We start from the raw sequence: 71,236 nt of genomic DNA, 5'->3' as shown, positions 1-71,236 counted from the left end.
AGTTACAAGTTTAGATGAAGGCACACAAAGAGAGAAGAAACGGCTCCTTTTTTGTTCCTGTACAGTGCCCACAGCCTTCTGTTGGGATGAGGGCTTGTGCGGAGCAGGGATGCTGTTTCTACTCCAGGAGCTCCTGCTGGAGTTGTCTTGGGTGGGAAGCTCTCCGCCTCAGAAAGGCCCCAAGCGCGCAGGGTGCTGCAGTGCCTGAGATGCTTCTGTGCCTGGGCTGCTGCAGTGCCTGGGTTGCTGTGGGGCCAAGGATGCTGTGGGGGTCGGGGTGCTGCGGCAGCCTCCTCGCAGGCCATCGAGGTGCTGGGGCAGCTGCCCCACTCCTGGATGGCGGTTGTGCTGCCTCGGCCCTCATGCTCAGGGGCTCCCCAGCCTAATGGGGACGAGGCTTTACTGGCCTGACACCACCTACACCGTTCCTCAGATGCAGTGCCACCAGAGATGATATTAATAATTTAACTGACAGGCTATCAGGAAGGGAAATGCAAGTTATATTAGTGTAGAACCCTGGCACCTTAATTACATTTATTGCACTTGTTTTCCCCTTTCAAGCATGCAGAACTGCATGTGTAAATATTTCAATATTTATGTAAATATTTATTTAAACATCTGCTCCAGATCTGTTGTGATTTTCATGTGGTTTTTTCTAGGGAGAAAGCCCTGAATGAGAGGATTTGGGCAATGTGCATTCCTGCCATGAATTTGGGGATTGCCACACCGCAGAACATGGGATTCCATCAGCCTCTTTTCCGAACGACAAAGCATTGAAAAACAGATGCAATGTGACCCAGAGTGAAAAGAATGAGGGAGATCTGTGCCCGGCTTTCCCTAGGTTACTGGATCCTGCTGAAATCATGACAGTGTTTTGATAACAGCAGGCATTTGTGACCAAAATACCTCTTATTTTAGAGAATCGAGGACAAAACGGGATGCCATAATTTCCCGCATGACTGTGATACATTTTGTAAATAGGCCTGTCAGTAGGTTTTGGAGGAGCGCAAAATTTCATTCACTGACTCAGGAGTTAAATGCAGCACCAGCTTTAATGCACATTATAAACCTTACTGCTGGTTTGCCTCGTGAAGGGATCTGCTGCCACGGTTATTTCAGTCTGTCTTTTAAACATGATTTGAAGACAGACTGATTCGAAAATTTTCAGCGACCTAGTGAAATCTGAACTGCTTATTGCTGGACAAAAAGTATGATGCTTCCATCAAAATAACAACTTGGAATGTGTTTTATTAAAGGGACTCCATCTAATATTACCCTGGAGTGCTGGGGATTTGAAAACACATTCTTGAATTTGAACTTTTGTATCTAGGTAATAGGAATGAGGGGGAAACGGTAATTTGTAATATTTGTAAAATACGCACATTTGGGGCCAAATTCTGATCCTGCGTAGAACCAGCCACAGTGTTGCTGCATATATTTTCCAAAAGCGGCACATCCCTGGGTGCTGCCTATCATTCCAAGGCGAAGATGGTGCGGGGAAAACATGCAGACCCTGCACAGGGCTCTGTAAAAATTGCTGTATTTTGCTCTCTCCTCACTGCTCCATTTCTGCACAATTTCTGCAGTGAATGTCTTTTCAGTGAGGGAAAAACGAAACCAGGTTCAGTCTCTGTGGAAAAATTCTGCCTAAAATATGCCGCCAAGGGATGGAAAATAACGGGAAAAAGTAAATTGTGTGCATAAACTCTGAGCGCATTTCACTTGTAAATATTCCTTGGGTTTTGTTAGCAATGTTATGCAAAAATATGTAAATCAGCGGATTATAAAAGAGCAGTACTGCCAGTTTAATATTGATACAGGACCGATCGGGACGTAGAACACTACTTAGAAAGCAAAGGGATCCATTTACATCTCAGTTAGTGGAGAAACAGCGGTCAGTCCCAGAAAAAACGGGTTTTGCAGTCGAGCTGTTTGGTATTTCAGGAGTTTAAATGATTTATGCGACACGGGTGGGACAACCCCCAGGGGCTGATTTTTCTCTTTGGAAGATGGTGGTGTGAGTCCAACCGGCCCCAGAGACCACTGAGCCAGGCCGAGGCGAGGCCTGCGGCCGACGAGTCCTGACGTCGAAGTGCAGTGACAGTTGCGTTGGGGTCCTCGAGCGAGGGGGCCGTGCTCTGCCGTCTGCGTTGGGACTTCTCAGCCCTGTACCCAGAGCCGTGTTCCATCTTTGCCTCCTGCCACTGGTGCCGTGTCGCTGGGTCACTGCGGCGCGCAGGCATCCCGGGGCTGGGAAAGGGACACTGCGTGGTCCTATTCCCTCCAAGCAGACAAACCCAGGGAACGAGAGCCATTCCAGCGGAACAGCCCGAATAAAACACACGAGGGTTTGTTTAGGGGCTGTGAGTTCCAGATGCGGGGGGACCCTTGGCTTAACGTCGCGGTGTCACTGTTGGAATGATCACAGGGAGGGGGATGCGGGTGTTCCTGGCATCGGTGTCACGGGCACCGCGAGCAGGACGCTTCCCGGTTTCGGAAGCTGCCTCTGCAGTTCACGCAGCGGGGCAGACGCGGTCCTGCTGAACGCGTCACGCGGGGCGCTCGGTGCGGGGTCGCTGCGGCGTCCGGAGGGCGGCGGGACGGGCACCGCAGGACGGGCTGGGGGCCACGGACGAGCCCCGGGGGGCTCCTCGCGGTGGGGAACGCGGCTGCGCTCCTACCCGAGGCGGAGGGCTCTGCCCCGGGTGATCGGGGCCGTGTGCGGGGGCCGTGTATCGGATCGGATCCGTGTGCGGGACTGTGTGCGGGTCTGTGTGCAGGGTCCGTGTGCGAGTCCGTGTGCGGGTCTGTGTGCGGGACCCTTGTATGGGATCCACGCGCGGGTCTGTGTGCGGGACCCTTGTATGGGATCGGGTCCAAGCATGGGTCCGTGTGCGGGTCTGTGTATGGGATCGGCTCCGTGTGCGGGTCTGGCTCCGTGTGCGGAGTCCGTGTATGGGATCAGGTCCGTGTGCGGGATTGGATCCACGCGTGGCTCCGTGTGCGGGTCCGTGTGCGGGACCCTTGTATGGGATCCGTGTGCGGGGTCCGTGTCTGGGATCGGCTCCGTGTGCGGACCGTGTCCGAGCTCTCCCCGCGGCGGTGGCAGCGCCGCCGGCACCTGCGACCCAGCGCCGCGCTCGCCCGTCACCGCGTTTCCCGTGCCGCGTCCAAAATGCCGTAAAATCGCATTTAAACGGTATTTAGAGAACTCAGCCAGGAAATAACGCGTTTAGGGGCATGAAAGAGCGCGTCCTGCTCGACCGGGCGCAGCCCCGACGCCTCGGCTGCCACCCGCCCCCAGCTCGGGCTGTTGGGCCCCCTCTCACCCCTCGCGACTCTCGGCTGTTGGATTTTACCCTTTCTGCTGCCCTGGCCGTGCCGTGTCGAGCCTCGTCCCAGCACAGCGCTGCGATTCCTCGGCTCCGTGCCGGCGGAGGGGAAAAAGCCCCGAGGAGATGCGCGTCCACCCCGCGGGGAGGTGCTGGGAGCGGCGCGGCTGCCGGCGAGGGAATGGTTAAACGACCGGCTTGTTCGCTTCTAGTGGTCGTCTTCAAAGAAATCTAATTACAGTCACTACAAAGCTTGATTACGGCGTTATTCGAGGGAAGAAATTACCTTCTTTTTGATAAAAATTCAATTGGCTTTGAGAACAGTATTTCTCTTCTCGTGGGGTCGTGCGGAATGAAAACAAAATAAGATCTATTTCTTTTCCCCGGTATAAAATTGACCAAAGTACTGCATCTGCTCAGTTACCAGAGAGAAACCTCATCCAGAAAGCAGAATAAAAGCTTATGTGTAGTTTCTGTGTGGAACAGGGTTATTGTCCTCTGTATTTAAAAAGGGCTGAGGATGCTCTGCTCCTGACGTCTGGATGTCTGTCTGCTGCTGTCGCACCAGAGCTGGGCGGTTTAAAACAGCAGTTTTTACAGGCTTTGCTTTCTCTTCCTGTAAAGAAATAAAGAAAAAAAAAATCGAGGAAAGTTTAGGTATACGATTATCTATTTTTTTTTATAGACTCAAATTTCTTTTCAAGGAGAAAAAGCACAGCGCACACCACTGGTGTTGCTTCCAACCGGAAAGTTAAATGTCCTCCTTAATATCACATTGTGTAAAATCAAATTGAGAAGATATTGCAAACTAATTGTGTATTTTCAGTAATCAGAAGTATTAAAGACTTTCTAAGACTCCAGGGCACGGTATATTTAAGAGTACAAAATTGTTTTAAAAATTTGAGACTAAATTTTATACAATTGCAAGTAGTTGTTAAGTGCAGGGAAATTCAAGTAAAGGATTAATAGGAGTGGTGGCTGAGAATGGATAACCCGTCCTATCCTGAGGCTTTAACTCCATTTGAAAACAGTGCTTTTTACTGCAATCTGATGCTGTTACTGTTATGTTCTTGTAAACTGATCTAAGTACTCAAGTTTCAGAGGAAGAAGTCGTTTCAAGCAAATACTTGTGCTTGTGACACCTGTGATTTGTATATAAAGCATTATTGCTGAGTGACTCCCGTGCTGAAGTGCCTGCCCGATGCTGTTTGTGAGCAGGACTCTAATGCCAGGAACAGCAACTTGAAGTGATTTTGTGGTACGGATGACAAATGTTATGGTGAGAGAAGACCATCAGTTACTGGAGGGAATGAACACAGCTGCCTCGCTAGAAACAATTGAATGCAAAGTGAATGAGACTGTACTTTTAAATGTTCCAGTATTTAGCAAAAGCAATTATGAAAGTTGGGCTGTAAATACCCTTTTGTTAACTATGGCTAAGCCCACTTAGAAGTGGTAAAGATTTGCCAGTTTCAGGAATCTTATTGCTTCTCAGTAAGTTTCTTTTCTGCCATGAACCCCAGAATTACCTTTCCAAAGGCTCCGTGCAGCCTTCCTGTCTGCTGGGATCCCTGCAGTCTGCAGTTGAGTAATGCATTTAGGGCATGACAGAATTAGTTGCAGGAGCTGGAGATAAAACACAGCTTGACAAAATTAATCTCAAAAGGAACTTGTGAAAGTCGTGTAAGACTCAGGAGAAGTGTGGTTATCCCCTAGAATTGGGGCTGATAGGGGCAGTGATGCAGGGAGCAAGGTGGTGCTGGCATTTGGCACCTCCCCAGCAAGGCTGCAGGACCCCTGAAACTCCCCTTGGTATCGCCTCTGGAACATTCAGGGGAGGAAAAAAATAAGAAAAACTTTGTTATAACTGTTTGATCATTTAGGCAGTGAGGTAACAGGATTCTCTAATTACACTGAGAATCACACAACTACATATTTTTTCTTGTTGTGGGGTCGTTTTGATTTTTTGTATGAGGTCCCCAACAGTCTGCAATAATTGGAGTTAACAGGTATAAAGCAACAAGATGGCCATAGTTAGGGTCAACTTTCTGGGTTAAGACTGTCAAAAAATGTTCCTGAATTTGATATATAACTTCTAAGAGGAACGTGGGATCACATTGCACTGCAGTTGCTGGCAAACCTTATTTCTGAGAACGTAAATCCTGTACGGGCTGTTACACACAGTCAACGTTTGGGCATTATTGTACTGCTTGGACTAATTTTTTAAAAGAAAACAAAAGTAAAAGGAGTTTCCCAAAAATGAAGTAGTTTCGCTAAATACCTTTTCCTCCGATGCACAGCCCCACAGCTCTGCCCGTGAAAGCACACTGGCATCCTGGGTTATACATAAAATTAGTATCCCTGCTCCCTCTCCCACCTTGCACAGGTGCAGTCATGACCATACACAGCTGGAAGTAAAGCCTTCTGAGTTCTGAGGCAGGCTGCCTCGGACACAGCAATGGCAACTCTTTGGGCTGGGGTTGAAGTCTGATGCAGTTTCTTCCAATCTCTGCTTTTTCAGTACTAAATTTTTATCTTCCCATACGTGGGGCAAGGTGACAGCACTGTGAAGTGCACGGCAATGGCTCCCGTTCATTAATGACATCTGCAATCCCTTGCAGGATTGCCAACAGATCAGAGCCAGACCTTGCCAGTATCGCTTTGGAGGTAGAAGGTTGTTCTGGCTGCTCCAAGCAAACCCTCTGCAATCCACACACACCCCGATAACGTGTGGCAGAGCCACATCCCCAGGCCTTGAGAGGCTGCTGACTCCAGCTGCCGTGGGGACCCTCGGCTGCTCCCACCCGTGGTCCTGCTGTTGCACAGGCTGCGGGATCCCAGGTTCACTTGTCCCTGTGGTGGCAGATTCTCTCTGCCCATTCCAAGCCCACCAGGACTCAGCACTTGCTGCAAGCCTCCCAGCAAGCAGCTCCTCAGCATTAGAAATGGTCTCCCCCTGGTTCAGTCAGAATTAAACAAGGATTAGTCCACCCAGATACGAAGGCTTCTTGCAATATTTCAAGATCTTATGTACACATTCACCTCACAAGCTGATTTTCTTTCATCTTCAAAAACTTATCACTAGTGCCTCACCCCCTCCACAGGAGGAAAATTGTAGCGACTACTTTTTCTGTTGTTTGTCCAATTTGTGCTTGCAGCCAGCAGCCAAGGGCAGCATCAGCCTCCAAGTACCTCACTTGACACAACCACAATCTTCTTGCATGGATGGAACCGCGTTGTCTTGATCACCTTGCCACACTTCTGCTGAGATCCTTCGAGCCACCAGAAACAGAGTGAAAGCACATGCACCGAACTGCTCAGGCTGTACATTAGAAACACCACAAGCAACACAAAAGGCTCAAGTTTATTTTTTCTGGCATGCATGCTGCTGGAAACACAGCCCAACAGGTCTTCCAGAATCTATTTAAAACCCCAACTACTTTTCCCTTTAGCTGCCACTTTGTATGTAATTTTTTTTTTTAACAGTGGAATTAAAACATCCCCAAGACACAAGTTTACGTAATGGAAACAATGACAACTCCCTGCTCTGTGAACTTGGAGCTACTGCACCAAATAAACCATTTTCCTTCAGTCAGGGCCTTGTTTTGCAGTGTTAGTGTATTACTAGGGGCATAAAAAGCAGGGCAGGCTCAGGATCCATTGCTGCAAATGTTCACAAATTCACCATTGTTCTGCAAAATACACCTGGAGTAAGGAGTGAATTTTCCAAGGGTGCAATACAGGAATGTGCACATTATTGCGCTGGTTTGTGCTTAACAGTTGTTGAGTGCCGATGCTTCACAGCCTGGGAAGAAAGCCTGTTAGGGTACACTTGGGATGACCTTATGCCCGACAGCTAGAACGGAGGCTGGGCACCAGCCACATGGAATGAGATGTAAGGGAGCAAAATCAATGTATGGAGCTGGCTACAAGACTCAAAGGAAAATAACACTTAACGGCCACTGGCCAAGGGAAGCAGAAGATGGCAACACACAGGGGGCTGGAGCCTGAAACACAGCAAAGTGCAGGAAAACAACATCAACACTGCTGCCCAGTGCAACGGCCAGAAAGGATCCAGGACACAGTGGCTGAAGCTGGCACAGAGCAGGACCCAACTTCTAGTTTTCTGTTCTTATCTCCACACCAGCAACTGTCCTTCAGCTGGCTGACACGTAGCTTTGTCCTGTTCTGAGACGGGCATCTGTACTGCTGGCAAAGCTCCTGGATTAAAAACCTTCAGCGATAACAACTAGGCTTTTAGAGTTTCTCTGGTCTGTGAAAATCAGAAGGCCTAAACTCAGCATATGGACACAAAACGCCACCACTGAGGACATAGCCAAAGGCTGTACCAAACCAGTCATTTCTGTGATAACTAGCAGACAGAGTAAAAGACAGTGCTTTTAAAAAAAACAACACCCAAAACCTTCTAAGGTTTTGTTCTCTGGCATTGAACCTGTGCACAATTCTGTTTAATTACCTTTTTTTTGGTAAACATCCCTGGGAGTGTTACTGCTTAGAACAGAGCAGTATTTCTGTCTCTTACAAAGAGCATTACAATTGTTATTCAGTTTGCTTTAGTCTAGATCATGATATCAGCAAAAATATCAAGACTGTTTTCTATATCATCCTCAGGCTCCAGCTCTTCATGCTGATCCTTGGGAGAGGGGCATACTCTTTGTCTGTGAACTGTCTTCCTCTTCCTTCTATGAACATACACAGAGCGACTCCTCTCCATCCCCTCAGAATGCAAGTCATTTGCACCAGCGGCAGTTTGCAAAGCTGACTCTAAGCTTCTGTAGAATCTAGAAAGAAACAAATTATGTCAGTATTACTTTTGTAGGTTTGCTCAGGATCTGCAAAACTGAACAAACAAATGCTTTTGTAATATCACCAAAATGTGCCAAGAGAAGAAAATTGCTACTGACATTGAGATGTTCTAGCCAACACTGGAAGGATAATCAGAAATACCAGGGCGTGTCCTTGTGCGTGTCCTGCTACTCCACTCTGTAATGCCTGGATGTTAGCAATCAAGTGGTGGAGGCACTCAAGTGCCATGAAGACCCTGTTAACCTTACAGAAACTAGAAACGGTATCAGGTTAAATGTCTAATGACTGACAGCATTAGCAATCAGATGGACTGCTGCTATGAGCAGTCACTGCTAACTTTAACCACTACAGAGATTCCCAGTGGACATATAAAAAGAAACTCCTCTGGTTACGTATACATAGGTGCCTCACCAGTATCTGTGTCCCTCGCACTCTGGCACTTCTGCCTGTTCTCTTCCTCAGCTGGACACAATTGTACTGTGTGTAACTCTCCACCACCCTCAAAAATCCTCAGTTTTGCAAACTATGCAAAGCATTTAGTGGTTTAAAGCATGTATTGCCACCTGAATTCTGCTGAGATGGCCACTGTGTTAGAATAACAAATGCTGTTAACATGAGAAAAGAAACTCAAACCACACTTAATAACAAAGTCTGCAAACTCATGTCGCTTACAGGTTTTTCCTTAAATACTTTATAGCCTTTGGAGCTCCTACAATTAATTGAAATTGTATTTTAGACTTTGTAAGAGCTGTCTAGTTTGTGTTTTGTTTTTTTTTTTTTTATTTAAACAATCTCTCCTCTGCATTTTTCACTTTCAGATTTAGATGTAATGAACAGGACTAGTGGAATCCAACAAACCTGCCAATCCTCCTTATGTTTTCTTCCATTTTCTGATTAGCTACATGTATCAGAAATTCAATATATTCTTCAGAGACCATCAGTTTCCCCTTGTGGCTCAATGGAACTTCTAAGCAATGAGTGCTCCGGACAGCCTAAAAACACACAGAGAAGGATTTCTCTAGAATAAAGTTTTTTATTTTATTAAGGTTGTTTGAATATTATGGGGAATTTACTAAAGGAAAAAAACCACTCTTCCACACAATTGGTTAGTTTGCTGTTAAATGAGGCAGAAAGAATTTGCAGTGCTACAGCATGGCCTGTGAAAGCAGTCAATCACGTTACAGCACAGATCTTGGCTTGTAAAAAAACTGAGGCTACAAGTAATGATGGGATTCTGTTATATTCCTTACAGGTCAGTAGAAAAGTCCTTACCATCATAATTTTTCCTCCTCTGCCAACTGTAATACCAGAGTTCCTGAACCCAGAATCAACAGCCACTGAATGCTGAGGAAAAAAAAGATACCTTAAACAAGTCTCACACACTTTCACAGCAAGGAATAATTCCCAGTAGGTTGCAATGCAGCTCAGTCTCAGTTTTGCAAAAAACTTATTCCAAACCATCTCCCCAGATTAATACAAGAAAATAGTTACAGTAAAATGTTTTTAAGATCAAACCCATGTAGTGTCACAAATAGTGGGCAGTTTTAAGAGAGCTCTCTTCTAGATCAATGAAGGAACAAACGCATCATGCATTACTCTCTGGAGTCAGGCTAGAAAAGCAGAAGGCAAAGGTACTATTCAATGAGCTGCAACACAGGAGCCAAATGGCCTGGCTGGCAGCAAAATGCTGTCTACAAACACCGTCACTTTCAGCCCATGAAAGCAACCTGAGATCGCTGGAAAAGCTTTTTAGCAGGCAATCTGCTTCAGCTTGCAAACCAAGCTGCAGTTGAGTAATTTTGATTTTAAAATGGAAAGCAAAATCTCTACTCACTTTAAAGCTGTGTTTTCTTCATTAGCTTACTTTTAATACCTTGGTTATTAAACATATAGCACATCTGGGACTATTCTAAAGTGCTAGAGCTTGCTCAGGAGCCAACACTTTGACCTTTGCAGCACGGAATATAAGAGAACAATATTGTGATACTGTTACTCAATGTAATTTTACCAGAAGCTGTGCATCCTGCATCTCTTGACACTGCACATGAAGAACAAATGGTTCAAACTTGAGCACAACATCACCAGTAGCTTTCTCAAGTGCTGCCATCTGGAAAAAACACCAAAATATTTATATTAACACTGGAGATGGGCTACAAAAGAAAGAAAAAACAAAAACAAAAAGAAAGAAAAAAAGTACCTAGTCCATGTGTGAAACAAGCATTAAAATGCAGCCCATGAACTCCAAGGAATCACGTTCAGCTGCTTTTAATTTTTCATTGCTTGTAATACACAGAAATCTCATGGATTTCCATGATTCAGTTTGCTAAGCTTGAGGTTTGATAGCAATTCATAGCAAGAGAGACATTAAAGATGTACACTTCTCTGTTTGTGTCTTCCTACATGCAAACAAATAGATTCAGTCAGACAGCACAGACTGAGGGCTGTGTTGCTGCAACCATGTGAAACCCGAGCACAACTATTCAGTTACTTAAAGCTGTTCTTTAAAATAAAAGACATTTACTTCTGAAGCACATTCCTCAACTTTAGAAACTCTTCTCAGGTTCAGCAGATTAAATTTGTGGCCTAACAGACTTGATCACGTTTGAATCCTAGTTTAAAGAATAACACCTACAAAGGTAAAAAAGTCAAAGTTGAAATTAGATGCATATATACACAAGACAAGGGAAAACAAAAAAAGGGAAGTAACTTCATAACTGTAAAATGCAAGACATCACCTTCAGACCCCCTGAGCTGTGCCAGAAGACTGAGACACTAATGGCAATTTTTCCTGGATTTGCAAGCGTGGAGAAAGCTGTATGATATTCCACAGGGCTTATCAGTACAATTTCCCTACTCTTCTATGCTATCTTTTTTGCAGAGCGGCCCTAAGGGCTGATACTACATTTTTCCATTCAGAAAAGTTGCTCTGAGGCAGTTATATGACTTATTTCATTTCATGATTATTTAACCATAAGCACCATCCCCCACCGTTTGCCTTCACTTGCTCAATTTACAGCACTAAGAAATGTGCTGCGTTAACTGGAAAGATGTCAGCTGTTACCCTTTCCTTTGCTGTCTTGTCCAGCCCTTCTCATCTTTCTTGCAAAATGAAAATATTCAATAAAATAATCAGATTCATATGCTTTTTTTAAGACATGATGGCATAAAAGAAAACTGCTGAAGTAGCACTCTCCACTTTCCTTCAAAAATTGAAAACTACTTAAATGTGTTTGTGTAGAATCTCCTCTGTAAATGTTCTTATTTTAAGTTGGAAGCCGGTCTTTCTGAACAGCTAAGTTAGTAATTCCTATTTTCTCTGGAGTGCTGCTTTTCCAGAAAGCATCATCTCAATGCTGCCTGATACAGAACTTCAACCAGTGAAATGCGTGGTTTGACACAGCAATTGTCACTGTGGTGTCAGTGAGGAATACATTTTTTGTATTTCACCCTGTGGCACCTGCTAATGACTCTTATATCACTGCCCAAAGACCAGCAAGCATTCGATAGAAACTGAGCTTATTTCACTTCTGGACAGGACAGCTTTCATTTTGAACAGAGCCACGGCTTTGCAAAACCAAGGCTCACTTCATCCGAGATTTTCATAAATCATTTTCTGAAAGTCAGTGTTCTGTGACAGAAGCAACACCTATTCCTGACTTCTTGAGAAGCTATTGAGACGTGGGGATTATCTGACTTCTGACCATACAAAATCAGTCACATTTCATATTGGCTGCATTTACAACTACGCAGGGAACTTGGTCTTAAGCTTAAAAGCATTCTCCTAAAAACAGCTCTTGAGAATCTGTTAAGTAGAGCAACTAGAGGACAGTTTATTTTTAAATTAGAGTGCTGATTCATCTCAGTAACAGTCATAAAAACACCTGAACATTTCTTTCCATTTACGTGCCATTTTTATCATGACATTAGGAATCCTGCATTACATAAATACAGAAGTTGTACCATAATGTCCTCTTACCACATCGTCTTTGTTACACATTTCATGTGTTACCGTGAGCCAGGTGCAGATTTTCTTCTGGATCTCAGACCTGTTTATATCCTGGAGACAGAGAGAAAGAATTAAAGTGGCACTACAGATACATGATCTTTGATTTTGTGTAAAGAAAACAGTCCTTCATCATAAATAACGTTGCTTTTAAAAAAGCGTGTTTTCTCAAGGTACGAAAATATATTCATATAGGAGTAGTTTAAAACGGATTTATCCATGCTCCTCATGGAAGAACGGAATGTAATCCAGAGGGACCTGGACAGGCTGGAGAAATAGGCCTGGGGAAACCTCATGAGGTTCAACAAAGCCAAGGTCCTACACCGGGTCAGGGCTATCCCCAGATTCAATACAGGATGGAGGACGACGTGATTGAGAGCAGCCGTGCAGAGAAGGACTTGGGGGTGCTGGTTGATGAGAAGCTCGACATAAGCCAGCAATGTGCACTCACAGCCCAGAAGGCCAACCGTGTCCTGGGCTGCATCAAAAGAAGCGTGGCCAGCAGGGCGAGTGAAGTGATTCTGCCCCTCTATTCCTCTCTCGTGAGACCCCACCTGGAGTATTGTGTCCAGTTCTAGAATCCTCAACATAAGAAGACTATGGAGCTGTTGGAACGGGTCCAGAAGAGGGCTACAAAGATGATCAGAGGGCTGGAGCACCTCTGCTATGAGGACAGGCTGAGAGAGTTGTTGTTGTTCAGCCTGGGAGAAGGCTCTGAAAAGACCTTCTAGCGACCTTACGGTACCTGAAAGGAGCTACAAGAAAGCTGGAGTGGGACTGTTCACAAAAGTTTGTGGTGACAGGACTAGCTGCAGTGGATATAAACTGGAGAGAGGCAGATTTAGGCTAGACATAAGGAGAAATTTCTTCCCAATGAGGATGGTGAGGCACTGGCACAGGTTGCCCAGGGAAGCTGTGGATGCCCCATCCCTGGAAGCGTTCAAGGCCACGTTGGACAGGGCCTTGAGCAGCCTGGTCTGGTGGAAGGAGTTCCCCGCCATGGCAGGGGAGTTGGAACTGGATGGTATTTAAAGTCTGTTCCAAAGCAGGCCATTCTATGATGTTATGATCCCGAGGGGCAGAGCTCTCTGTACGGGCTGTGCTGCTGCTGCTTTCCCTGCTTCCCCCACTCTCAGGCCCTGGGCCCTGCCCCATTCCGCAACTGGTTTGTGCCGATGAGTCTGGGGTTCCCCAGGTGCTTGGAGCCACTGGGATGATGTCTGCCTGCCTGCAGCCACTCCAGCCAGTACCGGGCTGCTTCCAGTCCTCTGAAGGTGGCCCCATACTAGGTTCATCACCGGGCTGCAGAATAGTTTATTAAAACTTATGGGTCCATTTTTTTTCTGAGCAGAATAGAAGCTGCTTTTTGGTTTGTTATCACAACATATAAAAGTGACCTGTACTGCAGAAATTGCTTGGCAGAGTGGATTTTTGCCACGTCCTAAGGGAAATCTTAGTAGTGTACATCCCTGTGACCAGTGCTCTTTCTGGCTTGAACAGACAACCAAAACTACGCAGGCTTCTTACAGACTAGAGTTAGGAAAAAAAATAATGTTGAAGTCAGGTCCTTGTGAAAGCTGTAATCAGCTTTGGGAAAAGCCTGCCTCTGTCTGCAGCCCTGAAGTTCCATAACTGGAGCTGGCCAGCAGTGGGATCTCCTGATACCTATAAGGTTCCTATGTGCCTCTGCTGTTCCGTGATTTTTTGCTAGGTCACAAGTAAAGTGCTTCTCTCTGAGTGGATCAGCTTCCTGACAGACCTGTGTGTAACTGTCCTGTGGTGGGAGTACCGTGCTCATGGTGGTTTGTTGGAGCCCATCAGGAATGAGTGTGGTTGGAGCAGTTGCACCTCCCTGTGTTGGACCTCCCAAGCTTTCCTTGTGTCCAGCAGTGCCTGTGAGCTGTGAGCTGCAGCACAGGGCTGTCACATACAGATGCAGTTGTGGAATTAAGGACTGGAATCTTAAATGTCTGCATTTCAGTCTTTCCTGGCTTGTTTTAATGTTCTAGGGGTACCTTTGTTTGTGATAGCTGATTAATAGACTTTTTTTGCCTTTTTTACCTGGAGGTTTGACAGCCTGCAGGAGCGGTGACTGGAATGTCACTTGGTTAGACAACCCTGTTGGCCTGTGTGTAGCAGGCTTTTTTTTTGGCAGAGTGTAGCAGTAAGTTGTAGCAGTTTTCCCCCCAAAGTGCTGTATATCTGTACAGATGTGACAGCTCCTGTTCACAGGAGCTGCTGTAGAAACATTTCTATGGGAAAATTATTTGCATGTGGTTCTCTTAATACCCATAAAGCCCTGCAAGTGGTGGGGTAAATGTTCTGCGTTTTGCAAGTTTTGGGAAAAAAGCCCAAACCAACTCTCCTTCCCCCAGTTTAAATAAAGAGTGAAGCTCTGTTTAATCTGTTGCTTGGCAGGTGGTTGTTTGATTTCTTTATTTTGAAAATGCAAAATAAATTATGATGGCAATACCATATTTTTTTTCCCTGCAGATATTCTGATAACTATGGCAGCCACAAGAAATCTGATGAGAGCTGTCAGAGTTTTTGAATTTGGTGGCCCTGAAGTGCTTAAAATCCAGTCAGACGTCGTAATTCCTGTTCCAAAAGAAAATCAGGTATATATGAGTTCTGTGAACAGAAATAATGGCATTGAATGATAATAGGCGTACTCAGAACAGAATGAAGAATACAAACCAAAACTTTTCATCTTGAATATGTAGTTTTTGATCAGTATATTCGTTCTGGGACTTATGCTAGAAAACCAACTTTACCCTACACTCCAGGCTCAGATGTGGCTGGTGTAACTGAAGGGGTTGGAGAACATGTTACTGCATTCAAGGTAGGTGTAGAAAATACATTGAGTTTTAATTCACGATTGTTTATGGGTTCATCTTTGTGGGGTTGCTCTGCTGCTAATCCTGTTTCTATTGCTTTGCTGGCTTTTTTCACCTTTGCCAGCTAGTGGCAGCACACAGTGGGGTCACCCTGACAGTCCAGAGTGAGAGCTGATGCAATCCGTGTGTGTGCCCCAGACAGACATCCCAAAAATGCCGAGTGGCCAAGCTCGTGCATTTGCATGCTTGAGCTGGTTGGGAAACCATTGCACTACCCTGCAGCAGTTACTACCCGGTGTCCGCAGACCGGACCCACCCCATCCACATGCTGGATGTTTATGGAGGTCACCATGCTGGCAGCAGAAGACTCAGAGCTGTGTATCTGTGCCTTCTGTGGGCCCTGGCATTGCTCTGCCAGTGGCCAAGGGCCAGGCTGGGTGCTGTCTTGGCCCCACAGCTGGTGTTGTGCCACGGCGCTGGGCATACATAGGTGACGTGCTGCCCGCTGTGCATGTCCACATCGCCTGTGGGATTTTGGCTTGAGCCGGCCCTTCTGCAGAGCAGTGGCAATATTGAGGTGTTGTAAAGTTTATTAAGAGAATATCTCTTTTCCACGTTTAAGCAAAAATAATTGAGAAATGTTTATTTTGTGTTTGTGAAAACTTTTTAGGTTTTGCATTTGGAATCTGTGTTTGGAATTCTCTAGTGTTCAGGTTCATTAAGGTCAATATTAATGAGACAGTAGGTTTGTGTGTTACCCTCTAGAGCCGGGGTTCTAATTATGACACTTTAGGTGTATGAAATGATATGGTTTGTATTGCATGGATTGTTTGTATTAGCATTATAAAAATCCTCTCTGTGACAAATATAATCGGTTAGTTTTAATAGAAGAGCTGTTAGAAATCAGCTAAACATCTGTGAACTGGTTCTTAAACTATATTAAAGAAAATATAAGTGAGATGATTAATGTCTCTATTTTTTTTCCCTCCTTTCTAGAAAGGTGACAGGATTTTTACCATTGGTACGATCTCTGGAGGATATGCAGATTATGCAGTTGCTGCAGCTAATAAAGTGTTTCCTTTGTCGGATAAACTGGACTTTAAACAAGGAGCAGCAGTTGCAATACCCTACTTCACTGCTTATCGTGCTCTTTTCCAAAAGTAAGTGTCAAATCTAAGTTTATCCATTTTGCTTATGAATATTTAAAATATTGAAGCCCACATTTTCATTGTCCTCTAAAAGGAGAGGAGATCAATGAGTGGAAATGTTTAAAACTCTTAAGTTAAATTTGTTATGCTGATGGCATTGTCATATCATTGTCACCTAGAAGCTAGCAACTGTGTTCTCCTGTTACACAATTCTTCTCAAGAGAACAGGCCTGGAAAGGCTTCTCCGATAAGATTCTCGTAATAAAATGTATAACTCTCTCTCAGTGCTAATTGTTACTTTAGCCAGTGAAGAACAGGAATAGTTCTAATTTCTTCTAATTTCTCTTCTTCCTGAGCCTCTGTGCCAGAGAGGCTTCATGTACAGCCCTGTCTGTGCCATAGGGCAGGGTAATGAGTTAAAGCCAGGCTTCATGTCAGCTAGGTGAGAGCTTAGGTCTGGACATCTGGTTTAGTTTGATGGAACAAATTGTTAGAACCAGCATGGTTTACTTTTATGTTCTGTAACAGGTGAAAATCTTTAAGTTCAGTACCAGACCATGACTTGCTGCTAGGTGCACAACATAACTGTGCAGTACGTAAATTTGTAAGTGATATAGTTTATTTTGCCTCCTTGTTTTCCCAAAGAAGCTGATTGTACCTGTTTAGCCATAACATGAATTGGAAATCATACTGTGTGAAAGATGAGATTTGACGTTGGTTTATACAATCTGATGCGTAACGGCTGTGTACTGCAATCTTCATGCCAATATTTTCTGTTTTCCACTCAGAGGGCATGCCAAAGCAGGAGAGAGCGTGCTAGTGCATGGAGCCAGTGGGGGGGTAAGTATTTGGAGAAGGCAGCTTATAAGAAATGCTGCTTTCTGTCTTTGCATCTGCTTTTGTCTGTGGTATGATTTATGGTCACATTTATATCAATTAGTGGATTAACAAAATTAGGTTTCTGTTTCAGATGATTTAGATGCTTTTTTTTTCTGGAGCGTGTCCAGAGAAGGGCGACAAAGATGATGAAGGGGCTGGAGAACAAGCCTTACGAGGAGCAGCTGAGGGAACTGGGGTTGTTTAGCTTGGAGAAGAGAAGGCTGAGGGGAGACCTCTGTAACTACCTGAAAAGAGGTTGTGGAGAGGAGGGAGCTGGCCTCCCAAGTGACAGGGGACGGGACAAGGGGCTGTGGCCTCAAGCTCCACCAGGGGAGGTTCAGGCTGGACGTCAGAAAAAAATTTTTTGTGGAAAGGGTCATTGGGCACGGGAACAGGCTGCCCAGGGAGGTGGTTGAGTCACCATCCTTGGAGCATGCGTTTCGGAACATATCCTGTAACTGTGGCTGCTGTGGGAGCTGCTGAATCGGTAGCCTCCGGGAGCTGACCAGCTGGGACTGAATCCTGGGCAGGCAGTGTCTGTGTTCCCCCATCTTGGTCTCCCATGCTGTTGCCATGACACAGAGCAATGCCAAGAGATGGCATTGCTGTGCCTGGATGACCATTGGCTCCAGCACCAGGTTTTTGTGGAGGCATCCAACACCTCCAAACGTCCTCTGGAGTGCAGAGCTGGTACGAGACCCAGAGAATTTGGTTTCTAAAGGAACAATTTATCTGGTTGTGCAAGGTTCATAATGTTAACAAAATTTCTGCTTGCAGGTTTTCTTTGCAGTATGTAGTGCTGGTATCAATAGCAGATGATTCTGTGAAGGCAAGAATTTCCTTGGCTTTGTATCAAGTATCTATGGCCCAGCTTTAACAAACAGACTGCATTCTACGTGGATTTATATTAAATGCTGATATCTCTTCAAAAACCCCACAAAGTTTTACCACATCTCTGTAAATATCTTTTCTTTATTAGACTGATTCTAAGGTGCAAATAACTTATGGCTAAAAAAATGTTTCCAGGCTAACTTTTTAAATTGGTAAGTTCCCATTTGCAGGTGAAATATATGAAATCGATGCTAAGAAAGAAAGAGAAAAAAGACTTAATTACTTAATTTTTCCTTTTTGTGGTTTTTTTTTTTTTTCCCTTTTCTTCCCTCCCCCTTCATCCCCTCAGGTTGGAATAGCGACATGTCAGATTGCCAGAGCTTGTGGTTTAAAGGTTTTGGGTACAGCAGGAACTGAGGAGGGCATGAACATAGTCCTGAGAAATGGTGCTCACCAAGTATTTAATCACAGAGAAGCAAATTACATTGATAAAATTAAGGTAAGCATGTATCAGGGCTAGGTGATTCTTGTTACTAACAGAATGAGCAGTCATTTGCAGAAGTTTTTTTTAAGTAGATTTATGTGGGAGCAATAGCGTACTGTCTTTGTCATTTCTACACAAGATAAAACTTTCCCAGGCTAGAAGAGCTGAGCTTTCTTCACTGGCGATGGAATTTAGAAACTCTTGCATTCCAGCAATTTCCAATATGGTAGCATATTACAATTCATCAGATCAAAATACTCTAAAATTAAATTTATTACCTGTCAGTCTTAGTACAAAGGCTGTATTTAAAATGTAATCAATAAACTGTAAAATGTGTGTTATTTATAGGATATGAAATAAACGGTAGTACCCAAGCACTAATTGGACTGATAATAAGGTATTATATCCTGTATAGGAATACACAAAGATGGAAGGAGTTGATATAATAATAGAAATGCTCCCTAACATCAATCTTGCTGCTGACTTACAATTGCTGTCCTGTGGAGGAAGGGTGATGGTAAGTGGTTTTGTCACTTACTTTGTGCACGTAACACCGCAGTTGAATAGTTACGAATGGAACTCGATCGTAACTTATTTGTAACAGGTTGTGGGCTGTAGAGGTCCCATCGAGATAAATCCCAGAGACACGATGACTAAGGAATCTAGTATAATTGGAGTCAGTCTGTTTCTTGCAACTGAGGCAGGAACATTTTCATTTTAAAGCATGTTTTGTTGGCATATTCCAACACTTCTCTGTTTTCAGTTAAAACCTATTGTAGGGATCATTTCACCGTAAATAACTTGTTGGTTCATTCCTTTACATTTTTATCTAATCTCAGAACATCATAAAATATTTTTGGGTTGTGAAATTTGGTTTAACTTTTGCATAAACAGTAAATACATTTCTAGAATGTAAAGGCCCTGTGGTGGTAAATGCTGTCTTTATTACATGCCGGAGGAGATGCATGAATGTGCAGCGGCACTTCTTGATGGCATAGAAGCTGGCTGGCTGAACCCAATTGTGGGCCCAGAATATCCACTGGAGCAAGTAGCTAAGGCTCATGAAGACATTATTCATGGCAGTGGTGCACGAGGAAAGATGGTGCTCCTTCTGTGAAGCCTTTTCCCATTTATTTTGTAGCTGTTCTAACTGCATCTTTGCTTACATGATTAATTGGATGTATGGTATAAAACTTACTTCTAATCAGGTTTAGCAGTAAGAGCAAATGCTGATTTACATTAATTATATCAATCAATTACCAATCGATTTTCTTTTTGTAATAAGCAGAGTTGTGTATGCTTTAAAGTAATTTTTGTAGCTCTTTTGGCTGATGTGGAAATAATACATTTTCTCTGGTGATGTGGCCTTGTGGTACAAGGGAAGCGAATACCTCAGGCAGGATTGGATCTCTTGCTCTCTGAGAAGTTACAATGAAGCTGCTGTGGGCAGTGCAAAATGATTTTTAACAGATACACATATGTCTAGAACTAGCTATACAGATATAACTAGGACTTTGTTAATTTTTTAACCGTAATTTGTCTTATTCCATTTTTGTCACATAATTTACTTGGAATAAAAGCTTTTACTGTCAAAACAATTCACTTTTGAGCTCATGGCCAAAGAATCTGTCAAATGAGAACTACTAGGACGCAGAGGCATTTTTGTTTTGCTACGTTTGACTTAGTATCTGAATTGCAAATGTCACAGATAATTCAGAGGGACTGTAACTCTGAAGTTACTTGCTGTTATTGTATTTGCTACTCTGTAGCTGATGGTATTGGGAGAAACAGCTAATTCCTTGATGGTAAGTGGCTGGGTAGCGAGGATTTAAATTCTTCCTGCAAACTTTATTAAATTTAAAGTCACCTGAATCTGTGGCTAAAGTGAGGAGAAGAGAAAGGCTGAACAGCTTTCATTGGTGCTGAGAATTCTGTTGGTTCATAAATGAATGTGGATACATTGTTGTCCATATCCAAATACAATGCAGTTAAGGACAAACAATTTCTTTGTGTTGACAGTTTTTACACTCAAAATGTTTGGTATTACAGGCACTTCCTTTTAATGATCCAATTCTCTAATGAGTCATGAAGTCATCACTTGCAGATGAGTTTTCTCAACTTCAAGGAGAACTTCTGTTCCTCTGAGGAAAAGTGAGTCCTTACTGACCATAAATTTCAATATAGAGGCATTTTTGTCTGCGAAACTTGTTTTTTAACGTTTGGTTTAGATTTGTTTACTGTCATACTATCACAAATCAGCACATGTTCTCTGAATCCAAGTGTAGTTTCCTCAGGCATTGCACTACCTTCTTTGAAGCTGTGATTTTATTTTTTTTTTCTGAGACGGCATTAATTTCTACTGATGTTTTGCTTAATCCCAACTAAGAAAATAATTGGCAAAATCTTTTGAAATGTCTGGATTTCTCCCCTAGGTTTGTCATCCCCTGTTAAAATATTAAGGTGAGAGAAGAGTATTTTACAGGGAGGCTTACGGAACTAATTCAGTTAATATTGGTGGTGAAAGAGCAAGGTCTCAGTCTCAAAGAGGAAAGGAATGTTCTTCTAATGGAAGTTAAGTCATGTAAGGAAGACATTGTCCAGCACCAAGCTTGTCCCTGTGGAAGTGCATCTCTGGTGTTTTGCATTAACCTCTCAGTAGAGAGGAGAGCGCTCCAAGTCACCGATTCAGACTTGCAATATCAGCCTTTTTCAGGTATGAAAGCGTCTCTTTTAATGCCATGTTTGGGATTGCTACTCAAGTGATAATTTAAACTTACAGGTGAGTAAATTTTCTAACATAGCATAAATATAAGCGCCTCTAAAAAGCTCTACCTATTTTTCCCAGCAGGAATTCAGAAAGTGTTTGAATTTCTGATGGGGGGGGATAATGCTAAGATATTATAGCTATTAAACATAGGTCTAAAGGAATATGCTGGGTGACTGAGTTAAGTCCTCATTTCTTTCAAGATGTGTGTAATTGGTTTGGTAAACTACTTGAGCTCCGTCTTCTATAGCAGGCAGATCACAGTGCTGTTTCTTCTGTGCAAATGTAAATGTGAGGTCCTTCTGCTATTATACGGAGTCATTTAACTGTTCCTTGTTCATACAAACCTTACAGCCATTGCATCAAATGGATGCTTTTGCCAGGGATAAAGATGGGAGTGTTTCTGGAGTTAAGTATTTCAAACTAATATTTTAGTAAGTGCTTTTGAAAGTAGTTGCTGGGGAAGAGAAGGGTTATGCGAACTTGGCTGTAGGAGTGCAGTAGCGTGGTCCTTGCCTGCCAGTGTCACAGGTTTGGCATCTGTCACAGCTGGAGGCTGTGTGGATGTCCCAGTGGCCAGATGCTGGCTTCCCTGCAGGTCAAAATTCCAACATGAGTAGGGAGCTGCATTCCCACTTGCTCTGAATTTGAAGGTTTAAGAATGATTAGCCTAGTGTAAATGATGTGGGTAGGTAGTGTTTAACTGATTATTAAGGTAAAAGATGCTGATTATTCCTGTTCCTTCTGGTGAAATTATGGCAGGTAGGGAATCTGTGATTCTGCTTGGCAGCACTGTTAGAAAAAGTAAAACATCTCTTAATGTGAAGGTACTAAATAGCAGGTCAAGCATAGCAGTTAATGGTTGATATGATGATGTGTGTATGAAAATACACATTTTCTTTATACACGGTATGTTTTAAAATCTGTGGTTCTTTTTAATTTGTCCTTTGCTCAGAGGGTGTTACAGGAATGAGAGGCTTATGGTTTACAGTGACTCCTTTCTTGCTTCATGCCGCCTCTGTGCTGGAGCTAATGCTCAGAGATGAAATTGAGAGCAGTTTCCCTGTCAATGCATTTGCTGATGTTCATAGGACAGGGTTTGTTACAGGCTCCTGACCAGAAGGTGTCAGAGGAGTTCTTCTGTTTCTCTGACGCTGCAGGCTTCTCCCGGCAAAGCTAAGCACATTGAACCCGCAGCACTCAGACAGCTGTGTCACAGAATCACAGAATCACTAGTTTGGAAAAGATCCACAGAATCATCAAGTCCAACCATTCCCATCAACCATTAAACCATGCCCCTCAGCACCTCATCCACCCATCTTTTGAACACCTCCAGGGATGGTGACTCAACCACTTCCCTGGGCAGCCTGTTCCAGTGCCCAATGACCCTTTCTGTGAAAATTTTTTTTTCTGATGTCCAGCCTGAACCTCCCCTGGTGGAGTTTGAGGCCATTCCCTCTCGTCCTGTCCCCTGTCACTTGGGAGAAGAGGTCTCCCCTCAGCCTCCTCTTCTCAAGGCTAAACAACCCCAGTTCCCTCAGCTGCTCCTCGTAAGTCTTGTTCTCCACCCCCCTCACCAGCTTCGTTGCCCTTCTCCGGACACACTCCAGAGCTGCAACATCCTTCTTGTAGTGAGGGGCCCCAAGAAGACATGCAATAGAGCATCTAAATTCTTGGTCTATATCTGATGTATGGTACAAATGGAAGGGGTTGTTTTCATTTTGGGACACGCAGTGTGAATAAAAATTACAGCATAGCACTGACCATAAGGTACAGGGAGGAACAAGGAGATGCAGTGGCTCTTTGGGACTGTGGGCAGGAGGTGGGCGTGAGGGATGAGAGGGCAGTGTTGTCAGTGCTGTGGCAGACATGAGCCTGGGCTGCGGCTGTAGGTGGAGGTGCAGCGCTGTGAGATCTTGTCATGCTGAAGGTGAGGGGGCCAGGGCTTGCCCACAACTTAGTTCCAGTAGCCCCAGCCTCGCATTTCAGTGCAAACCCGCTCTCACTGTAATCTGCCAGGGGGAACGGTTGAAAGTGTCCATGGATGTTCCGTGCTGTGTTCGTTGTTAGCAGAACACTCTTGTCACTGGAGGGGGAACCACTTTGGCTTGGGAACTGCTGCAGCTGAGCTTCTTGGAGCTTCTTGGGGCACAAGTAGTATTCTGCTCCATCCCAATGCTAAATAGAGAGGAGGGGGAAGCCAGGAGGAAGAATTCGATTAATACCTGGCTCCGAGCCTGGTGCGAGGAGAGGGGCTTTGGTTTTTTTGATCATGGGGGGGCTCACGCACCCCCAGGCTTTCTCGCTAAGGGCGGGACACATGGGTCTCCTAGGGGGGCTAAAGCCCTTGCCAGAAACCTAGCCAAGCTCATAAATCGAGCTTTAAACTAGATGTGAAGGGGGAGGGGGTTGAGCCCAGGCTAGACAGGAATGAGCCTGGATGTGGGGAATTGGTGATTGGGAGAGGGTGCGCGGGCGAGGACCACCAGTACCTCACCGCACAAAAAGTGGGGGAGAACACACCTCGGGCTGTTAAGGGAGATGCAGGCACTCTGGTGTCAACTGATCCAGTTACCAGGCAGTTGGGAATGAACCCTGTTCCCTCTAGGAGGGCTGAAGGCTCGGCAGCTCAGCTGAAGTGCATTTACACCAATGCACGCAGCATGGGAAATAAGAAGGAAGAGCTGGTAGCTGTCGTAGGGCAAGGGGCCTATGATGTCGTTGCCATCACGGAAACGTGGTGGGACGACTCATATAACTGGAGTACGGCTATGGTGGGGTATAAGCTTTTCAGGCGGGACAGGAAGGGTAGGAGAGGAGGTGGAGTAGCCCTCTTTGTAAGGGAGGACTTGGACATCACTGAGATGGATTGTGGAGATGAGGAGGTTGAGTGCCTGTGGGTCAAAATCAGAGGAGCCCACCAGAAGGTAGATTTTGTGATGGGAGTCTGTTACAGACCACCCAACCAAGGAGAAGCAGCTGATGAGCTCTTCTATAAACAGCTGGGGTCAATCTCTAGATCAATGCCTCTGGTTCTGGTGGGAGACTTCAATCTGCCTGATATCTGCTGGGTGTACAACACAGCAGAAAGGAAGCAGTCTAGGAGGTTCCTGGAGTGCGTGGGAGATAACTTCCTTGCACAGTTGGTGAATGAACCAACCAGGGAAGGTGCCCTCCTGGACCTCCTGTTGGTGAACAGAGAAGGCCTTGTAGGGGATGTGGCGGTAGGTGGACGCCTAGGACTAAGCGACCATGAGATTATAAAATTTTCTGTTCTAGGTGAAGTGAAGAGGGTGGTTAGCAAGACGGTAACATTAAATTTCCAGAGGGCAGACTTTGATCTCTTCAGCAGGCTGGTTGGTGAAGTCTCATGGGAGACAGTACTCAAGGGCAAGGGAGCCCAGGAGGGCTGGGAGCTCTTCAAAGGGGTGGTCCTAGCAGCTCAGGAGAAAGCCATCCCCGTGGTCCGGAAAAAAAGCCGGCAGGGGAGAAAGCCAGCTTGGTTGAATAGAGAGATCTTGAGGGATATCAAGAAGAAAAGAAATGTTTATGGCCTCTGGAAGAAGGGACAGGCCTCTTGGGTGGACTACAGGAGGGAAGTGAGATTGTGTAGGGAAAAAATCAGAAGGGCTAAGGCTCAGCTAGAAATCGGATTGGCCAAGTCAGTGAAAGATAACAAAAAATCTTTCTACAAATATATAAATAATAAAAGGCGGACTAGGGAGACCATACAGTCCCTATTGGACACAGAAGGGACAACAGTAACAGGGGATGAGGAAAAGGCTGAGGTACTTAATGCCTTCTTTGCCTCAGTCTTTAGTCGTGAGGAGGGTCGTTCCGCCTGTGTACAAACCCAGGAGCTAGAGGAGCATAATGAGGCTCCCGTGATCCAAGAGGAGGTGGTCAGAGACTTGCTAGCCCGACTGGACAGTCACAAGTCTATGGGGCCGGACGGGATTCACCCTAGGGTACTGAAGGAGCTGGCGGATGTGCTGGCCAAACCCCTTTCCATCATCTTCCAACAGTCCTGGAAGACTGGGGAAGTCCCACTGGACTGGAGGCTGGCTGATGTTGTGCCCATCTACAAAAAGGGCCGCAGGGAGGACCCAGGAAACTACAGGCCTGTCAGTCTGACCTCAGTGCCAGGGAAAGTCATGGAACAGGTGATCTTGAGTGCTATCATGAAGCACATGCAAGAGAACCGGGTGATCAGGCCCAGTCAACGTGGGTTCACAAAAGGCAGGTCTTGCCAGACTAACCTGATCGCCTTCTATGACAAAGTGACCCGGCTACTGGATGAGGGAAAGGCTGTGGATGTGGTCTTCCTGGACTTCAGCAAAGCCTTTGACACAGTTTCTCACAGCGTTCTGCTTGAGAAACTGTCAGCCTCTGGGCTGGACAGGCGCACACTCTCCTGGGTGGAAAACTGGTTGGCTGGCCGGGCCCAGAGAGTGGTGGTAAATGGTGTGAAATCCAGCTGGAGGCCAGTGACAAGTGGGGTTCCCCAGGGCTCAGTGCTGGGTCCAGCCCTGTTCAATGTCTTCATCAATGACCTGGATGAAGGCATCGAATGCACCCTTAGCAAGTTTGCGGACGACACTAAGCTGGGTGGAAGTGTCGATCTGCTGGAGGGTCGGGAGGCTCTGCAAAGGGATCTGAACAGGCTGGACCGCTGGGCAGAGTCCAATGGCATGAGGTTTAACAAGGCCAAATGCCGGGTCCTTCACTTGGGGCACAACAACCCTATGCAGTGCTACAGACTGGGAGAAGTCTGTCTAGAAAGCTGCCTGGAGGAGAGGGACCTGGGTGTGTTGGTTGACAGCCGACTGAATATGAGCCAGCAGTGTGCCCAGGTGGCCAAGAAGGCCAATGGCATCTTGGCTTGTATCAGAAACGGCGTGACCAGCAGGTCCAGGGAGGTTATCCTCCCTCTGTACTCGGCACTGGTGAGACCGCTCCTCGAATCCTGTGTTCAGTTCTGGGCCCCTCACCACAAGAAGGATGTTGAGGCTCTGGAACGAGTCCAGAGAAGAGCAACAAAGCTGGTGAAAGGGCTGGAGAACAGGCCTTATGAGGAGCGGCTGAGAGAGCTGGGGTTGTTTAGCCTGGAGAAGAGGAGGCTGAGGGGTGACCTCATTGCTCTCTACAACTACCTGAAAGGACGTTGTAGAGAGGAGGGTGCTGGCCTCTTCTCCCACGTGACAGGGGACAGGACAAGAGGGAATGGCCTCAAGCTCCGCCAGGGGAGGTTTAGGCTAGACGTTAGGAAAAATTCTTTACAGAAAGGGTCATTGGGCACTGGAACAGGCTGCCCAGGGAGGTGGTTGATTCACCTTCCCTGGAGGTGTTTAAGGCACGGGTGGACGAGGTGCTGAGGGATATGGTTTAGTGTTTGGTAGGAACGGTTGGACTCGGTGATCCGGTGGGTCTATTCCAACCTGGTTATTCTGTGATTCTGTGATTCTGTGATCTGTGTGTGCCATGTGTAGCCATGGCAGCATCTGGAAAGGGCAGGTACGTGTATTTCTGAAAGACAGAGGGATGGAATTGCAGCTGTGGTTCGTTAATATCATTGTGCCCAAAATAAATGGTGCTTCAAAAGTATCCCCTCTCCGTTGTAACCGAGTGGTTGCCTGCATGTGTTCCTGCCGCCTTGGTGTGTTCCAGCAGGATACAATAAATTAATGAGACTTTAATTGCAGGGTTGGGAAGATAAAAAAGTCTGGAAGATGTTGATGTTCTTGATAGTTGCTTCTTTTACAAGAGACAATTCAGTATTCCATGTGGGTGGATCATGGCACAGAGGACCATTGAAGGACAGCTGAAGTCCTTCAATGTTTTGGAGCTGGTTCATCAGCAAGGGAGGGCTGGCCCTGCTCTTCCTCGCCTTCTCAGTTCAGTTGTGCTGCAGCCTTGAGAGGAACCGCTGTGATGCAGAGGCAAAACAGGAGTGGGGAAGGATGATGATATCTCCTGTATCAGAGTCAAGCTGGAGGCCACTGAAATGCACCCTTTGGAGCTTTCCTGTCATTTGTGCTGAGAGAATGGAAATGTGGATGGATATTTGAGCAACTAATCTGGCGAGGGGGCTGGAGAACAGGCCTTATGAGGAGCGGCTGAGAGAGCTGGGCTTGTTTAGCCTGGAGAAGAGGAGGCTGAGGGGAGACCTCATTGCTCTCTCCAACTACCTGAAAGGAAGAGAGGAGGGTGCTGGCCTCTTCTCCCAAGTGACAGGGGACAGGATGAGACAGAATGGCCTCAAGCTGCACCAGGGGAGGTTTAAGGTTGGACATTAGGAAAAAATTTTCACGGAAAGGGTCATTGGGCACTGGCAGAGGCTGCCCAGGGAGGGGGTTGAGTCACCTTCCCTGGAGGTGTTTAGAAGATGGGTGGATGAGGTGCTGAGGGGCATGGTTTGGTGATTGACGGGAATGGTTGGACTCAACGATCCGGTGGGTCTTTTCCAGCGCGGTGATTCTATGAGTCTATGATTTGAAACAATCGAGCATCCTCTCATCTCCCACTGTGTTTTTAAGTTCACAGGCGTGTATTGTATCCAAAGGCCTTCTTCATCCTTCCCTTCTCCTTGCCTTTCTCTTCCTTTACCCTGGCAGCTCGCTGGTACTGCAGGGGAAGAGCCCGTTGCAGCGTCTCCTGCCAGCTCGGGGTCGGCGTCACAGGCGGCCGCCGCCGGGGGGTTGGGGGGCGGCCCTGGCAACCCCGCCCCTCCCCGCTGTGTCCTAGCGACGCTCGGGACGCGGCCAATAGCGCCGCTGGGAGCCGCCGCGATGGGAGCTCCGCAGACGGGGTGAGTGGAGCGGGGGCCGGGCCGTGCTTGCCCGGTTCTGTCGGGACGCGGAGCGAGAGCCTGGGGGGGAAGGAGGGTGGGGGTGCAGCCGGGGGCTGGCTCCGCGTAGAGCCGCGCCGCTCCGAGCCTTGGGAACTCGGGGACCGCCGTGTCGCTGCGTCCAGCGCGGGGGGGATGCGCCGCCTGTCCCCTCACAACGAAAGCGCCGGCCAAGACCCCGAGAATTCGTTGTATCCCCTCCGTCCGTGAAGGGGCTGGCGGCAGGTGTGCCCCTCCTCGGTGTCTGGCTTCGCAGCCGCGGGCTGGAACGTTCAGAGCATCCACACGGCCCCGAGGCGGCACGAATTACAGATCCTGAGGACCTGTGCACGTCCCCGTCTCTGTAACGTGATTTGGCACGTCCTGTATGCTGAGCGATGCTCTGGGTAAAGAACCGACCGAGTCCCTTGCTCCCGGCCGTGTCACAAAGCGGTAGCAGAACAAGAGCCTTTTGGCTCCCGTTTCCATGCCAAGTTGTGCTCAAGATTGGAACCTGTAGAAAGATTTGCTTGTATAAAAGCCTTTGGAAAAAAGTGTGTTTCTTTTATGCAGAAATATATAGGACTCCAAACAAAATACTTAAAACCTTATTCTTGGAAGATTGTTTCCCTCTAGTTACCGTGAAAGGCACTTTTGGAGTCGGGATGATAGTTTGTTAGAACAGTTTTGGGGAAACAGTTCTGCCGTGGCTGATGGCATTTATTTCACAGATGTATTGAGGAATAGCTCCAATCTCTACCTTACAGGGAAAACACTGGAAATTGCAGAGCTGTGACTTGCAAAGACCTTGCTGAAGTGGAGAGGCCACCACATGTGGGGTTTGCCTCTGCTCCTCACTCTGGGAGCCGTTCAATAGTGCTAGCTTAGTACAGCAGTCAAATGAGCCACAGGATCACAAAATAATTCACTCTGCAAAAGACAAGGAAGATCTCTTGTCTGGTCTGCTCATGGGGTCAGCTGACATCAGACCAAGTTGCTTCATTCAGACTGACCCCTGCTCCGGCTGCGCAGCCTCTCCTCCTTCAGCCTCTCCTCCCAGGGCGTGTGCTCCAGCTCCACCATCCTGGTGGCCTCCTTGAGCTCACTTCAGTGCATCCACGGCTCCTGTGCACTAGGGCCCAAACCTGGATGCAGCCACGCACATGGGGTCTAGTGGGTGACACGGAAAGGGGACAATCGCTTCCCTCCTGCCAGCTGTGCTCCTCTTATTTCAGCTCAGGATGCTGCTGGCCGTCCTCGCTGCCCGGTGCTGTGGCTGACTCACCTCATCCAGCTTGTGTCCCCAGGACTGGCTGATCCTTTCCAGTAGAGCTACGTCCAGCCTGTCTGTCTCCAGCTTGTGCTGTTTGTAGCACAGGGTTGTTCGTTCCTGGGTGTAGGACTTTCACCTGGCCATGTTAAACTTCCTAAGGGTCCTGTGTAGCCTTTGGGCAGTGCTGGGCGAGCCACTGTCTGTGTTCCAGAGCTTCGTGACTGCCTTTGGGTGCAGGCAGAGTAAGCTCATTTCTGTCTGCTTGTTAGATCTCTGGCTGCCTTTGAGGTCATTGACCATGCCCTGGGGCAAAGTATTCATAAAATAAAGTAATTTTCACGGAGTATCTGGCCAAAGAATCTTCAGTGGTTTGGCCATGAAATAGTTCAGGTTAGGCAAAGAATAAAGAGAGCCGCTTGAAGCTTTTGAAACAAAAGTGAAAGGTGAATGTAGCCTGTGTGTCCATGAGGCAAACAACTGGTAGTCTCATTGAGATCAGCTGGCCAAGGCTGGAGGGGACGTGCAACTATTTAAGCAGAGATGCAGTGTGGTTTGGAGAGACTGTGACCTTCCCCTTCCTTGTTATCACCTGAGGAAGATTGTACCTGGGCTTCAGGGTTTTGTGAGCTTGAAATAATGCAATTAATTATCATTAGACTGCACAGCCCCATCCAGATTTCAAGTCATCTACTGACTTCAATGAAGTTTGGTTCAGTAGCTGGGTTCCAGCGTGGCTTCTTATTCTTATAAGCACAGCAGCAGAGGTTGAAATCAAAAAACACAGAAGCCAGAGCTGTGCCTCAAGTCCAAAGGTGGTGCAGCTGAGGGTCTGCCAGTGACCCAGCTGCACAGCAGCAGCTCCCCATATTTTGAAAAGGGCCACGGCCTAAGGCTGTAGTTGGAAAAGTCAGTTCGCAAGTGTTACAACCCTGCCACCCTACAAAGCAAGATCCTCTTTTTGCGGAGACTGGGGATTGTTTTCCTGGCTTTTCATCTTCTGGTCCTCTTTCACAGAGAGAGGAATCCAAGTGCAGTGTAGTCACTGGCCGTATTCACTTGGCTCAAGCTTGGAGGCACCAAACGGAACAAGCATTTATGTTGAGTTGTGTGGCAATGCCAGCAGTTGTCTTCTAAATGCCTGTACTGGTGGGTTGATGGCAAAATCCCATCCTCTGTGATGGAACTATGCCGTCTTTGGAATCTTAGGCCCACATGTGCCTGTTGGGCTATTCCCAGCTAAAATTCACAATGTCCTGACCTTCAGGACTTCATGTCATATTCCAGTCCTGCAGAAAATCACTTTGCCACCATCTGCTTTCCTCTGTGGAGACCCTGACGGCATTGTTTTTTGAAATGGGATGTACTTAACGGTGGCTGAAGAGTTTCCTTAGGGAGGGTATTGCAGGCAGTGGCCAGGTGTCTGGAAAGTCTCCTGGGAGGAGTCTTTGCTCCCAAATGGAACATGTTGGGCAGGGGCCTTGCCTTGTGGGGTTCTTAACTGACAGTCTGTGTTTGAATTTGTTCTGTCTGGAGGCTGGCTGAGCCTTTCTTGTTTATGTCCCCAGCAGAAGCAATGCCAGATCCATTAGCTTGTTAAAGCGAGGAATGGTCTCCGTTAGGGCAGGACTCTTTGCTTGATTGAAGGAGCAACGAACTCCAGTGATCATGTAAAACATGGGAGCTGTAATTCCCTGTGACTCTACCGATCAATAACTAGAGCTTTGATGCTCTCTTAGATTATTTCTTTGGTGAACGGTCACTGATTTAATTGCACTGTAAATTATTAACTGTGAACATGTGCTTTACAAAACTGATGCTGGATGCCTACTGTGACTTAGTCCTTTCAAATGAATAAGAGCGGTTTTAAAGATCCTTTTGATACACAGCACAAGCTCTGCACGCAGTGCGTTGCGCTGTAAGCAGATCAAAACCAGATACTGTTAATAAATAGTAATGGTAATGATAATGCAATGAAAATCTGGTATAATACAGAGTTCTAAGTGGACACTTCCTTAATTTACTAAAATCCTAGTCACTGGCTCTGGTGTATTTTTTGTTTTGTGTACTTAGTCATCTGCACAGCTGGACTCCCTGCCACTGCAGACGTAATTCCTTCTGCGGGGCTTTGGGCTGATAATTGGTTTACTTTGGCCCTCAATACATTCTTTTAAAGCAGAACAAATTGTGGCTTTTTTGGTTTGTGCCTCCGTTCTGTGTGTTGATTTGTGTCCTTGTACTTGGCTTTATTAATTTATTACTTTTGGGAGAAAAGCAGAGTTGTCTCTAGCAACAGCAGTTTGTTTTCATGAACAGGCAGTTAAGGTGTTACCTAGGAGCGCAGATGGTACCGAAGGGTGAGTGAGCACCTGGCATGCTGCTGGTCTCAAAGGGTGGGAGGTCAAGATGCCCACATAAAGCAGAGACAGACCTGGGAATGGGATGCATCTGCCTCCCAGGGTCCCCTCCTTGTGCCAGCGGGTGGGGAACTCCCTTCATGTACTAAGTTCTTCAGGGTGTCCAGAGAGAACATGTGCTCCATGCGCATGATGGTATTTGGTAGACTTCTTTGGTGCCTGGGGGAAGGAAGTTACCTGGTTTGGTAACTCGCCCTGGCTGCCCTTGGGCTGGGAATTGCACCTGCACCTCATCCTCTGGAGTGCCGAGTCGGTCTAACTCTTTGGTGTCAGTGGGATACTCCAGGGGGACTTGGGACAGGTGTCAGCATGGCCCGCTCCGGCTGCACTTGCCTAAAGTCTGACAGGGGAGGATGAACCAGTCAGTCAGCATGAGCAGAAACTGGGCAGCAGCTGCTAGTGGGCACAGACTTGCAGGGCTAGATGCTGCTTCTGCACACAGTTTGAACCCAAGCTTGAGCCAGTGCCCGGGTGTTCAGTGAGGCTCTGCTTGTGCTGCTCTTCTAGGCAACTGAGGCATTCACCTGGGCAGAGAGCTTGGGTGTCTCTGGGAAGTCAGGCTCTGCCAAAGCCTAGTGGATGCCCTTCCATTCTTTCCAGTGGTTTCCTGGGTTTTGTTTCAGGCCCAAAACATTTCCTCGTTTTCCCCAATACTCTCTGAACTTTGAGTTTAATTCAGCATTTTTAAAGACCAGCCTGTTCATAATTTAAATGAGAAAACGTGTGCAGAGTTGTCTTTGAAACTAAAGTTGCTGTGTCACCGTACTCAGGTGGGAATTGTGTTTTGACTAGTTACATGGTCCATGAAATATTAGATGGAAGGGAGTAAATGAAGAGAAGTTGGATTGAGTTTCTCCTCTGCCTCTGTATGCAACTGCCAGGGCGTACTGTAAGTCAACATTTAGCATAATTGATGTAATCTGGTGGTTTCAAATGCAAATGGTTTTAAAAAGTAATGTAGAACAGTTGCTATAGTGCCGGTATTTGATCAACGTGCATAACAAGGTAAGCTAAATTGTTTGTTTAAAGTTTAATTTATTGTTGGTAGGCTACTTGGGCGATTATTGTGAAACCCCAGATAAAATTCCTGTAAATTCATGATCTCCTTGCTTTTTTTAAATTTTTTTTTAATCAAATTGTTCTTTCTTCCCCTGAACATGCTGTTGTGTGTGGTGCCCTGGCCTAATAATAGACATTTTTCATGAATCGTCCCATTGAAAGACAGGCAAGAGAGGTACAGTGGCATTTAAATTTAAAGCCAAAGAAAACCAGAGAGATCAATCTCTTGTTGTGTAATTAAAATATTTCCTGCCCAGAGAGCCTGAAGGTCAGGCTGAACACTATGCAATGTGTGGCTGAGTGTGTGCATTTAACAACGTGAATGGATCTAGACTATTAAAAACTTCAGCTGACTGAAATGTATTTCGTTGTTTGTCCTCTTTCCAGAGGGTGACGTACGATGAGGTTGTGCTAAGAACTCTTAAAAAAGGTATCTGCTAGTTACGGATGCTTCTGGTTTTGTGTTTAACTCTCATATCTTGGGTTCAATTTTTTGAAGCTCTGATCTTTGGCAGCTAGGAAGTTGTAGCTCTGTTGGCATTCCAGAGGTGCAAGGCATTTCTTGTGTGGAGCAGGGGAGGGCCTTACTCTGACAATCTACATGATCAGGGTCTCTATGTTTGTTGATTTGGCGGATTTTCACCAATAAAGAGAAGAGAGATGCAGTTTGTTCACTTTGGATTGCTCAGTGTATGCATTAAAGACAATCCTGAGTATTTTAGCATGGGAACTGGAAAATACTCGAGAGGTTCTTGCATTTCATATTGGACCCATGTTTATTGCTCCAAATACAGAAAAGGACTTTTGCATAACATGAGGGGTCTTTTGAGGGGCAAAGATTGGCAGCTGGTAGTGTAGCCCAGCCACGCTGGCCGCTACGACTGCCTAGTCCCAGGACTCTTTTAGACTGAGCAGCCCTTCAGAGCCGTTGTGCTACTGGCTAGTCAGTCTCGTTAAAATCTTGAGAGCATGGTGTGGCAAAAGCCTTGGGTCCTTGGCTCTGAGCTGTGCAGGCTGGTACCGAACTGAGCGATGGGTTGCCCGGTGTCTGTGCTTTCTAACCCAGGAAGACCTGGGTTCTCAAGAGAGATCCTTCATCACTTGCCTCTTTTCTGACACCTGGGTCTGGAGGGGGACTTTCTTCGGTCCTGCCAGTGCAAAGCGTGCTCTCCACAGAAAGGCCGAGGTGGTGAAGAGGTGGTAGCTGGCTGAGTGCTGGAGCAATAGTGATGGGATTCCTGCAGACACAGGAGTCTGCTTGCTGCCCCAACTTTGGCACAAACTCTTTGCTTTCCTGCAGAGCGTGTTTGGATTTTATTGAGTTTGAGGAAATAGGCTACACAGAGCAGATCTGCTGATTTTTGGTAAAAGGTAATAAAGTAAATGTAAAAATGTAAAAATGTAAAAATGTAACACAGTAACTGTATTTAGAGAGCAAAATTGTTCTCATCAATGCAAGTTGCACTTCAAACTATAGCCATGTGGGGCCAGCCAGCAAAACCGTAATGCCGTACCGTAGGCTTCCTGGCCTGTATATACCATGGAAGTTATGAATCTTGCCCTGCACAAGTTTTGTGCAATTGAATTTATCAATATGTTTGTGGGATAAACATTCTTGTCTGTCTGTTTAAATAATAGCCTGGAGTCACTGTTGTGTTCACATAAATGCTCCCTGAAATGGTTTAGGATGGTTCCTAATGTTGCTGTTGTAGATTGGTTTTCCTGAGTTGTTTGTGAGTTCTATTTGTGTAAAGGCCAAATGGAGAAATGCTTTTTGAGGCAGGCTTTTTTGTTCATGAGCAAATTAGTGGTTAGCCAGACAACATTGTAACAGATACGTAGCTGAATCCCAATTGAGAAAATTGTTCAAAACAGAAGGTTATATTTAAGCCTATTTTTTGACATCTGCAATTGAAGCAACCTAGTTTTCTGTATAGGTGTTCGAAGTGGCAAATTTGATGTACACTCCCTCTGATGGAGGGAACATTAAAGAAGGGGAAATAGCTGTTAAAATAAAAGGTTGGAAATGTGGATACAGAAGGAGGCTTCGGCTAAAAAACAAATAAATAGTCCCTTCATCAGAGCAGAATTTGCATCCAAGTTAATAACATGTCTGCTAACTTTCAAGGCAGTGAAAATAATAGGGAAACAGTGTTCTGTCTTGAAAATATATTTTGGTGCTAGCAGTTTCTGTTAACCTGAGTAGATGGAAGAAAGCAATTTTTTTGGTGTTAGAGACCAGACAATAATGGCTCAGAGCTGGCTATGAAGACTGCAGGAAAATTCTTTTGTAGAGATAAAGTTGTATAAGTGATCTGTCTGGAGCTGGGATCTGGATTAGGTGGCTTCTGAAGATCCCTCCCAAGCCAAGTTATTATTATAGGTCTTTGCGCAAGCTGCCAGAAGCTCTATCACTGCCATGCCTACCACGAGTTGGGAGGCGGGAGGAGGAAGGGGAGCATGAGGTGCATGGTAGGGCAGTGCAGTGGTGCAGGAGTTATGGGACATCCCCCTCCCTGGAGATGTACCATATACTGCACTTCTGACAAAGCCCATGGCTGGGTAGCAAGGGAGCTGGAGTCCATGCCAGTAATCCAGCTCCAGATGTTGTATGATATGGTGATGGCCTGGTGAAGGTCACCTGAGGAGGCTGTTGCGAGAGTCGGTCTTGGAGGAGACTTTCAGAGCTGGGCTTTCTTGGACCCTGTGCCTCAGTGGTGGGATGCTGGTCAATGCTGAACTGCTGTATCTTACGTAGAAGTCAGTTGTTTCTGATAGGAACATTCCACAGACAGTAAGATCTTGCTTTTACATAGTCTGATTAGCATTTATCTGACAAAATGTTGGGCTTGATTCATCAAGATAGCATTTTGTGCAGCAAACTATTGGGTAAGTATGTATAACTTAAGCTGTAATAATTTGACTATCAAAGGGATTATATGCATCTATATTGATTTTATTTCAGATTTATTGGAACCTACAATAGCCTTACAGACAAACACCTGGTTGGATATTTCAGCAATGCCAGGATAAGACGACATCTTGTGAGATCAGGACTGGTGAGACTGAAAAGTTTCCTTTTCTGAGAAAAAAAAAGAGGAGAGTTCTTTGTTTCCTCTAATAGTGGACAAATCAAACCACTAATGGATTTGTTGTTTGTTTGTTAGAGGTATGTGTTGGTGAGGAGTTGACCAGCTAGCCAAATGTGAAATCATGCTGTGCCAGATCACAGCCATGCGATCACACTGAGACTGAGGGCAGGTTTGTTTAATCCAGGCATTTTCTGCTGCATTATTACCTACCGTAGGTCATCTAGATAACAGAATCACAAGGTTGGAAAAGACCCACAGGATCGTTGAGTCCAACCGTTCCCATCAGTCACTAAACCATGCCCCTCAGCACCTCATCCAGCCGTCTTTTAAACACCTCCAGGGATGGTGACTCAACAACCTCCCTGGGCAGCCTGTTCCAGTGCCCAATGACCCTTTCCATGAAAAAAATTTTTGATGTGCAGCCTGAACCTCCCCTAGCGGAGCTTGAGGCCATTCTGTCTCATCCTGTCCCCTGTCACTTGGGAGAAGAGGCCATCACCCTCCTCTCTACAACCTCCTTTCAGGTAGTTGTAGAGAGCAATGAGGTCTCCCCTCAGCCTCCTCTTCTCCAGGCTAAACAACCCCAGCTCTCTCAGCCACTCCTCGTTAAGTCTTGTTCTCCAGCCCCTTCACCAGCTTCGTTGCTCTTCTCTGGACTCGTTGCAGAGCCTCAACATCCTTCTTGTGGTGAGGGGCCCAGAACTGAACACAGGATTCGAGGAGCGGTCTCACCAGTGCCGAATACAGAGGGAGAATAACCTCCCTGGACCTGCTGGTCACACCGTTTCGTCCTAAGGCTGCATTACTGAAATCCGAATGACAGAAAGCCAGAGCTCGGAGCTTAGTTCTGTGTGCTAAGCAGTTTTGAAGACAGTAGTTGCAGCTGAGGAAATGCTTCACCTGACACTGAGCGTGTTTCAGGATGACAAGGTCCAAGGGCCACCTGGGGCTCTCAAAGTGCTGCCATGGGGGCTGCTGGTGAACGATGATTCCACACAAGAAGGAATGTGCTAAGAGTCAGTATGGAGGCCATACTCCATGGAATATCAAGCTTATGCTTCCACTGCAGCTTCTGTAATGCAGCAGTCATAATGCCTGTCTGCCTGAAACTGCGAAGAGTGGCTGACATGGATTGATGATGTATCTAAACATTGGAGAGCTTTGGCTTAGCCCTGAGCTTCTGCTCAGTAAATGCATTTCCAGTAAGAAGTTACATGTGGCACTGTATTACTGTACTGTTCTGGTGATGTGAGAATGCTTGTCAATCTGCTTGCATTTCACATCCAGGCAGAAGAAGATCTTTCATGGAGGTGTTTTGATAAATTTAGAATGTTTTATGTTTTTTGGTCTGTATTTCTTTTTGCTTACTGGATTTTTTCTCTGCAAGATCTTTCAGTTTGCAAATATACAGACTCATATTGATTCTCTTGGTTTTTTTTTTAAACTGTGAGATCTAAGCATCTTTGACTCTATTAGCAGTTTAAATAGCTTCAATGTTATTTTTCAAAAGTGTTTAATGGAAAACTGAAGGATTTGGTAAAGGTGAATGTGCTGAATATTTTAAAAAATACCTATGCACTCCTAGGTGTGATGCTGGTTAGCACAGGCAGATGCAACCCTCACACAGTGGGAAGGCGAGTGTTTAATTACCCTTCACTGACTTGGGCGATGGCCCGTGAAGAGTAAGGGTGAGCCCTCAGTTGTTAGAAAACGTGACTGCTTCTCTCCTGCTCTTGTTTGGCTGGTGGGCTCCATGCAGTCAAAGAAACTACAGTTTTGTGCTGGGAAGGTGAGCTCCAGCACCACGACAGAAAGCAGAGGTGCTACTCTGTTTGAAAACATACTTTAGTCTGTTTTCTGTTCTTTTTAGTCACTTTATATTTGATTACCACAGATCTCAAGGAGTGGAAGAATAATACCTGATAAAGAATACTGGCAAAATGTTCGGAGGAAGGATCGGCAAAGATACGCAGAGGAGTGCCTGGCTCAGGCCATGTTTCAGAAGATCCTTGATATGGAGGTATGCATTTACTAGGGATCTGTAAGCCTTTTCAAATACTTCCCAGCAGACAGACAGTGGCTATTATCTCATACCAGTCTGTTTTCTGTAGCTGTGCCCTCATGCTCTCCTGAAAATGTATCTCCTGCTGGGAAGAGGGACAATCTTTGTACTTGGCGTCCCCCACATGGAACCTCCACTGGCCTCTAGCTGTTAAACCATACTGCCATTAGAACAGACACTATCTTGGCTCACTTAATGCATGCTGGCAGTTGTCAGATTCTGGGGTGATAGTCACAGGCTAGTTTGCTTTAAAAATTCTAATAAAACCAAAATAATTTGAACATGGTTATATATGTTACCTGAGTACAAGATTTGGTCACATTCCCACTACGTATCAAGAGTGCAGCTGGTCCCTACAACTTTACAAATGCTCAGTTGTTCCCTTTCTGATATTAATACACATGGATGTAATGCAAATGGATTGAGTCAGTAGTAGTTTCATAGCTGGGCAAAATGAGGATAATGGCCAGGGAGCAGGTGAGTGATAAGCAGAACAGAAGCAAATGCTCTTACATTCACTGACATCTCATAATGTCTGTTAATGAGATTTCTTTCTCTGATATTGATAGCGTTATCACGAGCTGGAAATGAAAAGGAAACTTGAAAATTCTGTGAAGAAGGTGAGGGTGCAGAAAATCAAGGTAAGGCTTGAACGCTATTGAGTACTGATGGGACTTGCTAGTTTTGCCCTGTGCTAAATAACAGCCCTGAGTCAGGCCAACGATTCATTGAATCAAGCATCCTGTCTCTGTGGGTTATGGAAAAAGTACAAGGAACAAGCAAGTAGAGGATGATCCTGCCCCAGGTTACCTCTTCTAGCTCTATCGAATGGCTCAGGAGCTCCCATTCATAAACATGATTCCCTTTGAATCAACTTATTATTTTGGTTCTGCAGTATTCTTAGTTGTGGAATTTAATTGCAAGTTGAATAAAATGGTACTTGCTTGAATTTCTGCACAATAATTACTGTATCTGCTGTCTGATAATTCTGTTTGATGCTCCATTGTTCTCATTATGAACAAAATTAATAACTATTCCCCTTTTCCAAGACATTTGTGATTTTACATGCGTTTTTCATATTCCTTCTCATTTTCCCAAGCTGAAGACCCTCAGTCTGTTTTCAGTCGTTTGCCTCTCCTCACGATGTTTATCTGAACCAGCATGTAACTAATGAAAAGAGTTTGGTGTTGTGTGGGTAGAGCTTGATGCTGTAGTTGTTACAGTAGTGGAAATCCCAGAGAAGTCAATGGTTCTCCCTATGAAGTCACTTGGACGCGTATGGGAAAAGTTGTCATTTTGGCTGACATGTCCTCAACATCCTATCTCTTCGTTAGAGCCTGCATTGAGAAGCATGCGCTGAGAAGCTAGCTGCTTCTTTGAGCAGTTAAAGAACAGTTTTGAATCTTTTTAGTTTTAATAATGCGTTTGTGAGCAATTAATCAGGTAAAGAAAGGAGGAGATTTTAATGAAAACCACTGCTCACTATGATAATTGCAGAAGCATTACTTACTGACTGAACTCCTGCTGGTAGAAAGTTGCCACTGTGTAAGCAGTGACCAAGGCACCCTATTAAGGGATTCTGGAGTTGGGTACTTTTGGAACATAAAGCAAAACTGCTTCCTTCAGTGAGAAGTGTAAAGGAGACGCCTGCAGATATACGATCTGTGTCTTTGCTGTGATGCCACGCTAGGACACAGGAACCTGTCTGCAATTAGTATTGTAATTTAATTCTCCCTTCATACATTCAGTGAAATTGGTTGAGTAGCTAATCTGAAAGGAAAGGAGAAAACCTGATGACTGGGCAAGGGAGGATAAGAAGTGTAGCTATCTATGTCCAGGAGGGTAATCAGCCCAGTGTGGAGCTCTTGAGAAGAAAAGGCAGGGAGGGGCACTGTCAGAGCAAGGAAATGGCAGATGCACTCAGATTTTGAAAAGAGAAAGGCCTTCGACTAAATCAAGAAATGGGAGATCTACAGAAATAGGCAGAGGAATTGAACTTGGGGAGATGTGCAGCTGTAGAAGGGTGCAGGGGAATCAATCAGAGACTGGAACAAGTCTTTTCCCTCATCTCTCTCTCATTCCTTAAGCAGGTGTTCAATTGGATCTGGGCAATTTGGTTATCATAGCTGTCTGATGAAAGACAGAGGGAAGGCAAGCTCAGACATTGCTGTTAAGGATATTTAGCACCTCAGAGACATACATTTCTATTCTTTTAGGTGGAAAAATCCAGAAAATCAGTGGAAGATGCTAGCTCTGTGTACACCCCACATCCACAACTCGGTCCACGAAATCATTATAGGCACCATCCTTTTGTGGTGGGAGAACCATCTGGTCAGTCACAACTGGTGAGTTTCACCAAATGCTCTATACGCTATAATGTAAGCATGCACAGCCAAAAGTGTGTACGTACACCTATGACATCTATGCCTAGTGTAAAGCAATGATCACCCTGATTGTTCTACCTGAAGGCTTCGTCTTGCCCGACTCGAGGCTGATTTCCTTTTTGCAGGATTGTGTAGTTAAAAAGAAATCTCCAGAAGCTGAGGTTGCAAGAGTGTCAAATCAGAACCTAGAGAAAAATGGCTTTGCTTTGTGATAAATCTACTTTAATATTTCCTTTTTGTGTGCCTCGTCACCCAAGGCTAGGCTGGTATCCTTACCATAAGTATTGTCAATGAATACTGTGGCTGCAGACAAGCTTACACATGTTATAAAACCCTGAAAGCAAGGGAGGATTTTTAGAGAACAGAGTTGAAGGGGCGAAGTAAGACTAAAGTTCATTCCAGAAGGCCATGCTTTGGAGTGCTGGCTCAGAAATTTCTTACTCTGTTGATGGGAAGAGAAGGAATGTTAATATACTGTTGAAAAAGAATGATACTGAAGTCCAAGGTCAACTATATAGCACAGTTTTATCTGGTTCTCCATTTCTATAATGATAGTTGGTGCGGACTGAAGAAAGTTGTTCAGTCCTGAATGACCTTCTCCTCTCCATCCCATACAGAGGGCACGTAGGGCTGTAGTTGATGATCATGGTGAACATCCTTCTCGTCAACACCAAGCCAAGGAGTTTGCCTTTTCCAAGATGGTGACTTAACTCAGTTAAACAGGTTTTTTTTTTTTGTGGGGGGAGGTGTTTAACATTTCAATGCGGTATTCTGAAGAGTATACAAGGAAAAGATAAAATAAAAAGTCAGAAAAGTGTTCAGCATTGAACAGTTGTGCTTTTGTGGTGTAGTGTCTGAATGTCCATGTGGTGAAGGCACCGAAACAGCATGCTGCTACAGTTCCTTTCAGTTCATTACATTTGCTTCAAGGCTGCACTGTGAGGAGACAGTAGCAAAAACTATATTTGTGGCCAAGAATTCTTTTGGATGCTCCAGTTTGTGGATACTCAGTTAGCGATGCCTAAAGTGGTCTGGCTCTTTGGAGGCAGTCCAGGAAATTTTGTTTCCCCAGGATACCTGAGAGTCACTCATCACTTCCAAATATATTGATCAGTGCTATTTTTTATTTTAAGAGTCTACTCTGCACTGGAAGTGATCCACTGAGATTTTGTAGCTGTTTTCTTTTTCCTTTTTAGACCTCTTGGCTACCAAATACAGCTCCAGGAAATACGCTACAACCTCTTCGCCTCCCGCCAGTTTGTATCTCTGCTGCCATAGGGTCTGCGCCGAAGGCTTCAAGCTGTAAACAAAAGCACCACACACTTGAGCCTGATCAGCAGTTTGCCAGTGGGGTGAGGCTGGATTTCATTCTGGAGGTAATGCAGATTCATGGAGAGTTTTATAATAGTGCTTTAGTACTGCAGTTCGCAGAACTGCATACTGCAGGCAACACGCCTTCCAAATATTTATCAGCTTTTATTTAAATGCTCCTTTTTGATCTCTGTTTAATTTTCAAGACATTGTCTTAGTGGTCTAATGCCCAGTTTTTCATCACAGCCCGGAAAAATGTGGTGACTTGTCTTTTATAGTCTAAAATCTCTCTATGTGCAAATTTTTCTACCTCTACATAGGTTTTCCTTTATGTAGAGAGGGAAGCAGCCATCTGGGTAAGATCAAGAACTCAGGAATATTTTCACACAGTCTTACAAGATTTCATCTTCATCTACAGCTGAAAAGTAGCAAAAACCATCTTTCTTTTTTTACCATTACTACTGCTAAATCACACTAGCGGGTTCAGAGAATGAGAGCTTTTTGGTGTAGCCAAGCATGATCTTAATATGCATTCAGTTACTCTCAGGTGAGATTTGGAGTTGTCTTCTCTTCTAGGAAAAGCATTATGTAATTGACTGTATGATAGGAGTTCCATGGGAATGGAGGATGTTGGATCTGTGGCCACTGACAGGCAGGAAATGCATGAATAACTTTGTGCTGCTGTGCATTTGTTCCATATTATGATGGTCATGATCTTCCCTCCAAGAATTTGCTGACACTTTCTATGTCTTCTATAATTATGGGTGATTTGCATTGTTTCTTTAATGCTCACAACAGACAAAACAGCTAAATCAGTCATAAAGCATGAAGATGATGCAGAACTCGGATCCAGAGCACGCAATGTTTGCAGAATTTATTCTCTAGAGATGTTTTGCTTTTCAGGGCCTTGGTCCTCTGTTTGCAATTCATTCAGAAGGAGGACTAAACCTCTGCTACAAAGGCAAAGAAGCGTTTTGAACAACTTCTTGTATAATTGGTGCCAAATAGTGTTACTGTTGGAAGATTCTGGCTGACTGCTTTGGAATTTGCTTGCCATCGGAAAGAATGCAGCAGTGCTGTGGGGTTGTGCAGTATTGTGCCTGCCTGGAAGCAGAACTCTGCATGGTTACGAGTAGTATGTGTTTAACAATGATGTTGTCTAGATCTCTAAGGGCCACATTTTCAAGCCGCCTGTCCGTTGCTTTGCAAATTAAACCGAAGAGGTTTAGCGTATAAATGTTTTCATAAACGTAATGGCAAGCACCAAGTGAGGAAATTGTTCGAGAGGCATGAGTGTTACTAATTGTAAAGAGCAGTCAAACCATGAGTAGTTCAATATGCTTGGTAGCTATTTTTTGTGTCACCTACTTAACCTGGTTAACATGTTTTTGCAGGGGGAGAGGAGTGAGTTAACACTTATGAATTCAGTGGAACACGTAACTGGTATATCCCCGTATCAACTCCCAGTCATCAATCATATGATACCAGTGCCACCTCCCGCTCTGCAAAAGGGAGACAAGAGTGTAAATGCAGTGAGAGCAGTGAGAACTAGGATGCTGAGAGGCAGATTATTCCATCCCACCACTGCAGCAAATGACAGAGGGCAGCTTTTACCAAAGGTGAGTTATTCCTGTCTGCTTCTCTGTTTATTGTTACGTTACTTTCCCTGTGGGTGTATTTGCCTAAAGCTGAAAGATGTGGCTATCTAGTTTGCATAAAAATTCCCTGAATTTTTGAAAGAAAAAAAAATTATAACTATTAAAATACATAGCTGCCACCCTTTTCTCTGTATACTAAAACATTGGGTGTTTTTCATCAGCTGGGGCTAAAAAGGTGCTTGAACAAAAAGGCGTAGGAACTCTTACTCATGGCCTTCTGTCTTCGTCAATCCTTCTGTCTTAGTCAAGATCCTGCCTCTGACTGTATCTGGTGCCAGAACTTCAGCAGGATGGGGGAAATGCTGTGAGTGTGTGAAAACTTCTTCTGTTACACTCCAGCCAGTCTTGACTGCTGCAAGGAAATTGTAGGAACCCAGGACTGGGAGAGACAATCAAACTTGGTCCCTGCCATTCTGGGAAATTCAATTTCTAGCGACTATCCACTTCTGACTGCTGCTGAGCACTGCATTCAAATTTTCAGTCGTTTGCCTCTCCTCACGATGTTTATCTGAACCAGCATGTAACTAATGAAAAGAGTTTGGTGTTGTGTGGGTAGAGCTTGATGCTGTAGTTGTTACAGTAGTGGAAATCCCAGAGAAGTCAATGGTTCTCCCTATGAAGTCACTTGGACGCGTATGGGAAAAGTTGTCATTTTGGCTGACATGTCCTCAACATCCTATCTCTTCGTTAGAGCCTGCATTGAGAAGCATGCGCTGAGAAGCTAGCTGCTTCTTTGAGCAGTTGAAGAACAGTTTTGAATCTTTTTAGTTTTAATAATGCGTTTGTGAGCAATTAATCAGGTAAAGAAAGGAGGAGATTTTAATGAAAACCACTGCTCACTATGATAATTGCAGAAGCATTACTTACTGACTGAACTCCTGCTGGTAGAAAGTTGCCACTGTGTAAGCAGTGACCAAGGCACCCTATTAAGGGATTCTGGAGTTGGGTACTTTTGGAACATAAAGCAAAACTGCTTCCTTCAGTGAGAAGTGTAAAGGAGACGCCTGCAGATATACGATCTGTGTCTTTGCTGTGATGCCACGCTAGGACACAGGAACCTGTCTGCAATTAGTATTGTAATTTAATTCTCCCTTCATACATTCAGTGAAATTGGTTGAGTAGCTAATCTGAAAGGAAAGGAGAAAACCTGATGACTGGGCAAGGGAGGATAAGAAGTGTAGCTATCTATGTCCAGGAGGGTAATCAGCCCAGTGTGGAGCTCTTGAGAAGAAAAGGCAGGGAGGGGCACTGTCAGAGCAAGGAAATGGCAGATGCACTCAGATTTTGAAAAGAGAAAGGCCTTCGACTAAATCAAGAAATGGGAGATCTACAGAAATAGGCAGAGGAATTGAACTTGGGGAGATGTGCAGCTGTAGAAGGGTGCAGGGGAATCAATCAGAGACTGGAACAAGTCTTTTCCCTCATCTCTCTCTCATTCCTTAAGCAGGTGTTCAATTGGATCTGGGCAATTTGGTTATCATAGCTGTCTGATGAAAGACAGAGGGAAGGCAAGCTCAGACATTGCTGTTAAGGATATTTAGCACCTCAGAGACATACATTTCTATTCTTTTAGGTGGAAAAATCCAGAAAATCAGTGGAAGGTGCTAGCTCTGTGTACACCCCACATCCACAACTCGGTCCACGAAATCATTATAGGCACCATCCTTTTGTGGTGGGAGAACCATCTGGTCAGTCACAACTGGTGAGTTTCACCAAATGCTCTATACGCTATAATGTAAGCATGCACAGCCAAAAGTGTGTACGTACACCTATGACATCTATGCCTAGTGTAAAGCAATGATCACCCTGATTGTTCTACCTGAAGGCTTCGTCTTGCCCGACTCGAGGCTGATTTCCTTTTTGCAGGATTGTGTAGTTAAAAAGAAATCTCCAGAAGCTGAGGTTGCAAGAGTGTCAAATCAGAACCTAGAGAAAAATGGCTTTGCTTTGTGATAAATCTACTTTAATATTTCCTTTTTGTGTGCCTCGTCACCCAAGGCTAGGCTGGTATCCTTACCATAAGTATTGTCAATGAATACTGTGGCTGCAGACAAGCTTACACATGTTATAAAACCCTGAAAGCAAGGGAGGATTTTTAGAGAACAGAGTTGAAGGGGCGAAGTAAGACTAAAGTTCATTCCAGAAGGCCATGCTTTGGAGTGCTGGCTCAGAAATTTCTTACTCTGTTGATGGGAAGAGAAGGAATGTTAATATACTGTTGAAAAAGAATGATACTGAAGTCCAAGGTCAACTATATAGCACAGTTTTATCTGGTTCTCCATTTCTATAATGATAGTTGGTGCGGACTGAAGAAAGTTGTTCAGTCCTGAATGACCTTCTCCTCTCCATCCCATACAGAGGGCACGTAGGGCTGTAGTTGATGATCATGGTGAACATCCTTCTCGTCAACACCAAGCCAAGGAGTTTGCCTTTTCCAAGATGGTGACTTAACTCAGTTAAACAGGTTTTTTTTTTTTGTGGGGGGAGGTGTTTAACATTTCAATGCGGTATTCTGAAGAGTATACAAGGAAAAGATAAAATAAAAAGTCAGAAAAGTGTTCAGCATTGAACAGTTGTGCTTTTGTGGTGTAGTGTCTGAATGTCCATGTGGTGAAGGCACCGAAACAGCATGCTGCTACAGTTCCTTTCAGTTCATTACATTTGCTTCAAGGCTGCACTGTGAGGAGACAGTAGCAAAAACTATATTTGTGGCCAAGAATTCTTTTGGATGCTCCAGTTTGTGGATACTCAGTTAGCGATGCCTAAAGTGGTCTGGCTCTTTGGAGGCAGTCCAGGAAATTTTGTTTCCCCAGGATACCTGAGAGTCACTCATCACTTCCAAATATATTGATCAGTGCTATTTTTTATTTTAAGAGTCTACTCTGCACTGGAAGTGATCCACTGAGATTTTGTAGCTGTTTTCTTTTTCCTTTTTAGACCTCTTGGCTACCAAATACAGCTCCAGGAAATACGCTACAACCTCTTCGCCTCCCGCCAGTTTGTATCTCTGCTGCCATAGGGTCTGCGCCGAAGGCTTCAAGCTGTAAACAAAAGCACCACACACTTGAGCCTGATCAGCAGTTTGCCAGTGGGGTGAGGCTGGATTTCATTCTGGAGGTAATGCAGATTCATGGAGAGTTTTATAATAGTGCTTTAGTACTGCAGTTCGCAGAACTGCATACTGCAGGCAACACGCCTTCCAAATATTTATCAGCTTTTATTTAAATGCTCCTTTTTGATCTCTGTTTAATTTTCAAGACATTGTCTTAGTGGTCTAATGCCCAGTTTTTCATCACAGCCCGGAAAAATGTGGTGACTTGTCTTTTATAGTCTAAAATCTCTCTATGTGCAAATTTTTCTACCTCTACATAGGTTTTCCTTTATGTAGAGAGGGAAGCAGCCATCTGGGTAAGATCAAGAACTCAGGAATATTTTCACACAGTCTTACAAGATTTCATCTTCATCTACAGCTGAAAAGTAGCAAAAACCATCTTTCTTTTTTTACCATTACTACTACTAAATCACACTAGCGGGTTCAGAGAATGAGAGCTTTTTGGTGTAGCCAAACATGATCTTAATATGCATTCAGTTACTTTCAGGTGAGATTTGGACTTGTCTTCTCTTCTAGGAAAAGCATTATGTAATTGACTGTATGATAGGAGTTCCATGGGAATGGAGGATGTTGGATCTGTGGCCACTGACAGGCAGGAAATGCATGAATAACTTTGTGCTGCTGTGCATTTGTTCCATATTATGATGGTCATGATCTTCCCTCCAAGAATTTGCTGACACTTTCTATGTCTTCTATAATTATGGGTGATTTGCATTGTTTCTTTAATGCTCACAACAGACAAAACAGCTAAATCAGTCATAAAGCATGAAGATGATGCAGAACTCGGATCCAGAGCACGCAATGTTTGCAGAATTTATTCTCTAGAGATGTTTTGCTTTTCAGGGCCTTGGTCCTCTGTTTGCAATTCATTCAGAAGGAGGACTAAACCTCTGCTACAAAGGCAAAGAAGCGTTTTGAACAACTTCTTGTATAATTGGTGCCAAGTAGTGTTACTGTTGGAAGATTCTGGCTGACTGCTTTGGAATTTGCTTGCCATCGGAAAGAATGCAGCAGTGCTGTGGGGTTGTGCAGTATTGTGCCTGCCTGGAAGCAGAACTCTGCATGGTTACGAGTAGTATGTGTTTAACAATGATGTTGTCTAGATCTCTAAGGGCCACATTTTCAAGCCGCCTGTCCGTTGCTTTGCAAATTAAACCGAAGAGGTTTAGCGTATAAACGTTTTCATAAACGTAATGGCAAGCACCAAGTGAGGAAATTGTTCGAGAGGCATGAGTGTTACTAATTGTAAAGAGCAGTCAAACCATGAGTAGTTCAATATGCTTGGTAGCTATTTTTTGTGTCACCTACTTAACCTGGTTAACATGTTTTTGCAGGGGGAGAGGAGTGAGTTAACACTTATGAATTCAGTGGAACACGTAACTGGTATATCCCCGTATCAACTCCCAGTCATCAATCATATGATACCAGTGCCACCTCCCGCTCTGCAAAAGGGAGACAAGAGCGTAAATGCAGTGAGAGCAGTGAGAACTAGGATGCTGAGAGGCAGATTATTCCATCCCACCACTGCAGCAAATGACAGAGGGCAGCTTTTACCAAAGGTGAGTTATTCCTGTCTGCTTCTCTGTTTATTGTTACGTTACCTTCCCTGTGGGTGTATTTGCCTAAAGCTGAAAGATGTGGCTATCTAGTTTGCATAAAGATTCCCTGAATTTTTGAAAGAAAAAAAAATTATGACTATTAAAATACATAGCTGCCACCCTTTTCTCTGTATACTAAAACATTGGGTGTTTTTCATCAGCTGGGGCTAAAAAGGTGCTTGAACAAAAAGGCGTAGGAACTCTTACTCATGGCCTTCTGTCTTCGTCAATCCTTCTGTCTTAGTCAAGATCCTGCCTCTGACTGTATCTGGTGCCAGAACTTCAGCAGGATGGGGGAAATGCTGTGAGTGTGTGAAAACTTCTTCTGTTACACTCCAGCCAGTCTTGACTGCTGCAAGGAAATTGTAGGAACCCAGGACTGGGAGAGACAATCAAACTTGGTCCCTGCCATTCTGGGAAATTCAATTTCTAGCGACTATCCACTTCTGACTGCTGCTGAGCACTGCATTCAAATTTTCAGTCGTTTGCCTCTCCTCACGATGTTTATCTGAACCAGCATGTAACTAATGAAAAGAGTTTGGTGTTGTGTGGGTAGAGCTTGATGCTGTAGTTGTTACAGTAGTGGAAATCCCAGAGAAGTCAATGGTTCTCCCTATGAAGTCACTTGGACGCGTATGGGAAAAGTTGTCATTTTGGCTGACATGTCCTCAACATCCTATCTCTTCGTTAGAGCCTGCATTGAGAAGCATGCGCTGAGAAGCTAGCTGCTTCTTTGAGCAGTTAAAGAACAGTTTTGAATCTTTTTAATTTTAATAATGCGTTTGTGAGCAATTAATCAGGTAAAGAAAGGAGGAGATTTTAATGAAAACCACTGCTCACTATGATAATTGCAGAAGCATTACTTACTGACTGAACTCCTGCTGGTAGAAAGTTGCCACTGTGTAAGCAGTGACCAAGGCACCCTATTAAGGGATTCTGGAGTTGGGTACTTTTGGAACATAAAGCAAAACTGCTTCCTTCAGTGAGAAGTGTAAAGGAGACGCCTGCAGATATACGATCTGTGTCTTTGCTGTGATGCCACGCTAGGACACAGGAACCTGTCTGCAATTAGTATTGTAATTTAATTCTCCCTTCATACATTCAGTGAAATTGGTTGAGTAGCTAATCTGAAAGGAAAGGAGAAAACCTGATGACTGGGCAAGGGAGGATAAGAAATGTAGCTATCTATGTCCAGGAGGGTAATCAGCCCAGTGTGGAGCTCTTGAGAAGAAAAGGCAGGGAGGGGCACTGTCAGAGCAAGGAAATGGCAGATGCAGTCAGATTTTGAAAAGAGAAAGGCCTTCGACTAAATCAAGAAATGGGAGATCTACAGAAATAGGCAGAGGAATTGAACTTGGGGAGATGTGCAGCTGTAGAAGGGTGCAGGGGAATCAATCAGAGACTGGAACAAGTCTTTTCCCTCATCTCTCTCTCATTCCTTAAGCAGGTGTTCAATTGGATCTGGGCAATTTGGTTATCATAGCTGTCTGATGAAAGACAGAGGGAAGGCAAGCTCAGACATTGCTGTTAAGGATATTTAGCACCTCAGAGACATACATTTCTGTTCTTTTTGGTGGAAAAATCCAGAAAATCAGTGGAAGGTGCTAGCTCTGTGTACACCCCACATCCACCACTCGTTCCACGAAATCATTATAGGCCCCATCCTTTTGTGGTGGGAGAACCATCTGGTCAGTCACAACTGGTGAGTTTCACCAAATGCTCTATACGCTATAATGTAAGCATGCACAGCCAAAAGTGTGTACATATACCTATGACATCTATGCCTAGTGTAAAGCAATGATCACCCTGATTGTTCTACCTGAAGGCTTCGTCTTGCCCGACTCAAGGCTGATTTCCTTTTTGCAGGATTGTGTAGTTAAAAAGAAATCTCCAGAAGCTGAGGTTGCAAGAGTGTCAAATCAGAACCTAGAGAAAAATGGCTTTGCTTTGTGATAAATCTACTTTAATATTTCCTTTTTGTGTGCCTCGTCACCCAAGGCTAGGCTGGTATCCTTACCATAAGTATTGTCAATGAATACTGTGGCTGCAGACAAGCTTACACATGTTATAAAACCCTGAAAGCAAGGGAGGATTTTTAGAGAACAGAGTTGAAGGGGCGAAGTAAGACTAAAGTTCATTCCAGAAGGCCATGCTTTGGAGTGCTGGCTCAGAAATTTCTTACTCTGTTGATGGGAAGAGAAGGAATGTTAATATACTGTTGAAAAAGAATGATACTGAAGTCCAAGGTCAACTATATAGCACAGTTTTATCTGGTTCTCCATTTCTATAATGATAGTTGGTGCGGACTGAAGAAAGTTGTTCAGTCCTGAATGACCTTCTCCTCTCCATCCCATACAGAGGGCACGTAGGGCTGTAGTTGATGATCATGGTGAACATCCTTCTCGTCAACACCAAGCCAAGGAGTTTGCCTTTTCCAAGATGGTGACTTAACTCAGTTAAACAGGTTTTTTTTTTTTGTGGGGGGAGGTGTTTAACATTTCAATGCGGTATTCTGAAGAGTATACAAGGAAAAGATAAAATAAAAAGTCAGAAAAGTGTTCAGCATTGAACAGTTGTGCTTTTGTGGTGTAGTGTCTGAATGTCCATGTGGTGAAGGCACCGAAACAGCATGCTGCTACAGTTCCTTTCAGTTCATTACATTTGCTTCAAGGCTGCACTGTGAGGAGACAGTAGCAAAAACTATATTTATGGCCAAGAATTCTTTTGGATGCTCCAGTTTGTGGATACTCAGTTAGCGATGCCTAAAGTGGTCTGGCTCTTTGGAGGCAGTCCAGGAAATTTTGTTTCCCCAGGATACCTGAGAGTCACTCATCACTTCCAAATATATTGATCAGTGCTATTTTTTATTTTAAGAGTCTACTCTGCACTGGAAGTGATCCACTGAGATTTTGTAGCTGTTTTCTTTTTCCTTTTTAGACCTCTTGGCTACCAAATACAGCTCCAGGAAATACGCTACAACCTCTTCGCCTCCCGCCAGTTTGTATCTCTGCTGCCATAGGGTCTGCGCCGAAGGCTTCAAGCTGTAAACAAAAGCACCACACACTTGAGCCTGATCAGCAGTTTGCCAGTGGGGTGAGGCTGGATTTCATTCTGGAGGTAATGCAGATTCATGGAGAGTTTTATAATAGTGCTTTAGTACTGCAGTCCTTAGAACTGCATACTGCAGGCAACACGCCTTCCAAATATTTATCAGCTTTTATTTAAATGCTCCTTTTTGATCTCTGTTTAATTTTCAAGACATTGTCTTAGTGGTCTAATGCCCAGTTTTTCATCACAGCCCGGAAAAATGTGGTGACTTGTCTTTTATAGTCTAAAATCTCTCTATGTGCAAATTTTTCTACCTCTACATAGGTTTTCCTTTATGTAGAGAGGGAAGCAGCCATCTGGGTAAGATCAAGAACTCAGGAATATTTTCACACAGTCTTACAAGATTTCATCTTCATCTACAGCTGAAAAGTAGCAAAAACCATCTTTCTTTTTTTACCATTACTACTACTAAATCACACTAGCGGGTTCAGAGAATGAGAGCTTTTTGGTGTAGCCAAACATGATCTTAATATGCATTCAGTTACTTTCAGGTGAGATTTGGACTTGTCTTCTCTTCTAGGAAAAGCATTATGTAATTGACTGTATGATAGGAGTTCCATGGGAATGGAGGATGTTGGATCTGTGGCCACTGACAGGCAGGAAATGCATGAATAACTTTGTGCTGCTGTGCATTTGTTCCATATTATGATGGTCATGATCTTCCCTCCAAGAATTTGCTGACACTTTCTATGTCTTCTATAATTATGGGTGATTTGCATTGTTTCTTTAATGCTCACAACAGACAAAACAGCTAAATCAGTCATAAAGCATGAAGATGATGCAGAACTCGGATCCAGAGCACGCAATGTTTGCAGAATTTATTCTCTAGAGATGTTTTGCTTTTCAGGGCCTTGGTCCTCTGTTTGCAATTCATTCAGAAGGAGGACTAAACCTCTGCTACAAAGGCAAAGAAGCGTTTTGAACAACTTCTTGTATAATTGGTGCCAAGTAGTGTTACTGTTGGAAGATTCTGGCTGACTGCTTTGGAATTTGCTTGCCATCGGAAAGAATGCAGCAGTGCTGTGGGGTTGTGCAGTATTGTGCCTGCCTGGAAGCAGAACTCTGCATGGTTACGAGTAGTATGTGTTTAACAATGATGTTGTCTAGATCTCTAAGGGCCACATTTTCAAGCAGCCTGTCCGTTGCTTTGCAAATTAAACCGAAGAGGTTTAGCGTATAAATGTTTTCATAAACGTAATGGCAAGCACCAAGTGAGGAAATTGTTCGAGAGGCATGAGTGTTACTAATTGTAAAGAGCAGTCAAACCATGAGTAGTTCAATATGCTTGGTAGCTATTTTTTGTGTCACCTACTTAACCTGGTTAACATGTTTTTGCAGGGGGAGAGGATTGAGTTAGCACTTATGAATTCAGTGGAATACGTAACTGGTATATCCCCATATCAACTCCCAGTCATCAATCATATGATACCAGTGCCACCTCCCGCTCTGCAAAAGGGAGACAAGAGCGTAAATGCAGTGAGAGCAGTGAGAACTAGGATGCTGAGAGGCAGATTATTCCATCCCACCACTGCAGCAAATGACAGAGGGCAGCTTTTACCAAAGGTGAGTTATTCCTGTCTGCTTCTCTGTTTATTGTTACATTACCTTCCCTGTGGGTGTATTTGCCTAAAGCTGAAAGATGTGGCTATCTAGTTTGCATAAAGATTCCCTGAATTTTTGAAAGAAAAAAAAATTATAACTATTAAAATACATAGCTGCCACCCTTTTCTCTGTATACTAAAACATTGGGTGTTTTTCATCAGCTGGGGCTAAAAAGGTGCTTGAACAAAAAGGCGTAGGAACTCTTACTCATGGCCTTCTGTCTTCGTCAATCCTTCTGTCTTAGTCAAGATCCTGCCTCTGACTGTATCTGGTGCCAGAACTTCAGCAGGATGGGGGAAATGCTGTGAGTGTGTGAAAACTTCTTCTGTTACACTCCAGCCAGTCTTGACTGCTGCAAGGAAATTGTAGGAACCCAGGACTGGGAGAGACAATCAAACTTGGTCCCTGCCATTCTGGGAAATTCAATTTCTAGCGACTATCCACTTCTGACTGCTGCTGAGCACTGCATTCAAATTTTCAGTCGTTTGCCTCTCCTCACGATGTTTATCTGAACCAGCATGTAACTAATGAAAAGAGTTTGGTGTTGTGTGGGTAGAGCTTGATGCTGTAGTTGTTGCAGTAGTGGAAATCCCAGAGAAGTCAATGGTTCTCCCTATGAAGTCACTTGGACGCGTATGGGAAAAGTTGTCATTTTGGCTGACATGTCCTCAACATCCTATCTCTTCGTTAGAGCCTGCATTGAGAAGCATGCGCTGAGAAGCTAGCTGCTTCTTTGAGCAGTTAAAGAACAGTTTTGAATCTTTTTAATTTTAATAATGCGTTTGTGAGCAATTAATCAGGTAAAGAAAGGAGGAGATTTTAATGAAAACCACTGCTCACTATGATAATTGCAGAAGCATTACTTACTGACTGAACTCCTGCTGGTAGAAAGTTGCCACTGTGTAAGCAGTGACCAAGGCACCCTATTAAGGGATTCTGGAGTTGGGTACTTTTGGAACATAAAGCAAAACTGCTTCCTTCAGTGAGAAGTGTAAAGGAGACGCCTGCAGATATACGATCTGTGTCTTTGCTGTGATGCCACGCTAGGACACAGGAACCTGTCTGCAATTAGTATTGTAATTTAATTCTCCCTTCATACATTCAGTGAAATTGGTTGAGTAGCTAATCTGAAAGGAAAGGAGAAAACCTGATGACTGGGCAAGGGAGGATAAGAAGTGTAGCTATCTATGTCCAGGAGGGTAATCAGCCCAGTGTGGAGCTCTTGAGAAGAAAAGGCAGGGAGGGGCACTGTCAGAGCAAGGAAATGGCAGATGCAGTCAGATTTTGAAAAGAAAAAGGCCTTCGACTAAATCAAGAAATGGGAGATCTACAGAAATAGGCAGAGGAATTGAACTTGGGGAGATGTGCAGCTGTAGAAGGGTGCAGGGGAATCAATCAGAGACTGGAACAAGTCTTTTCCCTCATCTCTCTCTCATTCCTTAAGCAGGTGTTCAATTGGATCTGGGCAATTTGGTTATCATAGCTGTCTGATGAAAGACAGAGGGAAGGCAAGCTCAGACATTGCTGTTAAGGATATTTAGCACCTCAGAGACATACATTTCTGTTCTTTTTGGTGGAAAAATCCAGAAAATCAGTGGAAGGTGCTAGCTCTGTGTACACCCCACATCCACCACTCGTTCCACGAAATCATTATAGGCCCCATCCTTTTGTGGTGGGAGAACCATCTGGTCAGTCACAACTGGTGAGTTTCACCAAATGCTCTATACGCTATAATGTAAGCATGCACAGCCAAAAGTGTGTACATATACCTATGACATCTATGCCTAGTGTAAAGCAATGATCACCCTGATTGTTCTACCTGAAGGCTTCGTCTTGCCCGACTCGAGGCTGATTTCCTTTTTGCAGGATTGTGTAGTTAAAAAGAAATCTCCAGAAGCTGAGGTTGCAAGAGTGTCAAATCAGAACCTAGAGAAAAATGGCTTTGCTTTGTGATAAATCTACTTTAATATTTCCTTTTTGTGTGCCTCGTCACCCAAGGCTAGGCTGGTATCCTTACCATAAGTATTGTCAATGAATACTGTGGCTGCAGACAAGCTTACACGTGTTATAAAACCCTGAAAGCAAGGGAGGATTTTTAGAGAACAGAGTTGAAGGGGCGAAGTAAGACTAAAGTTCATTCCAGAAGGCCATGCTTTGGAGTGCTGGCTCAGAAATTTCTTACTCTGTTGATGGGAAGAGAAGGAATGTTAATATACTGTTGAAAAAGAATGATACTGAAGTCCAACTATATAGCGCAGTTTTATCTGGTTCTCCATTTCTATAACGATAGTTGGTGCGGACTGAAGAAAGTTGTTCGGTCCTGAATGACCTCCTCCTCTCCATCCCATACAGAGGGCACGTAGGGCTGTAGTTGATGATCATGGTGAACATCCTTCTCGTCAACACCAAGCCAAGGAGTTTGCCTTTTCCAAGATGGTGACTTAACTCAGTTAAACAGGTTTTTTTTTTGGTGGGGGGAGGTGTTTAACATTTCAATGCGGTATTCTGAAGAGTATACAAGGAAAAGATAAAGTCAGAAAAGTGTTCAGCATTGAACAGTTGTGCTTTTGTGGTGTAGTGTCTGAATGTCCATGTGGTGAAGGCACCGAAACAGCATGCTGCTACAGTTCCTTTCAGTTCATTACATTTGCTTCAAGGCTGCACTGTGAAGAGACAGTAGCAAAAACTATATTTATGGCCAAGAATTCTTTTGGATGCTCCAGTTTGTGGATACTCAGTTAGCGATGCCTAAAGTGGTCTGGCTCTTTGGAGGCAGTCCAGGAAATTTTGTTTCCCCAGGATACCTGAGAGTCACTCATCACTTCCAAATATATTGATCAGTGCTATTTTTTATTTTAAGAGTCTACTCTGCACTGGAAGTGATCCACTGAGATTTTGTAGCTGTTTTCTTTTTCCTTTTTAGACCTCTTGGCTACCAAATACAGCTCCAGGAAATGCGCTACAACCTCTTCTCCTCCCGCCAGTTTGTATCTCTGCTGCCATAGGGTCTGCGCCGAAGGCTTCAAGCTGTAAACAAAAGCACCACACACTTGAGCCTGATCAGCAGTTTGCCAGTGGGGTGAGGCTGGATTTCATTCTGGAGGTAATGCAGATTCATGGAGAGTTTTATAATAGTGCTTTAGTACTGCAGTCCTTAGAACTGCATACTGCAGGCAACACGCCTTCCAAATATTTATCAGCTTTTATTTAAATGCTCCTTTTTGATCTCTGTTTAATTTTCAAGACATTGTCTAAGTGGTCTAATGCCCAGTTTTTCATCACAGCCCGGAAAAATGTGGTGACTTGTCTTTTATAGTCTAAAATCTCTCTATGTGCAAATTTTTCTACCTCTACATAGGTTTTCCTTTATGTAGAGAGGGAAGCAGCCATCTGGGTAAGATCAAGAACTCAGGAATATTTTCACACAGTCTTACAAGATTTCATCTTCACCTACAGCTGAAAAGTAGCAAAAACCATCTTCCTTCTTTTACCATTACTACTGCTAAATCACACTAGCGGGTTCAGAGAATGAGAGCTTTTTGGTGTAGCCAAGCATGATCTTAATATGCATTCAGTTACTCTCAGGTGAGATTTGGAGTTGTCTTCTCTTCTAGGAAAAGCATTATGTAATTGACTGTATGATAGGAGTTCCATGGGAATGGAGGATGTTGGATCTGTGGCCACTGACAGGCAGGAAATGCATGAATAACTTTGTGCTGCTGTGCATTTGTTCCATATTATGATGGTCATGATCTTCCCTCCAAGAATTTGCTGACACTTTCTATGTCTTCTATAATTATGGGTGATTTGCATTGTTTCTTTAATGCTCACAACAGACAAAACAGCTAAATCAGTCATAAAGCATGAAGATGATGCAGAACTCGGATCCAGAGCACGCAATGTTTGCAGAATTTATTCTCTAGAGATGTTTTGCTTTTCAGGGCCTTGGTCCTCTGTTTGCAATTCATTCAGAAGGAGGACTAAACCTCTGCTACAAAGGCAAAGAAGCGTTTTGAACAACTTCTTGTATAATTGGTGCCAAATAGTGTTACTGTTGGAAGATTCTGGCTGACTGCTTTGGAATTTGCTTGCCATCGGAAAGAATGCAGCAGTGCTGTGGGGTTGTGCAGTATTGTGCCTGCCTGGAAGCAGAACTCTGCATGGTTACGAGTAGTATGTGTTTAACAATGATGTTGTCTAGATCTATAAGGGCCACATTTTCAAGCAGCCTGTCCGTTGCTTTGCAAATTAAACCGAAGAGGTTTAGCGTATAAATGTTTTCATAAACGTAATGGCAAGCACCAAGTGAGGAAATTGTTCGAGAGGCATGAGTGTTACTAATTGTAAAGAGCAGTCAAACCATGAGTAGTTCAATATGCTTGGTAGCTATTTTTTGTGTCACCTACTTAACCTGGTTAACATGTTTTTGCAGGGGGAGAGGAGTGAGTTAACACTTATGAATTCAGTGGAATACGTAACTGGTATATCCCCGTATCAACTCCCAGTCATCAATCATATGATACCAGTGCCACCTCCCGCTCTGCAAAAGGGAGACAAGAGTGTAAATGCAGTGAGAGCAGTGAGAACTAGGATGCTGAGAGGCAGATTATTCCATCCCACCACTGCAGCAAATGACAGAGGGCAGCTTTTACCAAAGGTGAGTTATTCCTGTCTGCTTCTCTGTTTGTTGTTACATTACCTTCCCTGTGGGTGTATTTGCCTAAAGCTGAAAGATGTGGCTATCTAGTTTGCATAAAGATTCCCTGAATTTTTGAAAGAAAAAAAAATTATAACTATTAAAATACATAGCTGCCACCCTTTTCTCTGTATACTAAAACATTGGGTGTTTTTCATCAGCTGGGGCTAAAAAGGTGCTTGAACAAAAAGGCGTAGGAACTCTTACTCATGGCCTTCTGTCTTCGTCAATCCTTCTGTCTTAGTCAAGATCCTGCCTCTGACTGTATCTGGTGCCAGAACTTCAGCAGGATGGGGGAAATGCTGTGAGTGTGTGAAAACTTCTTCTGTTACACTCCAGCCAGTCTTGACTGCTGCAAGGAAATTGTAGGAACCCAGGACTGGGAGAGACAATCAAACTTGGTCCCTGCCATTCTGGGAAATTCAATTTCTAGCGACTATCCACTTCTGACTGCTGCTGAGCACTGCATTCAAATTTTCAGTCGTTTGCCTCTCCTCACGATGTTTATCTGAACCAGCATGTAACTAATGAAAAGAGTTTGGTGTTGTGTGGGTAGAGCTTGATGCTGTAGTTGTTACAGTAGTGGAAATCCCAGAGAAGTCAATGGTTCTCCCTATGAAGTCACTTGGACGCGTATGGGAAAAGTTGTCATTTTGGCTGACATGTCCTCAACATCCTATCTCTTCGTTAGAGCCTGCATTGAGAAGCATGCGCTGAGAAGCTAGCTGCTTCTTTGAGCAGTTAAAGAACAGTTTTGAATCTTTTTAATTTTAATAATGCGTTTGTGAGCAATTAATCAGGTAAAGAAAGGAGGAGATTTTAATGAAAACCACTGCTCACTATGATAATTGCAGAAGCATTACTTACTGACTGAACTCCTGCTGGTAGAAAGTTGCCACTGTGTAAGCAGTGACCAAGGCACCCTATTAAGGGATTCTGGAGTTGGGTACTTTTGGAACATAAAGCAAAACTGCTTCCTTCAGTGAGAAGTGTAAAGGAGACGCCTGCAGATATACGATCTGTGTCTTTGCTGTGATGCCACGCTAGGACACAGGAACCTGTCTGCAATTAGTATTGTAATTTAATTCTCCCTTCATACATTCAGTGAAATTGGTTGAGTAGCTAATCTGAAAGGAAAGGAGAAAACCTGATGACTGGGCAAGGGAGGATAAGAAGTGTAGCTATCTATGTCCAGGAGGGTAATCAGCCCAGTGTGGAGCTCTTGAGAAGAAAAGGCAGGGAGGGGCACTGTCAGAGCAAGGAAATGGCAGATGCAGTCAGATTTTGAAAAGAAAAAGGCCTTCGACTAAATCAAGAAATGGGAGATCTACAGAAATAGGCAGAGGAATTGAACTTGGGGAGATGTGCAGCTGTAGAAGGGTGCAGGGGAATCAATCAGAGACTGGAACAAGTCTTTTCCCTCATCTCTCTCTCATTCCTTAAGCAGGTGTTCAATTGGATCTGGGCAATTTGGTTATCATAGCTGTCTGATGAAAGACAGAGGGAAGGCAAGCTCAGACATTGCTGTTAAGGATATTTAGCACCTCAGAGACATACATTTCTGTTCTTTTTGGTGGAAAAATCCAGAAAATCAGTGGAAGGTGCTAGCTCTGTGTACACCCCACATCCACCACTCGTTCCACGAAATCATTATAGGCCCCATCCTTTTGTGGTGGGAGAACCATCTGGTCAGTCACAACTGGTGAGTTTCACCAAATGCTCTATACGCTATAATGTAAGCATGCACAGCCAAAAGTGTGTACATACACCTATGACATCTATGCCTAGTGTAAAGCAATGATCACCCTGATTGTTCTACCTGAAGGCTTCGTCTTGCCCGACTCGAGGCTGATTTCCTTTTTGCAGGATTGTGTAGTTAAAAAGAAATCTCCAGAAGCTGAGGTTGCAAGAGTGTCAAATCAGAACCTAGAGAAAAATGGCTTTGCTTTGTGATAAATCTACTTTAATATTTCCTTTTTGTGTGCCTCGTCACCCAAGGCTAGGCTGGTATCCTTACCATAAGTATTGTCAATGAATACTGTGGCTGCAGACAAGCTTACACATGTTATAAAACCCTGAAAGCAAGGGAGGATTTTTAGAGAACAGAGTTGAAGGGGCGAAGTAAGACTAAAGTTCATTCCAGAAGGCCATGCTTTGGAGTGCTGGCTCAGAAATTTCTTACTCTGTTGATGGGAAGAGAAGGAATGTTAATATACTGTTGAAAAAGAATGATACTGAAGTCCAAGGTCAACTATATAGCACAGTTTTATCTGGTTCTCCATTTCTATAATGATAGTTGGTGCGGACTGAAGAAAGTTGTTCAGTCCTGAATGACCTTCTCCTCTCCATCCCATACAGAGGGCACGTAGGGCTGTAGTTGATGATCATGGTGAACATCCTTCTCGTCAACACCAAGCCAAGGAGTTTGCCTTTTCCAAGATGGTGACTTAACTCAGTTAAACAGGTTTTTTTTTTTTGTGGGGGGAGGTGTTTAACATTTCAATGCGGTATTCTGAAGAGTATACAAGGAAAAGATAAAGTCAGAAAAGTGTTCAGCATTGAACAGTCGTGCTTTTGTGGTGTACTGTCTGAATGTCCGTGTGGTGAAGGCACCGAAACAGCATGCTGCTACAGTTCCTTTCAGTTCATTACATTTGCTTCAAGGCTGCACTGTGAAGAGACAGTAGCAAAAACTATATTTATGGCCAAGAATTCTTTTGGATGCTCCAGTTTGTGGATACTCAGTTAGCGATGCCTAAAGTGGTCTGGCTCTTTGGAGGCAGTCCAGGAAATTTTGTTTCCCCAGGATACCTGAGAGTCACTCATCACTTCCAAATATATTGATCAGTGCTATTTTTTATTTTAAGAGTCTACTCTGCACTGGAAGTGATCCACTGAGATTTTGTAGCTGTTTTCTTTTTCCTTTTTAGACCTCTTGGCTACCAAATACAGCTCCAGGAAATGCGCTACAACCTCTTCTCCTCCCGCCAGTTTGTATCTCTGCTGCCATAGGGTCTGCGCCGAAGGCTTCAAGCTGTAAACAAAAGCACCACACACTTGAGCCTGATCAGCAGTTTGCCAGTGGGGTGAGGCTGGATTTCATTCTGGAGGTAATGCAGATTCATGGAGAGTTTTATAATAGTGCTTTAGTACTGCAGTCCTTAGAACTGCATACTGCAGGCAACACGCCTTCCAAATATTTATCAGCTTTTATTTAAATGCTCCTTTTTGATCTCTGTTTAATTTTCAAGACATTGTCTAAGTGGTCTAATGCCCAGTTTTTCATCACAGCCCGGAAAAATGTGGTGACTTGTCTTTTATAGTCTAAAATCTCTCTATGTGCAAATTTTTCTACCTCTACATAGGTTTTCCTTTATGTAGAGAGGGAAGCAGCCATCTGGGTAAGATCAAGAACTCAGGAATATTTTCACACAGTCTTACAAGATTTCATCTTCACCTACAGCTGAAAAGTAGCAAAAACCATCTTCCTTCTTTTACCATTACTACTGCTAAATCACACTAGCGGGTTCAGAGAATGAGAGCTTTTTGGTGTAGCCAAGCATGATCTTAATATGCATTCAGTTACTCTCAGGTGAGATTTGGAGTTGTCTTCTCTTCTAGGAAAAGCATTATGTAATTGACTGTATGATAGGAGTTCCATGGGAATGGAGGATGTTGGATCTGTGGCCACTGACAGGCAGGAAATGCATGAATAACTTTGTGCTGCTGTGCATTTGTTCCATATTATGATGGTCATGATCTTCCCTCCAAGAATTTGCTGACACTTTCTATGTCTTCTATAATTATGGGTGATTTGCATTGTTTCTTTAATGCTCACAACAGACAAAACAGCTAAATCAGTCATAAAGCATGAAGATGATGCAGAACTCGGATCCAGAGCACGCAATGTTTGCAGAATTTATTCTCTAGAGATGTTTTGCTTTTCAGGGCCTTGGTCCTCTGTTTGCAATTCATTCAGAAGGAGGACTAAACCTCTGCTACAAAGGCAAAGAAGCGTTTTGAACAACTTCTTGTATAATTGGTGCCAAATAGTGTTACTGTTGGAAGATTCTGGCTGACTGCTTTGGAATTTGCTTGCCATCGGAAAGAATGCAGCAGTGCTGTGGGGTTGTGCAGTATTGTGCCTGCCTGGAAGCAGAACTCTGCATGGTTACGAGTAGTATGTGTTTAACAATGATGTTGTCTAGATCTATAAGGGCCACATTTTCAAGCAGCCTGTCCGTTGCTTTGCAAATTAAACCGAAGAGGTTTAGCGTATAAATGTTTTCATAAACGTAATGGCAAGCACCAAGTGAGGAAATTGTTCGAGAGGCATGAGTGTTACTAATTGTAAAGAGCAGTCAAACCATGAGTAGTTCAATATGCTTGGTAGCTATTTTTTGTGTCACCTACTTAACCTGGTTAACATGTTTTTGCAGGGGGAGAGGAGTGAGTTAACACTTATGAATTCAGTGGAATACGTAACTGGTATATCCCCGTATCAACTCCCAGTCATCAATCATATGATACCAGTGCCACCTCCCGCTCTGCAAAAGGGAGACAAGAGTGTAAATGCAGTGAGAGCAGTGAGAACTAGGATGCTGAGAGGCAGATTATTCCATCCCACCACTGCAGCAAATGACAGAGGGCAGCTTTTACCAAAGGTGAGTTATTCCTGTCTGCTTCTCTGTTTGTTGTTACATTACCTTCCCTGTGGGTGTATTTGCCTAAAGCTGAAAGATGTGGCTATCTAGTTTGCATAAAGATTCCCTGAATTTTTGAAAGAAAAAAAAATTATAACTATTAAAATACATAGCTGCCACCCTTTTCTCTGTATACTAAAACATTGGGTGTTTTTCATCAGCTGGGGCTAAAAAGGTGCTTGAACAAAAAGGCGTAGGAACTCTTACTCATGGCCTTCTGTCTTCGTCAATCCTTCTGTCTTAGTCAAGATCCTGCCTCTGACTGTATCTGGTGCCAGAACTTCAGCAGGATGGGGGAAATGCTGTGAGTGTGTGAAAACTTCTTCTGTTACACTCCAGCCAGTCTTGACTGCTGCAAGGAAATTGTAGGAACCCAGGACTGGGAGAGACAATCAAACTTGGTCCCTGCCATTCTGGGAAATTCAATTTCTAGCGACTATCCACTTCTGACTGCTGCTGAGCACTGCATTCAAATTTTCAGTCGTTTGCCTCTCCTCACGATGTTTATCTGAACCAGCATGTAACTAATGAAAAGAGTTTGGTGTTGTGTGGGTAGAGCTTGATGCTGTAGTTGTTACAGTAGTGGAAATCCCAGAGAAGTCAATGGTTCTCCCTATGAAGTCACTTGGACGCGTATGGGAAAAGTTGTCATTTTGGCTGACATGTCCTCAACATCCTATCTCTTCGTTAGAGCCTGCATTGAGAAGCATGCGCTGAGAAGCTAGCTGCTTCTTTGAGCAGTTAAAGAACAGTTTTGAATCTTTTTAATTTTAATAATGCGTTTGTGAGCAATTAATCAGGTAAAGAAAGGAGGAGATTTTAATGAAAACCACTGCTCACTATGATAATTGCAGAAGCATTACTTACTGACTGAACTCCTGCTGGTAGAAAGTTGCCACTGTGTAAGCAGTGACCAAGGCACCCTATTAAGGGATTCTGGAGTTGGGTACTTTTGGAACATAAAGCAAAACTGCTTCCTTCAGTGAGAAGTGTAAAGGAGACGCCTGCAGATATACGATCTGTGTCTTTGCTGTGATGCCACGCTAGGACACAGGAACCTGTCTGCAATTAGTATTGTAATTTAATTCTCCCTTCATACATTCAGTGAAATTGGTTGAGTAGCTAATCTGAAAGGAAAGGAGAAAACCTGATGACTGGGCAAGGGAGGATAAGAAGTGTAGCTATCTATGTCCAGGAGGGTAATCAGCCCAGTGTGGAGCTCTTGAGAAGAAAAGGCAGGGAGGGGCACTGTCAGAGCAAGGAAATGGCAGATGCAGTCAGATTTTGAAAAGAAAAAGGCCTTCGACTAAATCAAGAAATGGGAGATCTACAGAAATAGGCAGAGGAATTGAACTTGGGGAGATGTGCAGCTGTAGAAGGGTGCAGGGGAATCAATCAGAGACTGGAACAAGTCTTTTCCCTCATCTCTCTCTCATTCCTTAAGCAGGTGTTCAATTGGATCTGGGCAATTTGGTTATCATAGCTGTCTGATGAAAGACAGAGGGAAGGCAAGCTCAGACATTGCTGTTAAGGATATTTAGCACCTCAGAGACATACATTTCTGTTCTTTTTGGTGGAAAAATCCAGAAAATCAGTGGAAGGTGCTAGCTCTGTGTACACCCCACATCCACCACTCGTTCCACGAAATCATTATAGGCCCCATCCTTTTGTGGTGGGAGAACCATCTGGTCAGTCACAACTGGTGAGTTTCACCAAATGCTCTATACGCTATAATGTAAGCATGCACAGCCAAAAGTGTGTACATACACCTATGACATCTATGCCTAGTGTAAAGCAATGATCACCCTGATTGTTCTACCTGAAGGCTTCGTCTTGCCCGACTCGAGGCTGATTTCCTTTTTGCAGGATTGTGTAGTTAAAAAGAAATCTCCAGAAGCTGAGGTTGCAAGAGTGTCAAATCAGAACCTAGAGAAAAATGGCTTTGCTTTGTGATAAATCTACTTTAATATTTCCTTTTTGTGTGCCTCGTCACCCAAGGCTAGGCTGGTATCCTTACCATAAGTATTGTCAATGAATACTGTGGCTGCAGACAAGCTTACACATGTTATAAAACCCTGAAAGCAAGGGAGGATTTTTAGAGAACAGAGTTGAAGGGGCGAAGTAAGACTAAAGTTCATTCCAGAAGGCCATGCTTTGGAGTGCTGGCTCAGAAATTTCTTACTCTGTTGATGGGAAGAGAAGGAATGTTAATATACTGTTGAAAAAGAATGATACTGAAGTCCAAGGTCAACTATATAGCACAGTTTTATCTGGTTCTCCATTTCTATAATGATAGTTGGTGCGGACTGAAGAAAGTTGTTCAGTCCTGAATGACCTTCTCCTCTCCATCCCATACAGAGGGCACGTAGGGCTGTAGTTGATGATCATGGTGAACATCCTTCTCGTCAACACCAAGCCAAGGAGTTTGCCTTTTCCAAGATGGTGACTTAACTCAGTTAAACAGGTTTTTTTTTTTTGTGGGGGGAGGTGTTTAACATTTCAATGCGGTATTCTGAAGAGTATACAAGGAAAAGATAAAGTCAGAAAAGTGTTCAGCATTGAACAGTCGTGCTTTTGTGGTGTACTGTCTGAATGTCCGTGTGGTGAAGGCACCGAAACAGCATGCTGCTACAGTTCCTTTCAGTTCATTACATTTGCTTCAAGGCTGCACTGTGAAGAGACAGTAGCAAAAACTATATTTATGGCCAAGAATTCTTTTGGATGCTCCAGTTTGTGGATACTCAGTTAGCGATGCCTAAAGTGGTCTGGCTCTTTGGAGGCAGTCCAGGAAATTTTGTTTCCCCAGGATACCTGAGAGTCACTCATCACTTCCAAATATATTGATCAGTGCTATTTTTTATTTTAAGAGTCTACTCTGCACTGGAAGTGATCCACTGAGATTTTGTAGCTGTTTTCTTTTTCCTTTTTAGACCTCTTGGCTACCAAATACAGCTCCAGGAAATGCGCTACAACCTCTTCTCCTCCCGCCAGTTTGTATCTCTGCTGCCATAGGGTCTGCGCCGAAGGCTTCAAGCTGTAAACAAAAGCACCACACACTTGAGCCTGATCAGCAGTTTGCCAGTGGGGTGAGGCTGGATTTCATTCTGGAGGTAATGCAGATTCATGGAGAGTTTTATAATAGTGCTTTAGTACTGCAGTCCTTAGAACTGCATACTGCAGGCAACACGCCTTCCAAATATTTATCAGCTTTTATTTAAATGCTCCTTTTTGATCTCTGTTTAATTTTCAAGACATTGTCTAAGTGGTCTAATGCCCAGTTTTTCATCACAGCCCGGAAAAATGTGGTGACTTGTCTTTTATAGTCTAAAATCTCTCTATGTGCAAATTTTTCTACCTCTACATAGGTTTTCCTTTATGTAGAGAGGGAAGCAGCCATCTGGGTAAGATCAAGAACTCAGGAATATTTTCACACAGTCTTACAAGATTTCATCTTCACCTACAGCTGAAAAGTAGCAAAAACCATCTTCCTTCTTTTACCATTACTACTGCTAAATCACACTAGCGGGTTCAGAGAATGAGAGCTTTTTGGTGTAGCCAAGCATGATCTTAATATGCATTCAGTTACTCTCAGGTGAGATTTGGAGTTGTCTTCTCTTCTAGGAAAAGCATTATGTAATTGACTGTATGATAGGAGTTCCATGGGAATGGAGGATGTTGGATCTGTGGCCACTGACAGGCAGGAAATGCATGAATAACTTTGTGCTGCTGTGCATTTGTTCCATATTATGATGGTCATGATCTTCCCTCCAAGAATTTGCTGACACTTTCTATGTCTTCTATAATTATGGGTGATTTGCATTGTTTCTTTAATGCTCACAACAGACAAAACAGCTAAATCAGTCATAAAGCATGAAGATGATGCAGAACTCGGATCCAGAGCACGCAATGTTTGCAGAATTTATTCTCTAGAGATGTTTTGCTTTTCAGGGCCTTGGTCCTCTGTTTGCAATTCATTCAGAAGGAGGACTAAACCTCTGCTACAAAGGCAAAGAAGCGTTTTGAACAACTTCTTGTATAATTGGTGCCAAATAGTGTTACTGTTGGAAGATTCTGGCTGACTGCTTTGGAATTTGCTTGCCATCGGAAAGAATGCAGCAGTGCTGTGGGGTTGTGCAGTATTGTGCCTGCCTGGAAGCAGAACTCTGCATGGTTACGAGTAGTATGTGTTTAACAATGATGTTGTCTAGATCTATAAGGGCCACATTTTCAAGCCGCCTGTCCGTTGCTTTGCAAATTAAACCGAAGAGGTTTAGCGTATAAATGTTTTCATAAACGTAATGGCAAGCACCAAGTGAGGAAATTGTTCGAGAGGCATGAGTGTTACTAATTGTAAAGAGCAGTCAAACCATGAGTAGTTCAATATGCTTGGTAGCTATTTTTTGTGTCACCTACTTAACCTGGTTAACATGTTTTTGCAGGGGGAGAGGAGTGAGTTAACACTTATGAATTCAGTGGAATACGTAACTGGTATATCCCCGTATCAACTCCCAGTCATCAATCATATGATACCAGTGCCACCTCCCGCTCTGCAAAAGGGAGACAAGAGCGTAAATGCAGTGAGAGCAGTGAGAACTAGGATGCTGAGAGGCAGATTATTCCATCCCACCACTGCAGCAAATGACAGAGGGCAGCTTTTACCAAAGGTGAGTTATTCCTGTCTGCTTCTCTGTTTATTGTTACATTACCTTCCCTGTGGGTGTATTTGCCTAAAGCTGAAAGATGTGGCTATCTAGTTTGCATAAAGATTCCCTGAATTTTTGAAAGAAAAAAAAATTATAACTATTAAAATACATAGCTGCCACCCTTTTCTCTGTATACTAAAACATTGGGTGTTTTTCATCAGCTGGGGCTAAAAAGGTGCTTGAACAAAAAGGCGTAGGAACTCTTACTCATGGCCTTCTGTCTTCGTCAATCCTTCTGTCTTAGTCAAGATCCTGCCTCTGACTGTATCTGGTGCCAGAACTTCAGCAGGATGGGGGAAATGCTGTGAGTGTGTGAAAACTTCTTCTGTTACACTCCAGCCAGTCTTGACTGCTGCAAGGAAATTGTAGGAACCCAGGACTGGGAGAGACAATCAAACTTGGTCCCTGCCATTCTGGGAAATTCAATTTCTAGCGACTATCCACTTCTGACTGCTGCTGAGCACTGCATTCAAATTTTCAGTCGTTTGCCTCTCCTCACGATGTTTATCTGAACCAGCATGTAACTAATGAAAAGAGTTTGGTGTTGTGTGGGTAGAGCTTGATGCTGTAGTTGTTACAGTAGTGGAAATCCCAGAGAAGTCAATGGTTCTCCCTATGAAGTCACTTGGACGCGTATGGGAAAAGTTGTCATTTTGGCTGACATGTCCTCAACATCCTATCTCTTCGTTAGAGCCTGCATTGAGAAGCATGCGCTGAGAAGCTAGCTGCTTCTTTGAGCAGTTAAAGAACAGTTTTGAATCTTTTTAATTTTAATAATGCGTTTGTGAGCAATTAATCAGGTAAAGAAAGGAGGAGATTTTAATGAAAACCACTGCTCACTATGATAATTGCAGAAGCATTACTTACTGACTGAACTCCTGCTGGTAGAAAGTTGCCACTGTGTAAGCAGTGACCAAGGCACCCTATTAAGGGATTCTGGAGTTGGGTACTTTTGGAACATAAAGCAAAACTGCTTCCTTCAGTGAGAAGTGTAAAGGAGACGCCTGCAGATATACGATCTGTGTCTTTGCTGTGATGCCACGCTAGGACACAGGAACCTGTCTGCAATTAGTATTGTAATTTAATTCTCCCTTCATACATTCAGTGAAATTGGTTGAGTAGCTAATCTGAAAGGAAAGGAGAAAACCTGATGACTGGGCAAGGGAGGATAAGAAGTGTAGCTATCTATGTCCAGGAGGGTAATCAGCCCAGTGTGGAGCTCTTGAGAAGAAAAGGCAGGGAGGGGCACTGTCAGAGCAAGGAAATGGCAGATGCAGTCAGATTTTGAAAAGAAAAAGGCCTTCGACTAAATCAAGAAATGGGAGATCTACAGAAATAGGCAGAGGAATTGAACTTGGGGAGATGTGCAGCTGTAGAAGGGTGCAGGGGAATCAATCAGAGACTGGAACAAGTCTTTTCCCTCATCTCTCTCTCATTCCTTAAGCAGGTGTTCAATTGGATCTGGGCAATTTGGTTATCATAGCTGTCTGATGAAAGACAGAGGGAAGGCAAGCTCAGACATTGCTGTTAAGGATATTTAGCACCTCAGAGACATACATTTCTGTTCTTTTTGGTGGAAAAATCCAGAAAATCAGTGGAAGGTGCTAGCTCTGTGTACACCCCACATCCACCACTCGTTCCACGAAATCATTATAGGCCCCATCCTTTTGTGGTGGGAGAACCATCTGGTCAGTCACAACTGGTGAGTTTCACCAAATGCTCTATACGCTATAATGTAAGCATGCACAGCCAAAAGTGTGTACATACACCTATGACATCTATGCCTAGTGTAAAGCAATGATCACCCTGATTGTTCTACCTGAAGGCTTCGTCTTGCCCGACTCGAGGCTGATTTCCTTTTTGCAGGATTGTGTAGTTAAAAAGAAATCTCCAGAAGCTGAGGTTGCAAGAGTGTCAAATCAGAACCTAGAGAAAAATGGCTTTGCTTTGTGATAAATCTACTTTAATATTTCCTTTTTGTGTGCCTCGTCACCCAAGGCTAGGCTGGTATCCTTACCATAAGTATTGTCAATGAATACTGTGGCTGCAGACAAGCTTACACATGTTATAAAACCCTGAAAGCAAGGGAGGATTTTTAGAGAACAGAGTTGAAGGGGCGAAGTAAGACTAAAGTTCATTCCAGAAGGCCATGCTTTGGAGTGCTGGCTCAGAAATTTCTTACTCTGTTGATGGGAAGAGAAGGAATGTTAATATACTGTTGAAAAAGAATGATACTGAAGTCCAAGGTCAACTATATAGCACAGTTTTATCTGGTTCTCCATTTCTATAATGATAGTTGGTGCGGACTGAAGAAAGTTGTTCAGTCCTGAATGACCTTCTCCTCTCCATCCCATACAGAGGGCACGTAGGGCTGTAGTTGATGATCATGGTGAACATCCTTCTCGTCAACACCAAGCCAAGGAGTTTGCCTTTTCCAAGATGGTGACTTAACTCAGTTAAACAGGTTTTTTTTTTTTGTGGGGGGAGGTGTTTAACATTTCAATGCGGTATTCTGAAGAGTATACAAGGAAAAGATAAAGTCAGAAAAGTGTTCAGCATTGAACAGTCGTGCTTTTGTGGTGTACTGTCTGAATGTCCATGTGGTGAAGGCACCGAAACAGCATGCTGCTACAGTTCCTTTCAGTTCATTACATTTGCTTCAAGGCTGCACTGTGAAGAGACAGTAGCAAAAACTATATTTATGGCCAAGAATTCTTTTGGATGCTCCAGTTTGTGGATACTCAGTTAGCGATGCCTAAAGTGGTCTGGCTCTTTGGAGGCAGTCCAGGAAATTTTGTTTCCCCAGGATACCTGAGAGTCACTCATCACTTCCAAATATATTGATCAGTGCTATTTTTTATTTTAAGAGTCTACTCTGCACTGGAAGTGATCCACTGAGATTTTGTAGCTGTTTTCTTTTTCCTTTTTAGACCTCTTGGCTACCAAATACAGCTCCAGGAAATGCGCTACAACCTCTTCTCCTCCCGCCAGTTTGTATCTCTGCTGCCATAGGGTCTGCGCCGAAGGCTTCAAGCTGTAAACAAAAGCACCACACACTTGAGCCTGATCAGCAGTTTGCCAGTGGGGTGAGGCTGGATTTCATTCTGGAGGTAATGCAGATTCATGGAGAGTTTTATAATAGTGCTTTAGTACTGCAGTCCTTAGAACTGCATACTGCAGGCAACACGCCTTCCAAATATTTATCAGCTTTTATTTAAATGCTCCTTTTTGATCTCTGTTTAATTTTCAAGACATTGTCTAAGTGGTCTAATGCCCAGTTTTTCATCACAGCCCGGAAAAATGTGGTGACTTGTCTTTTATAGTCTAAAATCTCTCTATGTGCAAATTTTTCTACCTCTACATAGGTTTTCCTTTATGTAGAGAGGGAAGCAGCCATCTGGGTAAGATCAAGAACTCAGGAATATTTTCACACAGTCTTACAAGATTTCATCTTCACCTACAGCTGAAAAGTAGCAAAAACCATCTTCCTTCTTTTACCATTACTACTGCTAAATCACACTAGCGGGTTCAGAGAATGAGAGCTTTTTGGTGTAGCCAAGCATGATCTTAATATGCATTCAGTTACTCTCAGGTGAGATTTGGAGTTGTCTTCTCTTCTAGGAAAAGCATTATGTAATTGACTGTATGATAGGAGTTCCATGGGAATGGAGGATGTTGGATCTGTGGCCACTGACAGGCAGGAAATGCATGAATAACTTTGTGCTGCTGTGCATTTGTTCCATATTATGATGGTCATGATCTTCCCTCCAAGAATTTGCTGACACTTTCTATGTCTTCTATAATTATGGGTGATTTGCATTGTTTCTTTAATGCTCACAACAGACAAAACAGCTAAATCAGTCATAAAGCATGAAGATGATGCAGAACTCGGATCCAGAGCACGCAATGTTTGCAGAATTTATTCTCTAGAGATGTTTTGCTTTTCAGGGCCTTGGTCCTCTGTTTGCAATTCATTCAGAAGGAGGACTAAACCTCTGCTACAAAGGCAAAGAAGCGTTTTGAACAACTTCTTGTATAATTGGTGCCAAATAGTGTTACTGTTGGAAGATTCTGGCTGACTGCTTTGGAATTTGCTTGCCATCGGAAAGAATGCAGCAGTGCTGTGGGGTTGTGCAGTATTGTGCCTGCCTGGAAGCAGAACTCTGCATGGTTACGAGTAGTATGTGTTTAACAATGATGTTGTCTAGATCTATAAGGGCCACATTTTCAAGCAGCCTGTCCGTTGCTTTGCAAATTAAACCGAAGAGGTTTAGCGTATAAATGTTTTCATAAACGTAATGGCAAGCACCAAGTGAGGAAATTGTTCGAGAGGCATGAGTGTTACTAATTGTAAAGAGCAGTCAAACCATGAGTAGTTCAATATGCTTGGTAGCTATTTTTTGTGTCACCTACTTAACCTGGTTAACATGTTTTTGCAGGGGGAGAGGAGTGAGTTAACACTTATGAATTCAGTGGAATACGTAACTGGTATATCCCCGTATCAACTCCCAGTCATCAATCATATGATAC

General features: G+C 44.0%; 1 protein-coding gene, 1 long non-coding RNA gene and 1 pseudogene across 2 annotated transcripts; 2 read left to right on the top strand and 1 right to left on the bottom strand.

The window, feature by feature from the left end:
- Positions 1–6,916: 6,916 nt before the first annotated feature.
- Positions 6,917–10,495, bottom strand: LOC138723132 (tRNA wybutosine-synthesizing protein 3 homolog). The gene is made up of 4 exons (XM_069862019.1): positions 10,168–10,495; positions 9,432–9,503; positions 9,018–9,151; positions 6,917–8,134 (listed from the first exon to the last, which is right to left on the bottom strand). The coding sequence occupies exons 1-4, from the start codon at positions 10,264–10,266 to the stop codon at positions 7,912–7,914; spliced, it is 528 nt and encodes a 175-aa protein (XP_069718120.1). The 5' UTR covers positions 10,267–10,495; the 3' UTR covers positions 6,917–7,911.
- Positions 10,496–14,683: 4,188 nt separating this feature from the next.
- LOC138723123 (quinone oxidoreductase-like) lies at positions 14,684–19,939 on the top strand (annotated as a pseudogene).
- A 456-nt stretch (positions 19,940–20,395) lies between these two features.
- LOC138723208 (uncharacterized) lies at positions 20,396–37,722 on the top strand. The gene is made up of 3 exons (XR_011337828.1): positions 20,396–20,492; positions 35,643–35,736; positions 37,664–37,722. It is a non-coding gene; the product is annotated as an uncharacterized lncRNA (long non-coding RNA).
- Positions 37,723–71,236: the final 33,514 nt, after the last annotated feature.

Source organism: Phaenicophaeus curvirostris, chromosome 8 (assembly GCF_032191515.1).
Source record: "Phaenicophaeus curvirostris isolate KB17595 chromosome 8, BPBGC_Pcur_1.0, whole genome shotgun sequence".
Classification (NCBI taxonomy): domain Eukaryota; kingdom Metazoa; phylum Chordata; class Aves; order Cuculiformes; family Cuculidae; genus Phaenicophaeus; species Phaenicophaeus curvirostris.
Note: the sequence above shows the minus strand (reverse complement) of the source record. Positions and strands in the feature narration are given on the sequence as shown.

Bases quoted from the DNA above. Each gene is read 5' to 3' on its own strand.
- LOC138723132 (XM_069862019.1), bottom strand. From the start codon at position 10,266: ATGGCAGCACTTGAGAAAGCTACTGGTGATGTTGTGCTCAAGTTTGAA. The intron at 9,152-9,431 runs GTAAGGACTTTT...GTGTGTTTTTAG, and splicing joins GAGGAGGAAAAATTATGATG to GCTGTCCGGAGCACTCATTG. The intron at 8,135-9,017 runs GTTTGTTGGATT...GTTTCTTTCTAG, and splicing joins AACATAAGGAGGATTGGCAG to ATTCTACAGAAGCTTAGAGT.